General features: G+C 39.6%; 1 protein-coding gene and 1 long non-coding RNA gene across 2 annotated transcripts; one reads left to right on the plus strand and one right to left on the minus strand.

Annotated features, from left to right (window-relative positions):
- Positions 1-16,524: 16,524 nt before the first annotated feature.
- On the plus strand, positions 16,525-38,596 carry LOC121654708. Its single transcript, XR_006012990.1, has 3 exons — positions 16,525-16,602; positions 29,693-29,697; positions 38,586-38,596. It is a non-coding gene; the product is annotated as an uncharacterized LOC121654708 (long non-coding RNA).
- Positions 38,597-42,976: 4,380 nt separating this feature from the next.
- LOC121654654 (protein ZBED8-like) lies at positions 42,977-44,692 on the minus strand. Its single transcript, XM_042008873.1, has one exon. It carries the CDS (start codon positions 44,690-44,692, stop codon positions 42,977-42,979), a length of 1,716 nt encoding a protein of 571 aa, XP_041864807.1.
- Positions 44,693-72,089: the final 27,397 nt, after the last annotated feature.

Consider the following 72,089-nt stretch of genomic DNA (forward strand, 5'->3'; position numbering starts at 1 on the left):
CTCAGGTTGTCACCATGCTGTCTCAGGTTGTCTTCATGCTGTCTCAGGTTGTCTCCATGTTGTCTCAGGTTGTCTTCATGCTGTCTTAGGTTGTCTCCATACTGTCTCAGGTTGTCACCATGCTGTCTCAGGTTGTCTTCATGCGGTCTCATGTTGTCTCCATGGTGTCTCAGGTTGTCTTCATGCTGTCCCAGGTTGTCTTCATACTGTCCCTGGTTGTCTCCATACTGTCTCAGGTTATCACCATGCTGTCTGAGGTTGTCTTCATGCTGTCTCAGGTTGTCTCCATGCTGTCTCAGGTTGTTTTCATACTGTCTCAGGTTGTCTCCACACTGTCTCAGGTTGTCACCATGCTGTCTCAGGTTGTCTCCATGCTGTCTCAGGTTGTCTTCATGCTGTCTTAGGTTGTCTTCATACTGTCTCAGGTTGTCTCCATACTGTCTCAGGTTGTCACCATGCTGTCTCAGGTTGTCTTCATTCTGTCTCAGGTTGTCTCCATGTTGTCTCAGGTTGTCTTCATGCTGTCTCAGGTTGTCTTCATGCTGTCTTAGGTTGTCTCCATGCTATCTCAGGTTGTCTTCATGTGGTCTCATGTTGTAACCATGCTGTCTCATGTTGTCACCATGCTGTCTCAGGTTGTCTCCATGTTATCTCAGGTTGTCTCCAAGCTGTTTCAGGTTGTCTCCAGGCTGTCTCCATGCTGTCCTTTGACAGGTTGCTACGGGAGACAGGCCTTTATGTGGCTATTGGTGTATTTACACTGCAGATGTTCCAGTCTTTGACACAATTAACAAACACAATCTTAGTTTAAGATGAAAAATGTGGTCCAGAGGACGTTGATATGTTGAGCTCAGAATGTGAAGTTAACAAACTTTAACTATAGAGTTCCTTAGCTGGAAATGCCACAGATTACTAATCAACATGACATTTATAAAAGGTTCATTTTTTGAACAAGGTCCACCTCAAACTGGCACACAGACTGATACTGATTCATTAAACTAGTTGTTTGTTAATGAAGCCTGTTCTGTTCCAGATGTCACCCTAAAGATGTTTAACCTGAACTCATAATGCAGCAGTAATGTATCACATGTTTCTACACATGAATTATTGCCCATCTGACAGTTTAATCACTGCAATTTAAAGACGAATTGTGGCTTAATCTCTGCCATGGTTTGTAATCTGTATTCACTGCCAGAAGGAAATGGCATCACTGCAAATCACTGGGGACCCTCTGGCAGCTGTCCTTGTCAGGGCCTTTTTATTGGCTCCAAGTGAACCAGAGGCACTCATTCAAAAACTCACTAATGGAGAAAAGTGAGGAGCGCCTGGATAGTGCTCATCTTGATTTACAGCACACAGAGAAGATGGTTGTTTTATTGAGCCAGGGACATGATGTGTGTTAATCTGTCTTTAGCATGATGATGCAGAAACAGTTGTTATAAATACCAGGAAGTCCTGTTTGAGTCCAGCTCTGCACAGTCTTTGTAACCAGTGCTTTATCAAAATCTTCTCCTGGACATTTAGCTTTACTGTGTGTGGGTGCAGAGCTCGAAGTGGTCAGAAAATCTGGGTCCATGTCTCAGGTATTTTTCCTTCTCCACTGATGTTCTGTAGTGTAGCAGAGAAGAGGATCTAGTTGTCTGCCTCCAACATCCAGCAGCAAGTAACATCATCATCCATCCTGGTGCTCCTTACTCACCATGGAGAGCCATTTTATTCACAAATAAATAAATAACTCATGAAATAAAGAAATATGCCAATAATTTAATAAAATAATAAAATGTGCATCTTTTAACTTATTTATTTATTAACTTTTATTTTTTTATTAAAAATCTGATTTAGTTATTAACACTTATTTATGAACTGGTTCTTTTCATTATGTGGAACTTTTATTTTGAAGTACCAACCTTAATTCATAGAATAACTGATGACGAAAATGAAGGATTTTTAATAACTATTGGTAGTGTCATGTGACTGCTCTCCAGTTACTGTTCATCCTTGTGTTTAAAAACAATTATCTATGCAGCTGCTGCAGCATAACAGAGAGGCTGGAAGAAGAATAGAAAGAGAAATTAAGCAGCTGTCCATCAACCTGGGAAGGGTAATCTGGTCATTTCGAAACTATCGGAAGTTCATAATTCTGCAGAGAGAAAAAAGTGGAAAACATTCAAGACACCTGGTAATCTTTCACGATTGGATGACCCAGCAAGTTCAGACCAAAGTCAGACCATGGAAAAAAACATTATCTACATCTCAGACTCTCCAGGCCTCAGTTAGCATGTTAAATGTTAAAGTCCATGACAGACAAAGACTGAACAAGTATGGCTTTTTGGAAGGGCTGCGGGAGAAAGCCTCTTCTCTCTTAAAAGTACATAGCAGCACGACTCAGACTGGCAAAGCTGCATCTGAATGACTGAAAGAAAAAAGAATCATCTTATGTTTTTTGGTATATAAGGGGGATTAGGCACTAGTTCCTTGTGAATAGACTTCACTTGGTGAATGTCACAGATGCTGGCCATAGATGGGTTTCTGGGAAGGGGTGGGGGTGTGGCGGTTGCCACACATTAACAAACATTTTGATGTCACCCTGCTATATCATTTCTGTTCATAACTTGTTTTATTAACTGTTATTCTCTTTATGATGAGCATTTTCAACCTCCTTTTGTTGTGTTCTTCATTTAAGAATAATGGGTAACATTTCTATATTATCCTTAAATGTTCAGGGGTTGAATCTTCCTCTTAAACGTAATTCTATTCTTGATTTCTTACACATACACACATTGTTACAGGAAGCCCACTTCAGACCAACAGACGAAGTTAGAATGCAAAATAAGTACTACAAACCTGTGGTGGCCTCAGGTGATGGATCCAAAACCATTATGTGCTTATATTGATGAAGCTCTCCATTACTTTGGTAATTGAAATAATTAACTCAGATCTATCAGGAAGATTAGCATTTTGCTATACCACCATACAAGGGGTTAGGGTAGCTTTTGTATCGAAATATGCTCCAACCATTTATGAGGCAACGTTCTTTTCAGCCTAGACAAAAGAACTGATTTCTTTGAATGATTATGCTTTAGTTATTGGATCAGATATGAACGCCTTTTTTGACCAATACTTGGATAGATCACACCACACAATATCTCAAGCTCAAGCAACTTCTTCCAAGGCCTGAGGCCCCTTCTCTCATAGCTTGGGCTTAGTTGATGTTTGGAGAATAATGAACTCAACAGCTAAAGATTTCACTTGTTTCTCAGCACCTCACAAAATGTCCTCTAGGATAGACTATATTCTGACATCAGGTGGAGTGGTACCCTGTGTTAAATCAATCAAGATGGAGGTTCAACAACACACCCTTACAAAAAGAAGAGTTTATGAAACAGAGTCAAAATTGAGAGAGTTTATTAATATTAATGTAAACAGTGTTACCAATCCAATGATTGGGCCACGGTGAAAGGTTTCATAAGGAACAACTCCATTTGGTTCTGTGCATACATCAAAAGATCCAAGGAAAACAAGATAGAAGAATTAGAAATTGAATGTCAGAATCTAGAGAGGGACCTCAATATTGACCACTCAAAAGAGAAAGAATTCCAGCTTAAGCTCAAACAGTTGGAATTAAATGACAGAGGGTTTAATACTTAAGACCAAACACAAGTACTACTCAGAGAGTAGTAAACCAAGCAGACTTCTGGCGTGGACACTTAAACAACAGGAGAACAAGCAGAACATCTCAGCCATCCACAGTCCAGAAAAAGGGGTAGTGATGCGACGTCTGAGATTGCAGATACCTTTAAGTTGTTTTTTACCAAACTGTATAGCTCTGAATCAACTTCATCTTAAGGACAATTGGATAACTTCTTTTACAGTTTAACTCTCCCATCCCCTCTCCTCAGATGACGCTGAATATTTTGAATCTTCCATCACACTAGAGGAGCTCCACCTGGCTCTTAAGCTTACTAACAAGGCTCGCTCACAAGGTATGGATGGGCTCCCGGCTGAATTATACTTGATGCTCTGGGAGACTCTGGGACCACTATGGCTTGATGCACGTAATTATGCTGTTGAAAAGAATAGCCTTCTTACTGACTTGAATACTGCCTTGATAACTGTATTATCAAAACCAAATAAGGACCCGCTGGAACGCACCAACTATCGCCCCATTTCTCTGATAAACACCGATGTAAAACTGTATGCCAAAGTGCTTGCTCTACGACTTGAAAGAGTGATGGATAAACTAATTAACTGTGATCAAACAGGATTTATGAAAGGTAGGCTTGCTTAAGATAATATAAGACCGCCACTACACCAGCGGGTCCGTCAGGCTTAAGGGGTTAAACATTGCTCTCTTAGACATGGCCCTTTAATCTCTTTTTTATTAAAAACCTTTAGAATGGTGGAAAAGCATTTAGGATGAGAGGTGTAATGGCACATGCATTCTCTTCTTTGGCACAACCACTACTTATTAAGAGGGAATAGACCATTTACAAGAGGCCCATGGACAGGCAGTAACATACATGTATAAAATGATATTAATGGGGAAGACACCTTACTAAGTTTTGGTGATTTGATTTCTCATTATAAGATAACTAATGTCTTGTTGCTCTCTGTCTAAACTGTTAATAAAAAAAATCTGCTGAAGTTAAAGAATAAATCCACCTCCATATTTTACACAGCGAAAGCAGTCATTCTGTTTCTGATCTGTTCTGGTCACTTTAACTGCAAACAAATTTCTGTTAAATGCCACTGAGATGCACACCGACATCACCCTGCAGCAGATCCTATGAAAACCAGGATGAAAAAAAATAATAGGGATAGAGTTAAAGACCCTCTGTGGTGGAAATCATGTTTTTCATGTTGTTCACATGTCCATGTGGCATTTAAATGATGCTAGAGGACATATCTTCTGAAAAATTAGATCAAAATGGCTTTTATGAGTATTTCTGCATTCAAATCATTGTGAAGCAATGGCAGGCAGTAAAAAGCGAGCTCAGACAGACCCTCATTAACACGTCATAACCCCACAGGCCGAAACCACGAGCTCCTGCCCGCCCTCTCCGCCCGTTCTGACTCTGAGGACGAAGAGATGGCAGATCGACTTGTATGTGCAGTACCGGGTTAGCTTTCATTATTTACTGAAAAACCTTGCTGTGAGAGAGCAGTGGATCACAATATAACAAACCACACGTTGGTTTGCAGTCAACACAGCATAGCTCCTATGTTACATGCCGTTAATTATTTTATTTATTTATTTATATATATATATATATATATATATGTTGGCGTGCAGAGGGGGCACATAGCTATATCAGCTGCAAAGTCAGTTGACTAGAGAATCATTTATACTGAAAAATTATGAGATCAGATTAAATGTTTAGGCATTAAGCAGTTTATTAACTGAATCTGTCCATTTTTGTGTAGTGTAAGTTATTTATAGGGAGTTTATTTCATGTTGCAAGTGACGTGACTTCTGTGCTTTTGTCAGAGTGGTGAAAGTGAGTGGAAGTGCCCCCTGAAGTATCCCATTGTCTGAAATATGATGTGCCTAAAGATGCACACTGAACCAGACATGTGCCTGCAAAAAATGAAGGCCCTCATCATTAAATTTGTGCAGGATAAGAAGCTGTCAGGAGGAGTCACAGCGAGTTACATCTGTATTTTTCATACTAAGTGTAATATAGTGCTCAGTACTCCCAGTCTGGGAGATGGATGGATGGATGTTTTAGATCTCTCACAGCATTATTATTGTTGCTGTCATTGTCATGACAAGTATCAGTAGTAGTAGTAATTGGGACATATCAGAAATGATAACAATAAGACTAGTGTTTTATCAAAAGGAGTCTTATTTTAGATGTCAAATTATACCTGCCTGTTTGCAGCTCATCTTTTTAGTTGTATTTTATTGTAATTGAAGTACAACCTAGTATGAGTTATAATAAATGTCTGTAGGCCTAATATATGTTTTCTTGACATAATAACAGAAATATAGTTGGAAATATTAGATGCATTTCAAGTGTATAGTGAAAATTAATCTCTTGTGAACTGGAAAATATGCTTGTCTTTCTCTAAATGCAGGTGCTCAGTGCTCAGTGAGGCTAAAGGAGGGGAAATCATGGCCTTCAGTGCAATGGATGGGAAATCATGAGTTGACTGCTAGACTGTACATAAGAGATGTACAATATGAACGAAGACTCTGTAGTCTCACAGAGACCATTCTGCAACTATGTGTGGATGTGTGGTGGGTGATCAAAGTGCCTTTTACTAAAGAATTGCTAGATAAGTGTGCATCTGCACGCAATCGGTACAGGTTTTCTTGGAAGATGAGAAGAGGAAGGGGTGTGTGTCAGGCATTTGCAGACCTACGCGGAGCATACAGCGGTGACAGCGTAATTGACGTTACACAGATGCCGCACCAGTATAAATCCAGCTTAGGCCACTATCTAACCCTAACCTTTCGTTTCAGAGATTTCCTGAAATTTTCATCAGAATTCATCCACAACTTTTTGAGTTATGTTGCTAACAGACAGACAGAAAAACCAACACTCTGAATACATGACCTCCGCCTTGGTGGAGATGACATTTTATTGATGGTGTTGTTAATTGTCCAATTACTTTTGTGCCCCTGAATGAGGAGATGTTTTGTAAAATTGGATGTAACTATGTTTTTGAAATGTTTTGTAGGATAATTTTGTTCTGGATTTCTGGAAATCTGGAAGTCTAAACTGCATCTTAGCTGTTTAATTTCTAAACAACTCTTACGGCATGCAGAGCCCAAATCACGAAAACTGTCATATAGTTCAAATATTTCTGGACTTAACTGTGTGACAATAATGAGTCATGTTATGATGACAGAAAATGTAATTATCTAATTGTGGGTTTGCACTTCATGTTAAAACTGGAAGTGTTTCATTTAGCTGTAAATTGGAATAAGGGGTATAAATAAGTTCATTCTTCTTCCAGCTCCATTTCAAAGGCGTTGGTTAGCAATGCTCCATGTAACATGCTAACATGTTTGAAGCATTCATTCATTCATTCATTCATTCATTCATTCATTCATTCATTCATTCATTCATTCATTATCTAATGTATGGATCCAAGTAGCGTTGACACATACTTTCAACATTTTCTTTGCTTTTTAAAATTCTTTATTTATTAATTTAATTGTGAGTTGAGTTTTTATGGAGAATGAAGCTTAATTTGAATATGGGATGACGGATAAAGTTTAACTGGTTATCATATATGTGCAGGCCTGTTAGTGTGGAGCTGAATGAAATGGTTTAATCCCTGAGCACTAATTCTCTCTGTGAAAATGCTTCATGTTGCTCTGATTATTATCCAAACGCTTGTGATTCCTCCAGTCTCAGGAAGCCAGGAGGGCTGAGACAAGCCTGCAGTGCTTATAACCTATCAACTGAATAATTACCACTAACCTGTTTCTCCACAGAGCTTTGATGCTATAAACGAGCACTCTGTCACACACTAATGGAAAATCACGACCGTGGCAGTGTTGTAACGGCTGGCCAGGGCCGTTGGGGACCCGGGTGGATGTATTCAGGTCAAATCCTTTAGTTAATTTTCAAGATTCCCTTTAGAAAAAGCTTTGGCCAAGCTGGTTATAGAGTGGTCCTCGTTTAAGTCCAATTATGCTGATGCTCTGGTCCTCTTTTCTGATAAAATGTGGTGCAGATAGTTTTAATGGTTCAGCTACTCCATATTGGCTCAGGTAATTTCTGTGTAACGGTGCTGTTACTGTAGACAAGCTGCTGAATGCAGTACTTTTCAGCACTGATGGAGTTTCACAGATGTGGAAGCTGCCCACGCCATAGACACTAATGCAGCCCCATCCCATCAGAGATGCAGCTTTTCACCTGTCCACTAAAAATCTCTCTTTAGGCTGCAGACAGCGTCCATGCTTTTCAGAAAGAATTCACATTTTTACACATCTGACCACAGAACAGTTTTCTACTTTGCCTCAGACCATTTAAATGAGTCCAGAGAAGACACCTGTGTTTCTGGATCTTCTTCAGATATGGCTGCTTCTTTCCGTGATAGATCTTTAACCTTCATTTGTGGATTTCAGGGTGAACTATGTTTACAGACAGTGATTTCTAAAAGTATTCCTGAGTCCATGCAGTGGTTTCTAGTAGAGAATAATGTCCGGTTTTAATGTAGTTCTGCCTGAGGACCCCAAGATCACCTTCAGCCTTGTCCCATGCACACAGAGATTCCTCCTGATTCTTTGAATCTTTTAAAGATATAATACACTGTAGATGGTGGATCTTCAAAAATTTCACAATTTTATGTTGAGGATGATTTTTCTGAAACTATTCCACAATTTTAGACCCAGTCTGTCTCAGATTGGTGAACCTTCGTCCATCTTTCCATCTGAGAGACGCTTCCTCTCTGAAACGCTCCTTTTATACCCAGTCATGTCACTGACCTGTTGCCAATTAACCCAATTAGTTGTGAAATGCTCCTCCAGTTGTTTTTATTTGTATCAGTTACTTTCTCAGCCTTCTGTTGCCACTGTTGCAACTACAGATGTGTTGCTGCCATCATATTTTCCACAAAACGGTAAAATGTCTTAGTTTCAGCATCTGATATGTTGTTATGTTCTAAAATAAGGGTCGATGAGATACAGAATCATTGAACTGGGTTTTATTTACATTTCATACAGCATCCCAACCTTTTTTTTAGAACTGTTTATTAGTTGTTTTTCTTTTTGGGGGGGGGGGGACCAGACCTTAATACCATTCAGCTTTGTACACCTCCATTCTAAAGAAGACAAATGGACTGCGGCTAAAAATAAGAATAAGGTGGGTTTGTTTTAAAATGTCAAGCAGAAGAAGGATTCCTTCAGTATGATCTCAGTGTTTGGTATCGTTATTATAAACTACCTTTCTATACAGGGGTGGAGATCTTTAGTGGTATTAGCTGTGAGTCACACTGGTCCTGGCTGTGATGGATTGACGCAATCACGCATCAGGAGGAAGATGAGCTTGAAGTTTTTATTTAAATTAAACAGAACCAATATAAAAAGTGCAGTCATCTCATCACATGTAAGAACCTGAATGTCCTGACCAGGAAGTAGCTCAGTCAGCACCAATTACACAACAACTCATGATTTACATACAACAATATATAGACAGTGTTTTAATATAAATGAAATAAAACAATAACATTAAGATGGACAATGGATCATCAGTCCTAATTGGTAAAACTGAGGCAGTTACAGCCAGAACATCTACATCTGATGCGAAGCAGAAGGCTGCAGGTCAGTATAGGGATGGTTGAAAGGTAGGAGTTTTAATGAGGGAGGACAATAACGTCCTACATGTTCTCTAAGACATGTAGGTCAGAGGATGAGCTGGAAGCAGACCAGGAAAAGCTCTCTGTTTTACAAATACCCAAAATGTGATTCTATTTGTCAGAGAAAGTCCCCACTCTGCCCACACTATGAAGAAAGTCAGCGATGAGCTTCAGAAAGAAGAAATTCAAAGGTTTCATTAAGCTTCTGAGGATTTTCATAAGCTTGGAAAAGGTCAAAGAATCAAAATTGTTCTGCTCATAGATGACTTTCCTCCCACCACAGCCGGAAGAGATGCTGTGACGCCTGAGGCTGCTCTGCTCGTATAACCTTAAAACATTCATAGATATGTCGAATGAAATTTCATTGACTTCAAACTGATCCCGGAGCGCACTGAAGGCTCAACCTCCAAAACTTACTGTCAAAAAGTTCAGCTCATTATTTCTCAGTTTTTAACAGCAACCTTTTTTTCTCCCCAGATTTTGGCAGTAGAATACTTGTCTGAACTTTCATGTTTTTATTTATCAAGGTGACCAATCATTGAAAAGCTCACCTCAGTACCTGAATTTTTATCTTCTATTCTGCTCATGGCACGATGTAAAAGATGGAAAATAGGGCTGACCATCCTTAGTTGCCACTGCACATTTGGTCCAGTCTGAAATATCAACAAATGTAGCTGGATGACATCGAGTGCAGACTTTTGTTGGATAGCTGTTTGATAAATGTTTATAACATAATGAATATTCTTTTGCATGATTTTTTCAAATGTGAAGTCGCCACAATGAAGTGCCATAATTTCATGTTCATTCCTTCTTTTCCTGCTATACCTCTGCTGTGTCCCCCCTTTGGAACCCTGAGCAAAGCTGGTTTGTGATGCACCCCAAACACACACCATTCCATATTTACCAGTGCAGTTGTCTTTATTTCCACAGTAAATTCTTACTATTTACCCTCAGATATCAGTTTCATTTACCACCCTCTGAAGTGAAAATGCTTTAAAATTTCACACAATATTATTTTTGCTTTATTTTGCATAAATTTCTCAGAAAAGTTAAGCCCTGTTAAAATTTCAACCTTTTTTAGGATGTTAACCCTTTAAATGACAGTTGGATTATTTGATATCAGAAGCTCTGTTCACATGGACAAATATTTCTTCTTTCTGACTGTAATCAATCTGATCAGAGATTCCTGCTGACTTAAAATCTGGATAAAATGCTCTGATCATTCAATCCCCCATCCTAAGCTGTACGAGGAGACAGTGGAGAGGAAAAATTTCCTCTTAACAAGAAGTCCAACTAAGGATGGTGCTTCAGGCCATAACTGGGTTTTCTTTCTATTGTTGGTGGATTAACAGCTGATATATTTTTCTAATAGAAGCAAAACAAAAACTCATCCATCTTCAATTTTATGTACTCATTTAATCCAGTTCAGCCTTAATATGTTGAGGGTCAGGTACATCTAAGCAGGTCAGCAGTCCATCGCCAGGTTTGGAGGACAGCTCCAAACATTTAGTGCTGTATGTTAGAGACAGCCTAATGTTTGGTAGGATAGCAGCTTTCATTGGGCTAGACTGCAGCCTGATGTTTACAGCAGAATAAAATCACTTGTCTGATTTGGAAGTGTTGAATCAGGCTATTTTCTGGCCACTAAACTAGGAACAAGCTCCATGGAAGTAGCTGCTCAAACATCTGAGGACTTAAAAGCTTATTTCATGCTGCAACACAAGCATGAAAATACACGCTGAGTATGTTTGTTGGGTATTTCTGCACTGAAAAATATACACACATGGTGTGTGGTAAAAGAGCTTCAAACGATCCAGTAATCTGCTTTTCGGCTTGTTACACTGCTGTTACTTCATGCAGATAAAGGGGACAAAGTGGCCAAAGTCACATGAGAAAACATCACTCAAAAACAAAAATATGAAATTGATCTGCAACTTTCAAAACAACCTTCCTGTCGTGCTCCACCGTCCTGCCCTGTGCACAGCTGTGAACATGGACATTGTGTTAAACCCAAGACAAATGTCCTGCCAAGGACAAATAAAATTACCAGAGTGTCATTAACACCATGATTAAACTGGTTTACAGCCCAGACTCCTTCCAGTGCATTAGTAAAATGTCATTCACAGGTCCTGCAATGAGCTGGTGACCTGTCCCCTTCTGCAGGATCCTCAAGGGGGCATGGGTAGGGATGTTATGCTCGAGCCGTCTGCTCGATCACGTGTCGAGCATGTGACACGGAAGTGCTGTGAGCATTGTCTCTGAGCATTGATTCAGCATGCCAAAAGTCACGTGATAGACCAAACGAGGCCTCATTATGTCATCAGCGCGTATCGAGCAGCAAGCGGGATCTTTGAAGGGACCGGGCTTGTCGATCTCTCAGATTCCAAACGCTGAGGAGATTGCGGGTTTTTGAGAGGAGATTCTCTAGCGATTGTGCGACATTGCATTTTTAAAACAAATTTAGGAAAAGCATGACATCAGCATGAGCTTATATTGAATCACATTTAGCTTTTAGAGATTTGGGGAAACAAACGTCTGCGCAAGACGCCGTTGCCAGAGTAACTGCTGAAGGAGCTCGAAATATGAGAGAAGGACAGAGCAGGCGGTGCCTTCAACATCACAGGTAAGCTTAATTCCCCTTTCTTTATATAGATGTTTTTTTAATAGCCTTGCAAAGAGCAGACTTTAAAGTTAATCATAAACTTCAACCAGAAGCATCAGAGGAAACGTCTCAGTCTACATCTGCAGAAGAAAACCACCACCTGCAGGACCTTAGACACCAAGCTGGTTTCTGATCACCATCAGCAGAGAATTTAATGATTTTAAACTTGGTTAATTACAATTTTGTTCTTGTGTTTCTTTCAGGTGCAACCTCTCCAAAGCTGGGGAGGTAGTGTGCCAGAAGATGAGCAGACTGAAGCCTAACAGAAAATACGTTTTTAAATAAAAATCTATGACACATCACAAAGTTACCAAAGTTTTTTTTCTCATCATACATTTCAAGATTCAGTGTCTTTGTCATTTGCAAAGTAAGGAAACACGTTTCCCTGAACAATGAAAATCTTACTTTGCAGTCCAACCTGAATGCCATAAAACATTATAAAATAAAAATAAACAATAAAAAAAACTAGATAGAAGAGTCAAGATAACAAAAAAACTGAGTAAATAATCTATGTACATAAATGTGTAGTGTGCTATAAACTGTTGTGCCACATTTAACAACGATCAGCTATGCAAAAGAAAACAACTCATGAGGTAGACGATAACACGCATTGGCAATATATATTATAAATAATAAGACACATAAAACAGTAAACAATTTTATTACAACTGTATAAAATAACACAGTCACTATACCCGTTGCACAAACACCCTTCCCTCATGCCTTCCCACTGAGTAACTACTATCATTACAGATTGGTTTACTTAAGTTACACCACAATTCTGTTACCTAAACAAATGTTACCTAATACCCCTCCTTGTTATTTTTATGAACAACAGAAAATAAATATTCACTCGGATGGTAGATTACGTATCGTTTATTGAACACATATTCCAAGTTGAGAGGGGGGTGACAGATGTGAGGTTTTTAACGCTTTCCTTCTGATGCATCAGACTCCCACAGCCAGCAGATGGAGCTCTTTGGTTTGGTCAAATGATTCAGAACACTAAGCCATTTTCAAGCACTTGGGTCAAAGTTGGCTCGATGATTCATGAGGCCTCGGTTTCACCATCCCTAGGCATGGGAGTTCATCCATCTAGTCTAGATGTGTTTTGTGGATTTGGAGAGGACATTTGACCATGTCCCTCAGGGACTCCTGTCAGGAGTGCTTCAGGAGTATGGGGCACTGTATCTTCTGATAAGGGCTGTCCAGTCCCTGTATTACTAGTGCCAGAGCTCTGTCCACATTTCTGGCAGTAAGTTGCATCTGTTTCCAGTGAGGGTTGGACTCTTCCAAGTCTGCCCTTTGTCAAAGATTCTGCTCATCATTTTAAGGGACAGAATTTCTAGGATCAGACAAGGGTCTCTGCTTTTTGCAGATGATGTGGTTCTGTCATCAGGCCGTAATCTCCAATTCACAGTGGAGTGATTCACAGCTGAGTGTGAAGCGGCTGGGATGAGAATCAGCACCTCCAAATCTGAGACCAAGGGCCTCAGCTGGAAAGAATGTCCTCGCTGGGTTGGGAATGAGTACCAGTACCAAGTGGAAGAGATCAAGATGTGGACTCTGCATCTGTCTGTTGTGGTGAAGAAAATGCTGAGCCAAAAGATTAAATGTCATGTCTCTTCTGATAGGGGTCAGTTTTCCCAGCCGCTCCCGAACGCATCCCCAGTTTTTCCAACTGATTGCTGATGCGCTCCAGCTGGGCTGTGCCCTTTATAAACCTGTGTGTGACAACTCTTCCCTGCCAGATTGTCTCTGTATAACCCTGCAAGTAACCAGCCTCTGTTTCCTGCCTGTTTTCCCGTTTGTATGACTGACCTCTGGATTGCTCTCTGGATTTTGTCTCTAGATCACGGACTTGGTTTTCTGCTCCGTCGGAAGACACGGAAGCACCTGCTGCTGCCTTTCTCCACTCGGACTCTCTGATCTCCGCCAGTTACCTGAGTTCACTTCGCATTCTGTTCATTCTATTCAATAAAACTCCTTCACCTATCCCTGGGTTTCTGAGCTTTCTTGAGTCCAACCTCCGGGTACGTGACATTAAAGGCTTGTTTCCACTGGGTGTGGTTGCTCCACATTATGGCTGCGCTGCTGTCACGCCCTCACCTGGTCCAGCCAGGGACCACAGCCACCACACTGCAGATTTCTCATCACCTGCTCCTGCTAGTTCATCTCCAACATTATTCACACCAGGTCACAGTTCAGTCTCGAGGCTTTATAGGCCCCAGATTCACAGTCACTCATCAGACTGTAACGTGCTACCTTCATGGACGTCTCCTCTTCCCCTTCCTTGCTCTGTGGATCCAGGATCATGAGTTAACTCCCGCATACCTGCCAGTCGTAAGACCATTCCTCCTGTTCACCCATATTTCAATGAAGTGTTAACCTTCTTCTGTCTCCGAGGGGTCCATCCGTAACAGCCTCCTCTGCTGTTCGCGGCCGTTTCAGTTTACAGTTTGGTTCCCACCGGGCTCGTCGCAGCATGTGTCAGAAGCATCCCAGAAGCCCCTCGCCGCGTCTCTCTGCTTAATTTATGAGCCAAGTCTATTTTTGACAGAGCATGCACCAAACTCCGCAGTTCAGATAGGGGCGGACAGGAAATCAGGGAAGTCTGGGCTTCTCTGATTAAGCTGCTGGCCCTGCAATCCGACTTTGGATAAATGGCAGAAAACTGATTGATGGATGGATGGATGGATGGATGGATGGATGGATGAGGAGGATGGAGGTAGGAATGGGTGATCCTAACATTTTTCTGTCAATATGGTACTTTTTCATTGATAACAATACTGATATCGATACTTCTGGGCCCTTGAAGGAAAAAATAATTGTGCAGTGTGATTAATATCTTTATTGCAAGGACAGTATGAAATATAAAAGCAAAAAAACTGAATAAATAAACTTAAGAACACCAGTACTTTAAATTAAGCAAAAATCAGATCAAATTAATCCTTTTAAAATGATAAAATAATTAAACTGCAGATTAATATAAGTCTTCTCAAAGATTGAATAAAGTGTAGGGCTAAAATTATGAAAAAAATGTGACAAATAAAGAATAAATAATATGTAATAGTAATATGATAAATATGACAAGACACCATATGCAACAACCTGCATTAAACCGGGAAAATATCAAAACAAAACCTCTCATCACTTACAGCAGCAGCATAAAGGCATCTGAAAGGCTACCATGTGACACAGAAGGAGTAAACTGTTGTTGGGCCTCGCATGCAATTTTATTACCTAAAACTCTCAGACGTGAAAACAAATGGCATTCTTTGTATTAGCGGAGTGGTATTTCGATGCCAAAAAAGTATCAAATTCAATATTTTGACTGGTTAAGATTGAAGTATTGAATCCAGAGTATTGATCCGCCCATCCCTTTATGGAGATTTATTTACCCCGTGGTGCTGGTAAACTAAAAAGCAATAAGCAGGTTGATCAGTCAGGTAATAATTTGATCATCCTGAGCCTGAAGCAGCCTTTCTACTTGATGGCTTAACCCTGAGGCAAAAAACAAAACAAAAAAAAAAAATAAACATAATAAAAATATATTTCTGCACTCAATAAGCATCTCTTATTTACCATGAGTAATGACCTATGGCTCGCAGTAAACTTGCTTTATATGAGAAAGTGCACTTAGTATTATAAGCAAATCTCCTTTTATGTGTGCATTTGAATGCATCATGCCACATACCTTTTCCCACAGGTAGAAACTTCAGAAACATGCTCTCAAAGAGGCCGGGTTCCACTTGTGGAGGTGAATTTCAGGAGGAAACCCTTCAGGATCTGGCAGGTCTTTAAAGAAGCATTTGGAGTATGCCCTCATCAGTGGGAACGTATTTATAGTCTGCAAACATGAAGCAAAGCTCACACTTAACAGAAAGAAGGCTTTCAGTGTGGACAGTCCAGCTGACTGACATACAGCTGTCACATGTTTTATATTCAGGGTGGAAGTGTTCGCAGAACCACACATCTATATATAAACCATAGACTGTATATAAAAGATGGACGGAGCCTTCGTGATGTCACCCGTAGGTTTTTGAAGAGTAAAAGTGAAGCTCGTTGGGCGTTCCCACTGTCGCCATCTTGGTAGCGTGACGTTACGTGACGTTAGTCCCGGAAAATCCAAACATGGGCAAAGAGGTCGAGCTGAGAGGGGGACTGTGATGGTGGGGGAGAATGATTGACAACCATCAAACTCCGGGCTGCCTGTAGCTAAGAGCTAACCGAGCTAACCCTAAGCAATGATAGCTAATCAGCAAACGAAGGTAGGCGGGCTAAAGCTAAGCTAAGCTAAGATAAGATAAGATAAGATAAGATAAGATAAGATAAGCTTTATTCATCCCCTAAAAGGGGAAATTTCACACATCTCATATGTAGACAATGACGAAAAACATGAAATAGACCTTTAAATATGTAAATATACAAAAAACTACAGGAGGTCATTAAAAAATCAGACAGCTACAGGAACAAAAGACCTTCTGAAGCATTCAGTAGAACACAGAGGCATAACAAGACGGTCACTAAAAGAACTTTTAAGACGATTAAAAAACATCATGTGGAGGATGGTTTTCAAGGAATAAAATTGTTTTCAATTTGGACCCAGTTCTTTTTGCCAGGGTGAGGTCCAGAGAGTCAGGGGTGATGCCACTCACAGCCCCAGCTTTTTTAATCAACTTGTTAATTCTGTTTTTGTCATCTGCACAAATGCTGCTTCCCCAACACAACAGAGCATAGAAAATAACACTGGCTAAAATTCCCTGATAAAACACAGAAAGAAGAGTCTTGTCTGAGCCTTTTTGAAGACCACCTCCGTGTTGTTTTTAAAATTTAATTTATCGTCCAGAACAACACCAAGGTATGTGTAGGATTCAACCACCTCTATTTCATGACCCTTAATAAAAGTTAATGAGGGCTCCTCTTTCTTCCTCCTGAAATCAATAATTAGCTCTTTTGTTTTCTCTAGATTAAATTTTAAAAAGTTTGCATCACACCAGCTGACAAATGCTTCCACCTCTCGGTCAACACCTCGGGTCAGCAGACCCACAAGTGCAGTATCATCAGAGTAATTTTGCAGTACACAGGATGGCTGACTGACCCTGTAATCAGCTGTGTTCAGAGAGAATAAAAAAGGAGACAGAACTGTTCCCTGTGGAGCTCCTGTATTTGTTAAAATAATATCAGACTGCTTACTACCGAGTTTGACATACTGAGGACGGGACAGAAGATAATTTAAAATCCAAGCAGTAGTTAAGGTAAACGGACTTGTACTTATATAGCGCTTTTCCAGCCAGTTTGACCACTCAAAGTGCTTTACACAACTTATCACATTCACCCATTCACACCCTGATAGGCACATCGGGAGGCAACGTGGGTTTAAGTGTCTTGCCTAAGGACACTTCGGCATGTAGTCAGTGGAAGCCTGGAATCGATCCGCCTACCTTCCAGTCGGAAGACGACTGCTCTTCCTCCTGAGCTACAGCCGCCCCAGTTTGGAGTTTAAAATTTATTAGCTTACTGGTTAAAATATGTGGCCGAATAGTATTAAAAGTGCTGGAAAAATCATAAAACAGAATCCTCACTGAGCTAGCTGAGGTTTCAAGATGCTTGTAGATGTTGTGAATGCATCGTCCACGCCCACCCGTTTCCTATAAGCAAACTGCAAGGATCTAGAAAATCTGAGACTTGACTACTAAGATGACCCAGAACAAGTCTTTCCAAGCATTTCATAATGTGTGAGGTCAGAGCTATGGGTCTGAGGTTAGACAGAGAGCTTCTCATGTTGGTTCTTTTGGGAATGGGAATTATACATGATGTTTTCCATACTGCTGGAATTTTAGATGTAGACAAGGACATAGAAAAGATATAATGCAGAATAGCTGACAGCTGATCAGCACAAACTTTCAGAGTGCGTGGGTACACACCATCCGGGCCTGCTGATTTGTTCGGATTGAGACCTTTCAGCTGCTGTTGGACACCGTTCACACTCAAGACAATAGCTGGACTTGTGTCATCGGGACAATTCTGTCTAAGAGTCGACCAGGTGTTCTCATGAGAATCAGAATAATTATAACATCATCAAACCTGGCAAAGAACTGGTTAGCCTCATTTACATTAAATCCTGCAGCACTCGGGCAGCCAGAGGTACTGTTCCCATATTCAGTAGTAGTTCTCATTCCTTTCCATAGACCTTTAATGTTGCTGTTAGACATCTGACCCTCAACCTTTTCCTTATATTTCCGATTTCCTACCCTAATGCTCGCTTTTAGCTCCCTCTGAGCAGTTTTTAATTGGTCTCTATCACCGCTAATAAATGCAAGTTTTTTCCGATTTATAGCAGCTTTAACCTCACCTGTTACCCAAGGCTTGTTGTTAGCATATATTTTCACATGCTTACAGGGGATAACAGACTCAACACAAACATTTATGTAGCAGGTGACTACGTCAGTGATACTGTCTATATCATTACTGCCGTCCAAGAGTACAGTCCAGTCAGTACAATCAAAGCAGCCTCTTAAAGTTTCACATGCGTTTTCTGACCAGTCTCGGACAGATTTGGTCGTAATTGATTGCCTCCGAACAATAGGAGCATATCTCGAGGCAATGCTTATCAGGTTGTGATCTGACTGATCAAGTGGAGGGAGCCGCTCCACAATGACGTTTTTCTTAATGTTTGTATAAAACAAGTCAATGGTTTTGTCGCCCCTCGTTGGACATTTCACCATTTGTTTGAAGGAAGGGGGGGTGGCGGAGAGAGAGCAGTGGTTGAAGTCCCCGTTAATGATAAACAGCATATCAGGAGAAGAGGTCTGCAAGTCGTGTGTGACTTTAGAAATAATTTCTGTGGCAGTCTTTCTATCCCCCGATGGGGGAATGTACACCACTTGAACAATGACAAAGGAAAACCCATGGGGAAGATAATAGGGCCTACAACTCATTGCAAGAAGTTTAATATTCGGATCACAAATTATCTTCTTTACTGTAACATGAGAGGGACGACACCATCGCTCATTCACGAATAGGCAGACACCTCCACCCACTTTCTTGCCGGTCTTCCCTGGAAGACTTCACATTTTACAGGCAGATGTTGTCATTGCTGCCATTTCTAGTTAGCTGTAGTGATGGGCAGGTGAAGCCTCATGAAACTCTGAGGATTTCCTTCTAATTCTGTCAAAAAAAAAAAAAAAAAAGAAGCCCTTTACCTTTTTTTTTAATTTATTTATTTATTTTATGTTTTCTTATATTGATTTATTTGACCAGGGAGTAAATCTGATAAATCGCTATTTGTCTAACTTAATGATACTTTCACAAACCAATAGACATGGCTAACAGCAAAGTAAGATTTATCTCTTATAATATTGACGGATTATTAAATTATATTAAGCGGAATAAAAGATTATCTAAAATGAAGAAAGAACAGGGTCACGTGGTATTTCTTCAGGAAACCCATTAACTGATCTTGAACATAAAAAACTTAAGAGAATGGGTTACTCCAGTTTATTCTTTTCATCATATAAATCAGGACGCAGGAGAGGAGTTGTCATACTTATTTCCAACAGCTTAAAATTTGAAAAAGTATCTGAAGTGATCGACAAAGAAGGCAGATTTGTTTTAATCAAAGGCTATATTGAGGGTAAAGCAGTCACTTTAATGAATATATATGCTCCTCCAGGAAGTGATATTATTTTTTTCAGAATCTGATAAAAATGATGATAATGGAAACAGAAGGGTTATTGATTTGTGGTGGAGATTTAAATATATGGTTACAACCTGAACTGGACAGATCTGATAATAAACCTCTCGAAAAATATTCCTTACATATAAAAGTGAGTGCACTCCTCGAAGAGGCGGGCTTCATAGATGTATGGAAAATATTCTTTCCTAATAGAAGAGATTATACATACTACTCTGCTCCATATTCTCTTTATACAAGGATTGATTATTTTCTGATATTTGGGAAGGAGGAAAATAAAATCATTTAATGTGACATAGGAACAATAGACTTAAGTGATCACGCACCTATCTACTTAACAGTCGACCTTGGTGTGAAACAAAAAAATACTACATGCAAATTCAATTCCAGTCTGTTAAATGACTCTAAATTTAAAGAACAAATCAGAAGAGAAATAGCTTTATATTTAGAATTTAATGACAAAGGTTTCATCCCCCATTTTGTGGGATACTTTAAAAGCCGCAATAAAAGGAAAAATTATAGTGTTTGTGTCACAAAAGAAAAATAGGAGGTTTAAAGAAAGAGAAGATATGCAAATTAAATTAAAGGAATTAGAAAGATAGAAGGATAGGACTAGAAGAGAACACACTAGATGAAATAAAAAAAATAGGGAACAACTTAATAACCTTAACACAGGAAATTAATAAAAAATTGATGTTCCTGAAACAAAAGAATTATGAAAGTGGACCTAATTCACTGAAAATACTGGCTTGGAAATTAAAAAAGAAATTATCAGAAAACACAATCCATAGGATCAGACATCCAAAAGATAAACAAATAAAAAAAAGAGCAAGATGGAATTCAGGAATCATTTGAGTCATTCTTTAAAACTTTGTATACTAAAAAACCAGGAGGAAGCCCAACTGAAATAGGTGCCTTTCTGAATTCTATAAAACTTCCTTTATTAAACGGAAAACAAAATTAAAAGTTAACTTCTAATATAACTGAAGAGGAGTAAAAAAAAAAGGCGATACACTAACTTAAAACAAATATATTGCAAGGACCAGATGCCTATACAGCAGTGGTATAAAGAATTTAAAGATGAATTGATACAGATTATTCTCCCCACATTAAACTCGGTCTTACAAAAAGCACAAATATCACCAAGCTGGAAAGAGGCGATTATATCAGTTATAGCAAAAGAAGGGAAGGATAAGATGTAATGCAGGTCATATCCACCAATATCTGTTCTTAACATAGATTATCGGTTGTTTACTTCAATTATGGCCAGAAGGATGGAAGAATTTATACCTACATTGATACATAACGATCAAACTGGTTTTATACGATGACGTCAAACGCAAGATAATATAAGAAAGACATTACATGTTATAGATTACATACAAAAATATCAAATTAAGGCAACTCTGATAAGTATTGACGCAGAAAAAGCTTTTGATTCAGTAAACTGGGACTTCCTCTTTAAGGTTTTACATAAATTCGGTTTTCATAATACAAATATTTAAACTGTACAAAATTTATATAATAATCCCACAGCAAGAATTAAAATGAATGGATATTTATCAAGATGTTTCAATCTAGAATGAGGTTCCAGACAGGGATGCCCATGGTCACCCTTACTGTTCGCATTATACCTGGAGCCCTTAACCCAGCACATCAGGCAAAATAAAGATATAAGGGGGATTTTTATTAGAGACATTGAATATAAAATGGCTTGTTATGCAGATGATATTTTAATATATCTTGATGAATCAATACACTTTCTGCCAAAATTGATTAATTTATTTGAAAAATATGGTGAATTATCTGGTTACAAGGTTAATATAGAAACGACTAAATTTTTATCATATAATTACTACCCTCCAGAAGAACTTAAAAGTAAGTACGCTGGAATATGGCATACTGATTCTTTAAAGTATCTGGGTATCAATATCCCAATAGACCCCACTAGACTGTTAGAATACAATTATTTGCCCGTTGTCACAAATATAAAAAATGATTTAATAAGATGGAATTTAATACCTTTTTTAAGCTTCAGTTCAAGAATAGATTCTCTTAAAATGAACATATTACCAAGATTGTTATATTTATTTCAGACTTTACCAATAGAAATTAATCAGAAACAATTCAAAGAATGGGAAAACTTATTACGAGATATATTTGGCAAGGAAGAAAACCAAGGATAAGACTTAAAACTTTACAGTTAAGTAAAGACAAAGGAGGATGGGGCGTACCTTCTTTTAGGGACTACTACCTTGCAGCACAGATGAGAACTATTATATGCTGGTGTAACCCATCTTATGAAGCACAGTGGAAAAACATTGAAGAAAAGATCTGCGATATCCCAATACAGGCAGTTTTAGCTGATAAAAAGATATAAAGCTACATAAAGAATATTGATAATCCCTGGGTGAACTGGACACTTAAAATGTGGAGGACTGTTATTAAAGAATTTAAACTAGAAGAGGATATTGCATCTCTAAAATGGCTCGCATATGACTCTGATTTCACACCAAATAAATTAGACGCAAGATTTAAATATGGCTATATCAAAGATCTATATGTCAAATAATGAAAGGAGCAACTATGTTAAGTTTTGACTCAAAGAGAAATACTGTCTAGAAAAGCAAGATTTCTACAGATACCTTCAAGTTCAGCATTACATTCATAAAAAAATAAAAGAGATAACCGAGCCCAAGATGCATTTTGTACAATTATTTATTAAAGCATATAATTCAGAAGCACTGGTTAGAGTAATTTCATTAATATGCAAAGGACTATCAAACCTTAAAACACACTCATCCACATATATTAAGAAAAAGTGGGAGCAGGAAGGAGAGATAAATATAACCGAGGAGGAATGGACAACGATGTGGTCAAATGTTTAGAAATACACTAGTTCACAGAAATGGAGGGAATACAACTGGAAGTGTTTAAAAAGGTTTTTTATTACACCAGCTCAGAAAGCCCACTATGATGAAACAGCTGGGAGTTGCTGGAGGAAGTGTAATAAATGGGACTGTCCAATCATTAAGGATTACTGGGAAGGGACATACAAAATATTACAAGACATTTTCGAGGACTTGACAGTTTTTGACATAAAGAGTATGTATTTTGGAATTTTATCATTAAAATGGACAAAGAAGGACAAATATTTGATGAACACTCTATTGATTGCAGCCAAAAAAGCAATCATGAGAAAGTGTCTTTCACAAGAAAGCCCGAACTTGAATGAATGGATGAATATCACCATGAACATTTATAATATGGAGAAAATAACAGCCCTCATAAATTTCAAATTGGAATTATTTTCTGCTTATTGGACAAAATGGATTAATTATGTTAAGCCGTTAAGGCCAGATCTGTTTTTTATTAAAGACGATTAGATTTATTTGGAAGAAAATTGTTACTCCATATATGTATGTTATTATTTTGTTTCTGTTGTTTTAGATTTTCAGTCTAGTGATACCATCTAGTTTTTGTTTGGGATTTGTTTGTTTTCTTCTTAAGATGTATTTGTTTACTTGTATTTATATATGTTTAAAAAAAAAAAAAAAAAGAATTTGTAGGTGCAGCAGAGGTGTTGAAGGGATCCGGTTTGGTGGCCTTAGGACTGGGTCTCCTTGTTGCAGACGATGTGGTTTTGTTGGCTTCATCAGGCCGTGATCTTAAGGTCTCGCTGGAGCAATTCGCAGCCAAGTGTGAAGCAGCTGGGATGAGAATCAGCACCTCCAGTTGGAAAAGGGTGGAGTGCTTTTTCCAGGTCGGGAATGTGGTCCTGCCCCAAGTGGAGGAGTTCAAGGATCTCGGTTCGTGTTCAAGAGTGAAAGAAGGATGGAGCGGGAGATCAACAGGCAGATCGGTGCGGCGTCTGCAGTGATGCGGACTCTGCATCAGTCTGGTGAAGAAGGAGATAAGCCAAACGGCAAAGCTCTTGATTTACCAGTTGATATGTTCCTACCCTCACCTATGGTCACGAGCTGTGGGTAGAGACCGAAAGAACGAGATTGCGAATACAAAAGGCCAAAATGAGTTTCCTCCGCAGGGTGGCCGGGCTCTCCCTTAGAGATAGGGTGAGAAGCTCGGTGATCCGGGAGCGGCTCAGAGTAGAGCCGATGATCCTCCACATCGAGAGGAGCCAGATGAGGTGGCTCAGGCATCTGGTCAGGATGCTTCCTGGACACCTCCCTGCTGAGGTGTTCTGGGCACTTCCCACTAGTAGGAGACCCTGTGGAAGACCCAAGACACCCTGGATGGATGGACCTCCACCTAATCTTCCTCATTTATGATGTATGAGCGTTTTCTTCAGCCCAAGTTCAGGTGACAGAGTGAGATAAATAAAATTAAATCAAATAGAAAACCTGATATTCGTTTAGATTTATCTTCCAATTTCATTACATTTCAGTATGCACACATGATTACATGCTAAATTTCCTGGTTTGTATGTTTCACTTCTTGAAAAGGGTCTACAAATCTACAACTGTAGAAACTTCTTAGAGGCGAGACATGAGTCTTTCTAGTTAGAGTGGAGAATCAAATCACAATATGAGTGCTGCAATATTTATTCTACCTGCTCACCTACTGATCCACCTTGCTGCTGACTCGACCGCTTCGTCTAAGAACTATACAGCCAAACACCTGGACTGTATCATCAGAGAACTCATCCTTTCTTGTTTGAGCATTTTTGTGTATATTCTAAACTCAGTCAAAATTACAAATTGTAATCCACAATCACTGTCAAATAAAGAAAAAATTAACAACTCATTTACTCAATGTTTTATTCACATATGTTTCAGTGCATTGTGATGAAAAACACAATATATAAAAAAATTAAAAATGGCACTTCTCTTTACTCGGGATCTTTACAGTTATTGTAATAGTGACATTAAAACTAAACAGATAGGTAGATATAAACTTTATTAATCCAGATGGAAATTCAAGTGTGCAGCAGCTACATAAATAAAATACTAAAAGGCCTATTAGAATAAAAACTTCACAAAAACAAGTCATAATGGCACAAACACGCAGAGTATAGTGCAGTAAAAAATGTATCTAATGTAAACAGAAAAAAGATTCTATGATCTCTACAGATCTGAACTGAAAGGAAGGTTTGGTGCATCTTGCACTTGTAATCTGGGTGGGCGAGCATGCAGACTACCTCATTTGAAAAACAATAGGCTGGTAAGTGGGGAGATTAACTGTGGTAGAGGGAGGGGGACTGCAGGAGAAACTGAGGGGCTGTCCCCATGACGCCAGATTGCAGCAAAACCGCAAAAGTATTTTAGCAAACCACCTTTTCATTCCCACGAAACCAGGGATTAGCCTCCATGTGTCATGGTTGCAGAGCCGCTCTGCAAAGCTGCAACCAGGATGATCTCCTACACCTGCCCTGATTGTGAGTCCCCTCACCTGCTCCCTGCCCTACTTATACACTCTTCACTCTCTGCTTCCCTGCCAGATGGTCAACAGTACTAACCTTGTTGAGATCCAGCTATTTTCGTGTTCCAGACTTCCTTGTTACGTCCGTGGATATTCTCTTCCCTGACCCCTGCCGGATCCCTTAAAGTGCCCACCTGGATATTGACCCTTGCCCGTATGACCACGGAGATTGCCTGTCCCTCTGGATAAGTACTGCACTGAGCCTCACTGTGAATGAACATTGCCTGCCCTGACTATGTCTTTTGGATTTGTGAACTTATATTCCTGTCTAAAGTTCGTTTCAGGATTCCTCACCCACAGACCTGGGATTGCCTGACTCCTCCTGCTAACCACAACTGGTTTCACTCCCTCCATCCCCTGGCCCTAAATAAACCTTATTCTTTTCAAAACCATCTGTTCTGCATGTGGCTGAATTTCCGGGTCTTCAGGAGCAAACCTGACACCATGAAACCGACCATGTCTGAAGCCAGGTACCAAAGTGGATCTGTTTGAGTCCTCTACCGTCTGCGGTAATGTGCGGACAGAGAAGCCGCACAACTTGAAGATATGACATCAATGTAATGAACATGCGCCGATTCCCAATCCACCCTTCCTCGAGTTTTTTATGCTTTTTAGTAAAGATTTTTTGAAGAAGAAGCTCAACTTCTTCATTAGTCCAAAGAAATGTTTCTCTTTTGCCTGGCAGTGAACCCTCAGCCATCTTCTCTTCTCTATTTCCGATGTGAACTTCCTGCAACACGCAGTGAGCCTTTATCTGCGCATGCGTTGTTTTGCTCTAGCTTTGAAATGTGTTACTCTTTAGCGCCCCCCACAGCCTGTATTATGTACTACAGCGTTGTCGTGGGGATGTTGAAGCCTTTCTCCTAGTTTTTGCCACCGTTTTCACACCTGAACCGGCTTCGGTGCCATGTGGCCATAGCCTGAAAATCCTGGGGTTTCTAGTGTTAACCAGGATTTTTCTGCACTTTTAAGGTGTATTCACTAAAAGTAGCTTCAGATTGCCTCAGTCTGCTGGGAAGCCTCCCAGGTAGTTTTTCCAGTCATCTTCCATAATTTCTCTCTGTGCTGTTAGAGGAAACTCAGAAGCGTACTTTTTTACCGGTACTGTATTCATCATTAGGGCTCTTTACACTTGTTCCTGCTCTTACACGACACGTCTATTTTCAAAGCAATGAAAATCAGGTGTAGATGTGGCGACACCACCCATTCAGACAGAAATCTGCACCAGCTGACCTCGATCTTTAAGGTCCAAGTCAAACAACTCTAGTATCAGGACTGTTGAATGTGTTTTCATTAATTCCCTGCTCAGAATCTTTAAAATTTCCTCAGATTAACAACTAACTAACAGTTAGAATAAAATAGAATAGAAAATACTTTATTAATCCCTTTGGAGAGTCCTCAGGGAAATTTGGGATGTTCCAAATGAAGTTCCACCTTCATCTGGAAATGATTTTTTTCTGGATGTCAGAACCAGCAGAACCAACAGTTTTCACTTTGTGCAGACTAAAGCTGAAATGTGGCTCCCCTGCAGACCTGACAACACACCAGTTTCTGCTGGATACTCCATCACTGGGACAAACCTTGATTCACAGCTGGAAGGTGAAACAGTGAATAAGTTTAATGTGAGTTTGTGATTTCTGTATAAGCAGTTCATTTCAGATGATTTTAAATACTGATTTACTACACACAATAAAGGAAGGAAGTTTAACTTTTCCATGTTTGTTCGTTATGGTATGGATACGTTTTTTCCTGATGCAGAATTTTCTTCTCTTCATGGTCCTCTTCTTATTAGGAATCCAACATGTTCCCTCTGGTCTGAGGCATTACCAGGAGGTAATGAGCATCACAAGGTGCTGCTGGGAAATCAATAAGTCAATACAAGGTGGTTGAGACAAAACAAGGCATCCTCCAGCTGTAGAGCAGCTGAGGTGATTGAATCTGATGGTTTTTAAAATAAAACCTGGCCGGCTGCACCGAAGAGCCACAGGACCTTTTACTGTGATGCCAGGAGACAAATGCTGTCTTTCCAGGAGCTGATAAACTGCTCTCACCTCAAACCTTAAATCAGAGCTCTTTCAAACCTTCACTCCGTGTTCAAAGTTTTATTCCACAAAAACAGTTTTCTAACAAGTATCAACATATCACATTATTGAAAAAATTCAAAATAACCTTCCATATTTTAAACATAATATTTAAATAGAATTCAGTTAAAAGTTATGTTAAGTCAATCTGTCTTAGGTTGAAGGTCTGTTTTTCCCGTATACACACACACACACACACACACACACACACACACACACACACACACACACACACACACACAGATGTGGACAAAATTGTTGGTACCCTTCGGTTAATGAAAGAAAAACTCCCAATGGTCGCAGAAATAACTTGAGTCTGACAAAAGTAATAATAAATAAAAATTCTATGAAATTTAACCAATGAAAGTCAGTCAATGCTTTTCAACCATGCTTCAACAGAATTATTTAAAAAAATAAACTCATGAAACAGGCCTGGACAAAAATGATGGTACCCTTAACCTAATAAATTGTTGCACAACCTTTTAAGGCAATCACTGCAATCAAACGATTCCTGTAACTGTCAATGAGGCTTCTGCACCTCTCAGCAGGTTTTTTGGCCACTCCTCATAAACAAACTGCTCCAACTGTCTCAGGTTTGAAGGGTGCTTTTTCCAGACGGCATGTTTCAGCTCCTTCCAAAGATGCTCAATAGGATTTAGGTCAGCTCATAGAAGCCACTTTAGAATAGTCCATGTTTTCCTCTTAGCCATTCTTGGGTGTTTTTAGCTGTGTTTTGGGTCATTGTCTTGTTGCAAGACCCATGACCTGCAACTGAGACCAAGCTTTCTGACACTGGCCAGCACAGAATCCCTTGATAGTCTTGAGATTTTAAGATTTGTACCCTGCACAGATTCAAGACACCCTGTGCTAGATGCAGCATAACAGCCCCAGAACATAACAGAGCCTCCTCCATGTTACACAGTAGGGACAGTGTTCTTTTCTTGATATGCTTAATTTTTCCATCTGTAAACATAGAGCTGATTTGTCTCATTTGTCCATAGGACATTCTCCCAGAAGCTTTGTGGCTTGTCAACATGTAGTTTGGCTTTTTTATGATTTGTTTTTAACAATGGTTCCTCCTTGGTTGTCTCCCATTAAGTCCACTTTGGCTCAAACAACGACGGATGGTGCGATCTGACACTGATGTTCCTTGAGCTTGAAGTTCATCTTTAATCTCTTTAGAAGTTTTTCTGGGCTCTTTTGTTACCATTCGTATTATCCATCGCTTCGATTTGTCATCAATTTTCTTCCTCTGGCCACATCCAGGGAGGTTGGCTACAGTCCCATGGATCATAAATTTCTGAGTAATATGTGCAGCTGTAGTCACAGGAACATCAAGCTGCTTGGAGATGGTCTTATAGCCTTTACCTTTAACATGCTTGTCTATAATTTTCTTTCTAATCTCCTGAGACAACTCTTTCCTTTGCTTCCTCTGGTCCATATTGAGTGTGGTACACAGCATGTCACCAAACAGCACAGTGACTACCTGTAGCCTATATATAGGCCCACTGACTGGTTACAAGATTGTAGACACCTGTGATGCTAATTAGTGGACACACCTTGGATTAACACGTCCCTTTGGTCACATTATTTTCATTCTTTTCTAGGGGTACCATCATTTTTGTCCAGGTCTGTTTCATGAGTTTATTTTGTTAAATAATACTGTTGAAGCATGGTTGAAAAGCAAAGTCTGACTTTCATTGGTTAAATTTCATAGAATTTTTATTTATTATTACTTTTCTCAGATTCAAGTTATTTCTGTGACCATTGTGAGTTTTTCTTTCTTTAACCGAAGGGTACCAACACTTTTGTCCACGTGTGGATAACCGTGATTGTGCTGCACTCTCCCTATTGCTGGGATATGCGCCACCTTACCCGCAACCCGTAATGGACTAAGTAGTACAGATAATGGATGAATGAATGAATGAATGAATGAATGAATGAATGAATATATATACTGTACATGCAGACCCAGAACCCCTGGCACCAATCAACCTGCCCCCCCCCCAGCAAACTCCAGAACAGTCCGGCCACTCGGCTAAGGGCCATCGCCCACTGACCCAAGCCCTACCATGTCCCACCGTCATGAGGCGACCCCCCCAGTTGTGTTGTCAGTGCAGTGGGAGCAAATGTTCGATTCTGACCCACCCAACCTGGACATCCTTTGTCCTGAATGAGTTCTATGAAGAATTTGAAATTGTATTAGCTGCAGTTTTGCAATGTGTATTTTTTTTTTACTTAGTAAGTTTATTGTAATTAATTAATTGTACTTAATGCATTAAAGTGTTACCTCTAGTTATATGTTATTATTGCATTAACGCATTAATTAATTAATAACATTTTTTTAACAAACATAAATGTAGCTCTTTTTTTAAAAATTTTTGAGAGTTCTTGCGCATTTGCTCTAAACAGAGAAAAACCACATGCAGAGGCTTGCAGTCCAATGTCTCTTCCTCCATGTCTTGTCCTGCTACAGCGCTACATCTGATGTACACAGGAGAGAGCAGGTTTATTAAAATTAAGTTTACCTGTACAGTCGATGAGCCAGATTATATTCTTCTTTTGTCTTGGTCAGCAGCTGTTTCAGGGGATTTCACCCTCTAGTGTCCAGTTGTTGTCCAGATGGTTTGATCTGCTTGATTAAAATGTAGTGTAAAAACTAGAAGCACTCAGACAGCGCAGACCTCCACCAAGTCACTGTTAAAAAAAAGCTTCTGGGCAATTTATTTAGTTAGAAGCTCTAATGGCAAAATTATCCCTATCTCTCAAAAGTAAAGAATCCTTTAAAAAAATTCTTGGATCCAGGCTTTTATCTGGATCAACCCCAAAATGTGTACTAGTTCTGTTGCTAACAAATGACAATAAACAAACCAAAGCCACTGAATACATGACGTCCATCTTGAGAATATCATAAACCAAACCAAAGGAAGATGGGACATTTCCAGTCCAATAGAACTGAGTCTCCCTGACTGTCATGGTGGGAATGAACCCTGATACGGACAGTAAAAAAAAAAAAAAGAAAATCCGTCCCAATCTAAAAACACTGTGACTCCAGATTCGAGCAGTAAAACGTATGATGGATGGAAGTTAATCAGCTATTGTTCCCGCTGTATTTAAGATAAGATAAGATAAGATAAGATAAGTTAAGTTAAGTTAAGATAAGATAATCTTTTATTTGTAGGAAATGCAGAGTCTGCAGCAGCACTGTGCAAATACAGCATTACAGAGGTAAGAGCAAAAACTGTACAGAACAAAAACTATATAGTTTTTATATAGTTTTTACATTACTGCACAATATTGATAATACACGTTATTTACAAGGAAGGCAGCATCGCAAAGCATAAAATTCGTCCTACTGACTTGTTACCTTTTAATGAATAAGTCCTCAAGTTTTTCTCTTTATTTGTCATATATTTGATTCTCTTACTTCAATGTTTAATTAAATATTTACAATAAACATTGTAACTGCTGTGTAAAGAGAAAACTGGTGTTAAAAAGCACCTAGTTTATTTTAAGTGTTTGTAAACTAAACGTTACTACGTTTTCTAGCAGCTCTTGTAGAAGAAAAATATGAAATATCTAATTTTTTAAGTCGTTACTGAATTTTGTTTAAAACAATGCAATTAATCACAATTAAAAGAAAAAAATATTTAAAGATATTTAAAAAATATCTATAAAAGTCTGTACGAGTTACAGAAATGGATTCAAGTGAAGACACATTTAAACATCTTTAAGCTAGAATATGAGCTCAGTATATGTCTGCAAACGATTTTCTTTTTCATGCCTGCATTGTTTCAGATGAAACTTTAAAAATTTTAAAAACTTACTGTAAATAAGAAGTGCAATATGTATCTGCATATACCTGTTCATAACCATAGCATGTGCTATTGTTATATATTTTTTAGAATAGAATAGAATAGAAATATTTTATTAATCCCTTCAGAGAGCCCTCAGGGAAATTTGGGTACCAGCAGCAATACAACACCAACAGTAAAGCAGGACAAGCACAAGACACGATATATACAGGTACAAAGCAAAATAGACTCAAATAGAATGCAATAAATATAACAATAATAACAATAAGATAAGTTAATAAAACAATATAAACAAGCATTGCACACAGTAGAGGTGGAACAGATTCCCAGTTCACTATTGCACGTATAAGTTATTGTAACTGTTTGTATGGGTTATTGTGCATGTGTTGTATCAGGCGGACTGCACACCTCCCTCTCCCCCCTCCTTCTCCCCCTCCTGCCTAATGCAGAGTTGTACAGTTTGATGGCTCGGGGGACAAAGGAGTCTCTGAGCCGGTTGGTCCTACTCTTGGGGAGGAGCAGCCTGTTACTGGTCAGGCTTCTCTGTGCACTGATGACAGTGTGCAGAGGGTGACTGGCATCATTTACAATAGCCAGTAGTTTTTTTTTAGTGTTCTCCTCTCTGCCACTGTCACCAGGGAGTCCAGCTTCATGCCAACCACAGAGCCAGCCCGCCTGATGAGTTTTTCTAGCCTGTTAGCACACCTTTTTGTCATGTTACCCCCCAGCAGACAACAGCATAAAAAAGCGTACTAGCTACCACAGACTGATAGAACATCCACAGGAGTTTCCTGCAGATGTTAAAAGATCCCAGTCTTCGCAGGAAGTACAGACGGCTTTGGCCCTTCTTGCACAGGTGATTTGTACAGCATGTCCAGTCCAGCTTGTTATCCAGCCACAACCCGAGGTACCTGTAGTTGTCTACAATCTCCACCTTATCGTCCCTGATGGTCACTGGACGTGGTTGTGGGCTGGACTTCCTGAAGTCAATAACCAGCTTCTTAGTCTTTGAGGTGTTAAGCTGGAGATGGTTCATCTGACTCCAGGAGACAAAGTCACTGACCAGATTCCTGTACTCATCCTCTCCATCATCCCTGATACACCCCACAATGGCTGTGTCATCTGCAAACTTCTGGATGTGACACAGCTCTGAGTTGTAACAGAAGTCTGAGGTGTAGAGTGTGAAGAGGAGGGGGGCCAGCACCGTCCCCTGGGGTGCTCCTGTGCTGCTAATAACAGTGTCAGATGTGATGTCCTTTAGCCTGACGTACTGCAGTCTCTCTGTGAGGTAGTTACCAATCCAGGACACCAAGCAGAGGTCCACCTGCATCTCCCTCAGTTTGTCCAGAAGCATCAGGGGCTGGATTGTGTTGAAGGCACTTGAAAAATCCAAGAAGAGGATCCTCACTGTGCCCCTCCCCTTATCCAGATGAACTTGGGCACGGTGTAGGAGGTAGAGAATAGCATCCTCCACACCCACACCTGCGTGATAGGCAGATGTAGGGGGTCCTGGGCCTGTTGCACTTTGGGCTTAAGGAGATTGAGGATGAGCCTCTCATGGTTCCCCCAGTTCAGCAGCGCAGGTCCTAAGCAGACGAGGAGGCACTCCGTCAGGGCCAGCTGCTTTCCATGGGTGGAGCTTCTTCAGTTCTCCCCTCACCTGTTCTGCTGTTATATGTGGAGGGTGTTGAGATGGGGGGAGGGGTAAAGGTTGGCAGGGGGGCTGCACAGGGGATCAAGTCAGGGAGGATGTGTACTGCAGTGGGGGAGAGGGGACCGTGGGCTGGTCAAAGTGGTTAAAGATGTTCAGCCTGTTTGCTTCTTCCACTGTCCCCCCCCCGCTGTTATGGCCTTTGATCTGAAGCCTGTGATGGTGTTGACACCATCCCAGACCTCCTTCATACGGCTCTCACTCAGTTTATCCTCCACCTTCCTTCTGTAGGTGTCCCTCGCCACCTTCAGGCATTGTTTCACCTCCCGCTGTGCTAATTGCATTGCATCCCTGTCATGGTTCATGAAAGCCACCTTTTCTGTACTCCGTACAAGTTGTTCGTATTCATATTCGAAATCAACTTTCTGGTTTAGAGAAATATGAACATCCAAAACATGCTGCCCAGGCTGGAAACGTTGAGAAGTGGGAATATGAGCTGAGACAGCCCAGCCGGCGAATATGGTGCAGCGCAAACAGTCAACATATTTCCAAATCCTCAGTTTATCACAGGTCTGACACCAGGTGGAAACGTTACATCACATTTATCTAAATGATTTCATTCATCTTTTGGTGATGTAAAAAAAAAAAAAAAAAAAAACTAAATAAACTGCTGTTACTTCCTGTTTCAATGAAGGCTGGCTCTTCTTTTTATGTTAAAGTTAGCAGCTTCAGTGAAGTGAGGGGGTTTAAATTGATAAATTAAATCCCTGTTAATAAGATTACACTTTTTGAATCACTTCTATTGAGACAGATGGAGAAATTACTGCAATTTTTGGTCCTCTGCAGGTTTGAACCTGGGTTATAATTCAGTCTGGCAGTTGACAAAACCAGATCCTTTGGATTTCACAGTGTTTCATTTCCCCCATTCGTTTTCCATTTATTCAGTGCAAGGTCCACCTGCATCGTGGGACAATGGTTGTAAATTATTTTTTGTGCTGTCTCCAATATATCACAGTAAATGAACACTGAGTACAAAGACGGATGATTCACCCATCATTAGCAACAGCCAAAATACAGAATGAAAGGAAGCCTAACACAGCGTGACATCTTTCAAACACCTTATCCAATTTCTGATCTCAACACAAATACTGTAGTCAGAGGAATAAAAAGAGGCAGCGAGCGTTAAACAGGATCAAATGACAGCAGCTACAGATGAAAGGCCACTTTTTCTCTGTCAGACATCAGTGATGCATACAGAGGATGACAAATGAAGAGCAGATTAGGACAATTTTATCACGAAGACCAAAGAACACTTTTGTCATAACACGAAGAGACAAATCTGCATTCAGTGATAAGATGTTGGCTCAAACCATCATTTCTTCAACATGGGATTATTATTCCAGTTCCTACACCATACTTATCTGTCCACTGGAGTCTCAAACCTTTTTCATGATACATTTTACAGAAACATGTAAACATGTTTACAGCTTTTTAAATGTATTCACTAATGAACTCGAACGATTGGACAGATGATCATAAACCAACTGTCCTCCCCTCCATCATCTCCTTCTTCACGGAGTCCTGCACCAAAATACATTGTTCAATGTTTGTTTTTTAACATGAGGGACATTTTCATTTCTAATGACTCTGATAAACAAGTTCTGTATGAACAAACTGAACACTGAAACTTGGTTTGTTTCACTTCGTTTAATTTCGACAACAAGAAGGTCAAACAACAGATTTTTTCTAAATTTTTAACCCTTAAATCTCCTCTAGATCTATGGCACCCCCAAGCGCCATCTCTTACATCATGAGCACTTTCTTAGGAAAGGCAGTGTGTGGGTCCACACCCTTTACCGCCCATGCGTTCCAGCTGCCTTTTATCCAGTTTTCATTCCATTTAAACTGGAGGATCAGCCAGGTCATCAGCCAGATGAGATCCAACGGCATGTTCGGAGAGAACACCGTTTTATAATAAGGGAATGTTATATATAAAAATAATAATAATAATAATAATAATAATAATTAAATAAATAAAAAAACAGGTAGACCAAAAATAGCAGGAAATATCTTGGAGCGAAGTGGCTGATCCTCAGCATTGCATAGCTTTATAATTAATTTCTTTAACTTTGCATAGGTCATGACTATATTTGGTTGCAGCAGTAGGAAGTCTGCCTTTCGCTAAGGGTCAGTGAATTCTAGACTCCCTGTATGGACAGGGTTATAGGTTAAAGTAGGGGTATATATATAATGTTTTGTGTTTCTATTTGTAAACCATATATAAAGAGGGGTGATACAGAGAGCCAGGGGATTTCTCTACAACTGGCTCAGAGACCTCACAGATGCTGCAGAGTTGTTTAAGATGTCACTTCTTGTTATAAAACTTTTTTTTTTATTATACATGAAGTTGGCGTCCAGAGCTCTGTTTACCTCCACCTAATTTTTGTTACATCACCTGCTTCAAGTAGCCCACATCAGGAGTTTAAGGGTTTATAATACACCATGCTGTCTGAAATAGGTTTGTCTCACACACCAGATCTTTATTAAATGATTAAAGACAGATTGAAATGTGGAAAACTGACAACACACACACAGAAAAACCCTTTCACCGACATTCTTCCTCCACAGCAGATAAAAACAAGCCACTGCTGCAGAAATGTGTCAAATCCAGGACCTCAATCTTCCCTCGTGGACCTAATCCACTTTTTAATTAATCCTACAGAAACATTTTTTTCTGAAATCAGATAATGAAAGAAGTGATGATGCCAATGGACGTGGTCACTATAATGTATGGATTCACAGTAGCTGCCTCCATCTGTGGAGCTGTGATGATGGAGGAAGAGCAGAAAGGCTTCTAACGAGGCAGAAAAACTGTGAGAGAGTAGAGGTCAGGAGGAATGACCCAGAGGACGGACACGTGCAGCGTCCTCCATCTGGACTCTGGTTCTGACTGCAGCTGCTCACCTGGAAAGTTGAGCCGGGTGGAGGAACATCACAGTCAAAGCAGCAGCTAGCGTCCACGTTTCATCTGAACAGCACCATGCCTCTCTATTACCACAGCACCTGATGCAGTCAACCTGCACATTGGTTTCCATGACAACAAGGAGCTGCTATTTGTCTAGATCTAGTTTATTATATAGTAAAATCTTGTATCTTCAGGAAAAATCCAGTTGTGATGGTAATGTTTTCCCAGCAAGCAGAAAAAAGCTAAAAAACGCTTCTGATTTTTAAAAAAAAACTCTTCAAATCCAAACAGTGATCAATGAGAATATTCTAATAACATAATAGTGTAATATTACTGAAGAAAGAAAAAACCAAGAGACGTGGACACTGATTCATCCTCTCAGTGCTGCTGGCTGAACCTCTCTGATGTCTTCTCACTCTTTTGTTTTAATGTGCAGTAGTCGTCTCATTCCTCTGGTGGCATCATAACACATCCCTCCTGAGCCATGTTACCCTGATCTGTTTACAGGATCCTGCGTGTTCTTTGCACCACTGCCTGTGTTTGTTTGTTTGTTTATTTAGACTGTTGCTCTTCATGGTCGCATTCATTATTTATCAGAAGCTCTTTGTTCCTGTTTTAGATCTCTGAGTCCTGATTTTCTAACACTTTTTATGCAGCATGTATGATAACATTAGAGCTTCTGATTGGAGGTTTTATGTAGTGGCAGAATTTTCCGCAGACTCTCGGTGGGCCGTCTATCAGAGCTCAGAGCTGCTCCGTTGTAGAAACGTTCTTTTTCTTCTCAGAGTTTTCTTGGTTTGTTAATTATGAGCGTCAGACAGCTTAACTGTCCAATCTACACTTTCCATCCAGAAACACATTAACATTCTGTGTGTGGACGAGATTCCTGCTTCAGAATGTTCAGGTATCAGCTGTTCATTAGATTTCAAACAGGAGACAGAAGATGGAGACACAAGGTAAAACAGTCGTCTTCTACATGGATGATGATGAATGAAACTTGTCCCGCACTTTCTACATTGTACAAAATAACTTTCATTTTCTTTTCTTAAGTTTTCTGCTGAATTCTCAGTGGCAGGTTGGAATGAATTGTGATGACAGTTTGGTTGCATGTTAACAAACAGAACTAACCAGTCATTCTGCTCTTTTATGGTTCTTTGAATTGGTTCACTGCCTCCAGAATGCAGCCTTCCTCTGCTGGTTTTTCTTTGTGCATATTTTTATATTTCAAACATAAACTGAGGTTAAAGTAGTGGAATGGAAACACAGAGCGGTTAGTTAACACGTTCAGGCCTCACACACACTAACACGATGCTTGTCTTTGTGTTTCACTGCAGAACTAAATGATAAAGTGAAATTTCCTGAAATGAGAAGCAGTTCATGTAATTTTCCTCTGATGAATTATTCATGGCTTAACTTCTCTGAGCTGAAATTTTGTTTACAGTCAGACTTGTTTTATATGTCTCATATTTGTTGTTTTTTAGTGTGTTTACCTTTAAAAAAACACAGCTCATGTCTACAGACCAGAGAAAAACACCTTTAATTTGAGAGCTGAATGGTTGTGTGTGTTCACTCATTCATGTCCTTCTGCTGCCTGTACGGCTGCTCTGAGCTCTTATCTGACTGCCAACATGATTTGAGAGAAGCCATAAACAAACTGTGTCAGAAACTCCTCCAGCTTGTCTGACGCTAAATAACCGATTTTATTATTGACATGCATAATAACATCACTGAGCACAGCCACTAGAAGACTAGCCAGTTTACAGACTGGCTCTGCTGAAGGTTTAACTCCTTAATGCCTGAATTTATTTACAATTGCATTGTTTTCTGTTCCAAAATGGCAAATCTAAGTAAGTTAATAAAGAAACATAACATAGCCTAGCAGAGAGTAGATTTTGTTCAGGCTATGCCCAACATATCTCAGCTTCCCTGATGCAAGCACTGTCACTGAAAAGACAGACTCTTTGTTATGCAATATCATCATTCATTGACATTTTGGCCTATGTCTCCGTGGATTTCTTATCTTTCCTTTTAAGTATGCAGTCATCTGGCCTGGTACTGATGGTGTAACTCCCTGGGATGCCCCTTATCATTGGGGGCTCATGGTTGATGGCTCCTCCAGGGACGAGGGACTGTTACAGATGGCCCGAACCCGTCTTACATCCCTCTGGTGTCTTCTTATTGGCTGTAAAAGTAGACCTTTCTGCACTGAGCCTACAGCAATTATTGGATAGCAAAGGTTTTTTTTTTTCTTTCTAAGGTGTAGATGAGAAACTGTTACCAGTCTGAAGAATGTTTATATAGGTTGCTTTCACTTGAACCCAGGTGCACTCGGTGACCGATGGGTTACATCTGCTTATGATAAAATTCGGGTTATCACATGATTAAATTTTTTCCGATTAAGCACAGCTTGTAAATTAATTAATCATGATTAAGCCTAAGGACTATGCATGAAATATGAGTTTAACTGTTTTGTATTTTAACTGACTGTCACTTAGCAGCATGTGATGTACTTCTATATGTCGTTCTGCATCATCTTTACCTTGTTCTACATCGTAAGCAGAATTCATCAGCATCATCTAACCTATCATCTCCATGGTGATAATATGTGTCATGAATCCACCAGATTGAAATTAAAGAGCCAATAATGAAGAAGAAATTCTGGTAAAAACTGATGACCTGGCTAAAGAAATGTTTTTTTTTTTTTTTTTTTTTTTTTTTTTTTTTGTTTGTTCGTTTTTTTTTTTTTTTTTGCTTTTTTTAAACTTGTCCTTTAGCCTTATGGGTATAAGACTCTTCTTGATAATCTAATTTGTTTAAATATATTGTTTTATCTTATTTATTTGGTATTATGGAATTTATGTAATTTTGCTGGACCTGACTGTAGGGGACAGAAAAAAAAGGACAGTAATGGTGAGAAGTAATAAGGAAAGTAGAAAAAAGGAAGAGGAGACAAAGACACATTAGATAGAAGCAACCTAACACCAGACAACCAACTGCTACACCTGCACAGAAACACAGCAGAAAATTTCTTACAGCTTTTACAAGTAAACAAAGCTGACAGTCATTAGGAATTCATAAAAAAAGGAATAACCAAGACAACAACAAGAAGATGTATCACAACAGCAACCAAAGTACCAAAAACACACATGAAAAAAGAAGAAAAACCTGAACAAAAGTAGCTCTTAGTGTATAAACCCACTGGACAGTTGTGACTGTGTCAGCATGCAGACTATGAGCATAGATGAGCGTGCTCATGCAGATATAACAACGCCTCTGCGGAGGCTAGAGGCAGACTAAGGCAGCACAGAGACCCAGTCCATCAGCAGCAATCCTGGAGCACGAACAAAAACACCCCACCACTAAGACTACCCCGGACCCCTAGTGGGGAGTGCCATGCACAACATGGCACTCCCCGCAAAAGTTGTTTCTATGTTGTGTTCTTGTGTTTTCATGTCTAAGTGTAATTAACAGTAAGAGGCGAGCTGCTACAAGGTGCAGCCAAGGAGGCCACACACCTCCCAATCCCTACATGCGTGTGTGAGAAAGATATAGTAGATAGATGGAGAGGGGTCCGGGGATGTAAGACCAGAGACACGTGAACTTCCCTCCAGAGGATGAGCTGCTGGCAGCAGTAGGCACCCCTGTTTCCCAGGAGGACCCCAGGGCAGGCCAGGAGCAAGAGAGCCCAGATCCACGACCAACCACCCCCAGGTCCACCCAGGCCTCCCCCACAGGTGGATGTCTGTGGAAGTGTCACCACCCTCATTATTGATTAAATGCAGTGAGATGCTGTCATGTGACTGGCTGATTAGATATTTGTGTTAACAAGCAGGTGGACCTGATGAAGTGTATGGTTCATTTATATCTTACTACTCAACTGACAATTTACAAGTTTCTTCAACAGAAGAAACTTCTTTCCTCAGTAAAGTTGCAGCTGTCGCCATTTCTCACCTCAGCTCTAGAAAATCCATTTCCTAACCATTATTTGAGGATCTGCTTGAGAGAAAATTGCTCAATCTTTGTAGAAGCAGTTGTGGTAAATACAGTCATTGACTTGATAGCTGGGATCCAATGATTATTGTGAAGTGGAATTACCCCGTCCTGATTCTGAATGCACCATCAGCCATACGGTGCTCCTCACCCAGCTGAAGTAATGTCACTGCACAAAGACAAATGATCAGATTCCATTTTCAGCCTGGGTAATGTCACTTTAATGGATACATCCAATTTCTTCCAGCCTGGAATGCATTTGTTTTCAAGTTGAGTGCATTCAAAGCTTTTAAATCTCAGGCTCACAGGCGGCGCTTCAGGCACCAACTGTGCTCATAATAACAAATTAAATTTTTATTAGGACAAGCTAATTTTAAGTGGGGAAAATTTTTTGATAAGTTGGATGAGTTCAGGACACTAATGGCAGCAGGACAGGCATATTAAAGCAGCACACTGTTTACACACATTCTCAGATGAATGTTACACTCATTCATTTGTGCCACACAGATTTATTTCATTTTACTTAATCTTTGTGTAAAATACAGTCACACCAACACAGCCTGTCATTGTTAGCATCTCTGCTCGAGGGAGTGAGTCCGACTGAAACATGCTCAGAAAGGGGACAGAAAAAGGAAAAATCACTTCTACTGTTTATAAAGCAGCTAACAAATCTTCCCTTTGTGAAGATGAAACTGTAATACATAAAGTAATGATTTTTTTTGTTATACATGTAGTGAGAAATTTATCATTTGTTCATGAAAACTGATAAAATGAGTAGAAAACATTGAATAGCATAAAGAGTAAAGTAATGAAAAACAAAATAAAACCAAAAGACAGAAAGCAGTCATAATACTTAACTTTGTTTAAAAATAAAGCCGCTTATTACAATCAAACAATCATCACTATTTCTTCCTGTTTGGATTAGCCCCATATCCTGATTACATAGATATTTCCATTTATATAAACCCCAACAAACCCCCAAAATCTATACATTACAGCTGTCAGACATTCAAAATATCTGATCGCAATAACCTCAGGACAAGTGTCCTGAGTTAACTTGCAACACTCTTTAGCACATAAAAATTACACAGATAAAATTTCATGGGTAGGGGTTCGGTGGATATTTATTTAGTAGTGGGTGATAATAGGATTTTTTTCTTTTCTTCATTTTTTGTGACCATGACAGGTGTTTTAATATCAGGTGCAGGGCTCACCTTTATTGTGAAGCCCTGCCGGGCATGTTGGGCTTCTCTTCAGAAAAGGCCTCATTACCACTCAATGCACAGTACACAGGTGTAGCAACTAGCAAACAGCATAAAAATGGAGGACATAAAAAGAAAACTAGCCTGTGGTGAGATCCATATTGTCAACAAAACCTCTTCAAAAGCAAAGTTGGACGACTGGCAAAAATTTGGAATGATCAAACACACAGAAAATAACACGATCAGTGACTTTGTGGCTTGTGAGAAGTGGGAAAAAGTATTAGCATATGATAGCCACAAGCTGGTTACATCTTCTCCGAAGAAATAAACAAACAACTCTTGCAGGAACACAGGTGTTGCAGCAATTTGTCATGGCTGAGCTCTGTGTGTGTCTGAGTTTGCAGGTAGGGTGGAGCAGGTTGCCATGGGGACTCGGGGCGGAGTCTGGAGCTTCAATTGATACAACCTGCAGCTCATCATCCGGCTCGTTATCCTGCTCAACTCCCTGCTATTTAGGGACAAGCAGGAGCTCCAGTCTTCGCCAGATTGTCTCTCTTTACTGCGTGGTAATCAGGCCAGCCTCAGTAATTTCCTTGTACCTCTTGCATATAACTAGGGATGGTGAAACCGAGGCCTCATGAATCATCGAGCCAACTTTGAACCAAATGCTTGAAAATGGCTTAGTGTTCTGAATCATTTGACCAAACCAAAGAGCTCCATCTGCTGGCTGTGGGTGTCTGATGTATCAGAAGGACAGCGTTGACACCTCACATCTGTCATTCCTATCTCAACTTTGAATACGTGTTCAATAAACGATATGTAATCTACCATCCGAGTGAACATTTATTTTCTGTTGTTCATATAAATAACAAGGAGGTAACATTTGTTTAGGTAACAGAATTGTGGTGTAACTTAAGTAAACCAATCTGTAATGATAGTAGTTACTCACAGTGGGAAGGCATGAGGGAAGCAGTGTTTGTGCGACGGGTATAGTGACTGTGTTAGTGATTTTATACAGTTGTAATAAAATTGTTAACTGTTTTATGTGTCTTATTATTTATAATAGATATTGCAAATGCTTGTTATCGTCTACCTCATGAGTTGTTTTCTTTTGTATAGCTGATTGTTGTTAAATGTGGCACAACAGTTTATAGCACACTGCACATTTATGTACATAGATTATTTACTCAGTTTTTTTGTTTATCTTCTATCTAGTTTTTTTTTATTGTTTATTTTTATTTTATAATGTTTTATGGCATTCAGGTTGGACGCCAAAGTAAGATTTTCATTGTTCAGGGAAACTTGTTTCCTTACTTTGCAAATGACAAAGACACTTTGAATCTTGAAATGTGTTATGAGAAAAAAAACTTTGGTAACTTTGTGATGTGTCATAGATTTTTATTTAAAAACGTATTTTCTGTCAGGCTTCAATCTGCTCCTCTTCTGGCACACTACCTCCCCAGCTTTGGAGAGGTTGCACCTGAAAGAAACACAAGAACAAAATTGTAATTAACCAAGTTTAAAATCATTAAATTCTCTGCTGATGGTGATCAGAAACCAGCTTGGTGTCTAAGGTCCTGCAGGTTGTGGTTTTTCCTCTGCAGCTGTAGACTGAGACGTTTCCTCTGATGCTTCTGGTTGAAGTTTATGATTAACTTTAAAGTCTGCTCTTTGCAAGGCTATTTAAAAAACATCTATAGGCTATAAAGAAAGGGGAATTAAACTTACCTGTGATGTTGAAGGCACCGCCTGCTCCGTCCTTCTCTCATACTCCGAGCTCCTTCAGCAGTTACTCTGGCAACGACGTCTTGCGCAGACGTTTGTTTCCCCAAATCTCTAAAAGCTAAATGTGATTCAATATAAGCTCATGCTGATGTGATGCTTTTCCTAAATTTGTTTTCAAAATGCAATGTCGCACAATTGGTACAGAATCTCCTCTCAAAAACCCGCGATCTCCTCAGCGTTTGGAATCTAAGACAGTGGTTCTTAACCTTGTTGGAGGCACCGAACCCCACCAGTTTCATATGCTCCTTCACCGAACCCTTCTTTAGTAAAAAATAAAACATGATTTTTTTTTACTGGTGCACGAAATGAATTGTGCATTAATATCACCTTGTTCAAATAACAAAACCAACACAGTGCATGAACTCAAAACAACTTACCTCAGTGTGACTTCTGCAGTTGCCTTTGAGAGACCAGTTCAGATATGCGTGGCTTCACCTTGGAAAGTGCTAGTCTCATGTCATTTTCACAGCAAAGTCTGTTCCTTTTCTTAGTTTTTATGTCCAGCATCCTCGAAAATGATTGCTCACAAAGATATGTTGTAACAAATGGTACAAAAAAATCCAGGGCTTTCTTAGCAATAACTGGATACTTTTCCATTTGGTGACACCAAAACGTTGAGAGCGTTGTTGTTCTGAAGAGTTGCTGTTGAACCTGGCTCTGCTGAAGTTCAATGATTTCGTCGAGGTATTCATCATTGACATCTGCTATCTCAATAGCAAACGTGAACGGCTGTCTCACCCATGCTGGATATGATACTCTTGTAGGGAAGTATCCATCGAGAGACTTCGCAAGCTCATCTAAGTGCGTGGCAATTGTTTGCTTCAGTTCCATGGGTACAGATATGTCTCCAAGTTCACACACATCTTCGATCTTACTTACACAGTCGTCCAGAAGGGGGAAGTTTGCGAAGTTGTTGTTCTCTGCTCGTCGTTTCCATAACGGTAACTTTTTTTGAAAAGCCTTCAGGTTTTCTTCTGCTTCCATTATGTTAACTCCACCACCCTGCATCTGCTGATTTAGATGATTGAGAGCTGCGAATATATCAGCCATGTATGCTAAAATGAGAATGAACTCAGAATCTTTGAAGCAATCTGCATGACAATGTTGGTGCTCTTGCAAAAACTGGGATAATTCCACACGCATGGCAAAAACACGATTCAGCACCTGTCCCCTGGATAACCACCGAACATTCGAATGGTAAAGAAGTACCTCGAATTCAGAGCCCATTTCTTTACACAGCTCACTGAAGATGCGGTGCCTCAGAGCACTATTTCGCACATAGTTCACACATTCCACTACAATTTTTAATACTTCTGACATTTTGGGCGGCAAGGTTTTTGTTGCCAACGCATGCCTGTGCAGAATGCAATGTGTAACAATGATGTGCGGTGCATCGGCTTTTACTAGCGCGCCAAAACCAGACTTTCTTCCCAGCATCACTGGAGCTCCGTCCGTACAAACTGCAGAAACCATATCCCATGAAAGGTTGTTGTCTCTGAAGAAGTCATCCACAAGCTTCTTCACATCGGCTGCCTTAGTTGTTGTTGTAAGAGGCTTACAAAATAAAAACTCTTCTTTTATCATGTCGTCTTTCACATAGCGCACAAAAACGGCCAGCTGGCTTAGATTGGAAACGTCGGTGGTCTCGTCGAGTTGAAGGCTGAATTTTGCCGGGCTTGAAATCAGATCCGCGACTACTTGAGCCAAGATGTCTTTACTCATGCACTCTATTCTTTCGCTGATGGTGTCATTTGAAAGAGGAATTTGGGATAATTTACCTTCAGCCGCTGTTCCGAGTATCAGATTCGCCATCTTTAACGCAGCTGGTTTTACGAGTGTTTCGCCAATGGTGTGCGGTTTGCCCTGCTTTGCGATCGGATAAGCAACTTCGTATGATGCTGTGAGGATCGGTTTGTTGATGGGTACAAATCCAAGAGCGGGCAGAGTGGCCTTTTCGTCGAATCTGGCTCTCTTCACCTTGAATTCAGCAAGCGTTGTGTTCTTGTATTCCCCATCTCCACGCAGCTTCAAGAAGTGTTCCTTCAGTTTTGCAGGTGCGAGACTAGAGTTGCTCAACTTGGCATTGCAAATCATGCAGATGGGACGCTGACTCCCGTCACGTTCCGTGATACATGTAAATCCATGTTTTACATATTCGTCCGACCACTTTCTTTTTTTGCCCGACATAGTTAGCATGGATTAAAATATTCTGTAAGAAATCACACGACACACCGACAGTCACACGTTTTGGCGGTTGGAGGTGGACGTGGGGTCGGCTTCACTAACGCTAACCCAACGTCACTGACGCACACCGCTGGTTAGACGGAGGGTTATTAAAGAAGGTGTTGTTAAACAGGAAGTGATACGCTGGCAGCGCGTCCACTACTTTACAGCCGTTTTACAACGTGTCATCACAGTGGGTAAAAGTACCAGTTCCCCGCCGCCACGTCGTGAGTCCGTACGGCGATCGACCCTTTAGATCGCCTTATTTGCCTGGATCGGCGCTCGGGAGATAACGGGCTAATTCCGATGTGTGGTCCCGACTGAGAAGGAGGTCTCACTCTGCTGCTTATCCAGCGCTCTCAAAGCGGACCGGTAGGGAGTCTCACTCAGACACATATACAGCCCTAGCGGTCTGATAGGGAGGTCTCACTCTGCTGCATAAACCAGCGACCTCAAAGCGGACCGGTTGGAAATCTCAGAGCAGGACGCTTTCACTAACTGCAGACTAGACTGAGGGGTGGACCTCTGCGGCGGAGGCTCCACCGAACCCCTGAGACCGACTCACCGAACCCCTAGGGTTCGATTGAACCCAGGTTAAGAACCACTGATCTAAGAGATTGACAAGCCCGGTCCCTTCAAAGATCCCGCTTGCTGCTCGATACGCGCTGATGACGTAACGAGGCCTCGTTCGGTCTATCACGTGACTTTTGGCATGCTGAATCAATGCTCAGAGACAATAATCGCAACACTTCCGTGTCACATGCTCGACACGTGATCGAGCAGACGGCTCGAGCATAACATCCCTACATATAACCTGACCTTGATATCTCTACTCCTCAGCACTTTGATATCCTCACCTTGGAACTAACAAGCAATTCTGGACCAGGACTTCTCTTTCTGCCAGTTCATCACCTGCCGTTTGCACCTGCCTGCCACCCAACTCATTCATCACAACTAGAGATCATTCCCTGGCTTTACCCCACCACCATCATACCACCACTGGATCATAGAAGAGTTTCCCAGACCTGGACCAAGCCTTCCACTTCTATTATAAATAAACACTGTTCATTCCCTTCCGCAACTGTGTGTGTTCTGCATTTGGGTTCCTCTCCGTACTACGGTCCCAGACCGTGACACAATTGACACATTTTCTAAAAAATCCATTAGCTCTCAAGATACCAAAACGGGAAGACAAGGAGGCCACAACACAGCTAGCAGTAAGGTTTGTGTGTAAGACATCAGATCAATTGCAACTGTGGGTGAATATTGGAACTGTTACGACCCCTCGGTGGTCTAGGGGCAAGAGGGGTAGCAACAAATAAGGCCGGAGGCAAATACAATATGAGTGATTTATTTACAATAAGCACTTTGAATTGTCTTGTATATGACATGTGCTATACCAGGGGTATAGAGCCATTTTGCCCCCTCTTGTACCCAAAAACATCGTCGGGAGCTGCAAAAAATAACAGAGCTGGTAAACTTTTAAAAGTTTTCATTTTTTATTTATTTACCTGTTACAACCACTGAATATAACAACAGAAGTGCAGTGTGCATTTGTGGGCATACTTTGAAATAAAATAACTGTGAACTGTAGGCCTATTTAAGTCCTTCCTTTATTTGTGTAAAAGTAAAATAAAAACTACCCTACTTTAATATAAATAAAACATTTAGCTGCAGCATAGCAGCTTTAAAAATAAAATTAGGAGCGTCTTTGACAAGCCCATGTCAGTGTTTTCTGGTCCTCTTTGGGTTTTTTGCTCAGCCTGCAATCAACTAAGCATCTGAACATACAAAAAAAAACTACATAATCTGATCAGAGTCTGAAATAAATGTTTGTATGTTTTTTGGGGAAAAATTAGCTTTTTAAATGCTATTGTTCTTGCATGTTTAATATGACTTCTGTGTCTGAAGTTCACTGAAGATCTTCCCTATGTCGGGGCTGTAAGATGTGACTTTAATCTTTAAACAGGACTGGAGGCTCTCATCTGTGAGGCGGGAGCGGTATTTGGACTTTATGAAGTTCATGCTTGAAAAAACTTGCTCGCACAAGTATGTTGAGCCAAAGATGGACAGGACTCCAAAGGCATATTTTTTCATGTTAATATACGTGTCAGGAATGGCACTCCATGTTTCAAAAACAAGTTTGTCGGGGTGTGGGAGTTTTTCCATATCACTCCATTTGTGCTCTTTAGCGTGAACAGCCTTCTGACGGGCGATTTCTTTGAGCTCCGCCGTCAGTGATTTGAACTTATTTACCCACATATCTTTATCCGCTATGTCAGCCAGTTCAATTTCTAGATCAGGCTTACTTACTACGGTGAATGCAGCTGTGTTCAGAAGGGATGGGTCGATGTCCAGCAGTGTGACAGGGAAAGAAAGAGTAGGTTTCTCCTTTCTGAAATCACTGAATCTTTCTCCAAATGCAGCTTGCATTGCAATGATGGCACGGTAAAAATAATCACAATCTATGTAATTGTTCGCTTCTTTGAACTGTCTTAGGGAGGGGAAGTGAAAGAGCGTACCCTTTTGCGCATCTCTTGCAAACACCGTCATCTTGCGCTCAAACACTAAAATATCCTCCAGCATCTGCAGGGCCGGCTTCCTTTTCCTTGGAGATTTTTATTCAGCGTGTTCAAGTGGCTTGTCATGTCTACCATAAAGTAAAACTTTCCCAGCTAATTGTAGTCTTCCAGTTCAGGATAGCTGAGGCCTTTGCTTTCCAAGAAGGTTTTCACATGCTCCAGACAGGCAGCGAAGCCTTTCAGCACCTCTCCCCTGGACAGCCACCGGACTCCGTTGTGCAGCAAGGAGATCTGAATATTCGTTGTCGACTTCTAACAATGAACAAAACTGACGGTGGCTTAACCCGTTCGCAATTATTTTCTTCACTATCTTGATAATGAGGTTCATAACTTCCATACATTCAGGGGGGAAAGTTTGTGCGCACAGTGCTTCTTGGTGGAGGATGCAGTGAAACGTCATGAGCTCTCGATCCAGTGACTTTTGAAATAAATTCACAAAGCCCTTCTGTGCTCCTCTCATACTGGGTGCCCCATCAGTAGATACTGACACCAGGTGAGTGGTCTTTATTCCTTTCGCTTCTAGACAACTCACAACAGCTTCACAAATGTCCTGCCCCCGTGTTTGGCTCTTTAGCGGTATGAGTTCAATCAGTTCTTCCTGCGGCCCATCAGAGTTGACATATCTGCATAACAGTGCTGTCTGCTCAACATCGTTTACGTCACTTGACTCATCACAAGCAATTGAAAATGCTTGAGATAAATTGATGTCCTTAATTTGCTTACTGGTGACGTTTTCTGCCATTCTATTGGTCCTGTCCCTGACGGTCTTTGCGGAGAGAGGCATTTCTTTAATTTTCCGAACTATTTCCTGCTTGTTTTTAAAATCGGAGAATAGATGCTCTGATATTTTTATGAACGAATCTTTCATATATTCCCCGTCTGTGAACGGCTTCCCCCTCTTTACGATCTCCAGAGCTGCCACAAAACTAGCTGTGCTAGTTGACTGTGGAGAGGTAATCCACTTCTTTAAAGATAGTTTGCTCTCTTCAGCTTTTCGTAGCAGTTCCGAAATTGCTCTCTTTTGCTCATCTTCGGTTGGGTATTTTTCGCAAATGCAGAGTGCTTGTTTTGGAAGTGTCTTTCAACGTTACATTTTTTGTTGTTCACTATCTTCTCACCACATATCAAGCACGAAGGTAAGCCAGCGTCATTGGCGATGAAGGCAAATGAATATGTCCACGCTGAATTAAACTCTATTTTCTTCCGAAACTTCTTTTTTGGGATTTTTTCATGGTTAGGCCACTGCAGGGGTCGCACACTACAAAAGCCGCCAGCACGTAAAGGCAAAGGCTGATGATGTTATGTGACTGACGTATATTTTCGTTGACAAATTAGAAATTAAAAATAGTTCTTTTAAAATTAGATGGCATCAACTCAAACTCCAAGATAACTGCCCAACAAAATAAACTAATAATATGAATAAAAATCAATTAAGAAATACCATTTCGTTTTTTTTTTCCAAGGCCAAAGGGAGCTGCTACAATGAGGCAATAAAAAACCTTTCTGATTCTGATTCTGATTCTGAGGGTGAAGAGCCTCATGCAGCTCCAGAGCCGCAGGTTGCCAACCCCTGTACTATACAAATAAATTTGCCTTGCCTTGCCTTACAATAATAAAATAAATGCACAAAACAAGGTAGGGTGCCGGTATTAAAAGTCACCAAAAGAAAACGAAGGCACCCTAACAACATACATTTCTTATTAACTCTGACCAACAAATAGTGTAACTCGTTTTACACAATAGTAAACCAACTTAGAATGTCCTGCAGTCAGCTTTATTAGAGAAACGAGGAGAACACACACACCTGACAAGAGACACTGAGTGACATTGTTGCATTTCTGGCACGATTTATAGAAGCTACAAAAGCCTTAGAAGCATCCAAAACCCTGACCATTTACCTGACTGCTCTGTGGTTGGAGTGCCTCAAGCATCGGCTACAGCCATCTTCCACTGGCAGTTTGATTTTATATTCGGTTGCCAATCCATTGATCAATTTTGATGATTGAGATATGTATCATCCAATCAGAGTAAGGGGAAAGGAGGGTTAGATCCCAAATTCACCTTAGAGCAGCAAACTTTTCAGCAGGACGCCCTTTGCATCGACAACAACAATGTCAAGCCCCTTCCCCCAAACAAGCGTTATAACTTGTTTTGCTTCATACTGTCAGATGTTGATATTTTGAGACGTACAACACACTGTGATCTCTCTTCATTGCCCACCATTAGCCATTAGCATTACATGACCATTACCTGGTAGTGCCTAGAGTGCCTCTAGAGAGAGAGTGGCGCCATCTCCGTTCACTGCAATGGTTCAGTTTTTTCACAGCAATGGCGGCGTATGGAGCCCCTCAAAAGCTAAGCGACGGTCAATGTATTTCAATGGAGCAGATTGTCGGAGCTACACTTCTTCAAGGTAAAATGTTTTAATAGTCATATTTCCGTATCAGTTGTGCATCGACATCAACTTGACAGGAGTAATTAAATATGTTGACGGATTGTCACCGTCTAGATTAATATATTTAGAGATTATAAACCGATAAAAGTTTATGCTAGCACACTGATAGCAACAGATGCCACAGGCTGATGAATGTAAATTCTGTTCGTCAATATAAATTGATCCAACGCCGTTGATAGCGAGGTTAATGTGTAGGGAGAGCGATTGTAGTTACATTTTTATTTAATTTTAATGTATTTATAAGGATGTGGAATTATGGACAAAGATATGAAAATGAATACACAGTATTAGATAGCACAATACTCTTAGTATATATGTTTACAATCTTTGCAACTATAAAACCTAACCTGTTAAATGTAACAAACATATTAACCTTAAGAACTTAACAAAATATACAAATACAAAATAAGTGGCTGATTGTACTTGAGTGCATTTGCTGCACTAGAAAGCACTCAGCACTCTCCCAGTGTGCAGGATGAGAGCAGAGAAGCAGAGAGATGCTTAAGGGAAGTATATCACTCTTCCCTCGTGCAGCATTGTCCTGAAGAACTTTCAGCAGTTCTGGGGTTGCCTGACGCCTTCCTGCTTTGGCCACTTTTAAGTGTTGTTTCCTGTCTTTTTTTCTACATTCTGCAACCTCAACCATATAAATCTCCCTGTGATGTGTTCTCTGTGTTTAATTTAAAAATATTAAACTTCCCAATGATATGGTCTTTGAAAATGTGTAAATGCATTGTTTTAATATGATTACCTCACATATTTTTTTGTTTTCACAGTCCCTGATGGTGGTCAGATGTATCCTGCTGACTTTGGCCATCCATATTTTCCTTCTGTCCCTGTCTTTGGGGAAGCCATACATACGCACGCCTTTCTCTGAGCAATTGGAGCATCCCCATGCAGCACAGCATACCATGGTGAAGACTGTATTCAAGGATAGCAGAGAAAAGAAATGGCTAGACATGCTGATCTAGTCGAGTTTTATTGTAAACGAATTCTTTTAGGTATTAAATGCATTTGGAAAACAAAGAGTGTTTGTCTGATTTATTATGTATATGTAGGGAGTAAGTCTTGGGATAGTTAACAAATAGTGATAGAAAGCCATGTATTTTCCATGAATTGAATTCAAAATTTTATTTATTTGCCATGGATTTTCTATAAGAACACATTATATTCTGAGTCCAGACTTGTGTAGTTATCAGTCTGCCTCAGTCAAAATAAGTCTTAAGACTTAAAAGCAATTCACACAAGTAGATACTAATAAGTAAGAATAGATAACCCATTTATTTGAAATGAATTGGGATCTAAATTTTTTTTATTGGATATAGATTTCCTGTAAGAACAGTTATCATTATGCTGTGAGCCCAGATTTATTGTGTAGTCACTTGGTAAATCATTGTCGTCACCTGTTGGTATGCCTCAGTCAAGTCTGAAAGATAAAGTTAAAAAAACAGAAAATATAACGATTTACATTGCTGTTGATGTCATACAGGTTTAGTAAACTTAACATGATTCATATCAATGAACACAACTATAAAAATATTGCAAAGCAAAGCCTTCATTGATCATTATTTACCGATTATCGTAGTTTTCTTATTATTTTGTATTGGCCGCCAAGCACTTCCTGGAACTTTTGGAGGCTACATGGACCACGTGATCGGCAAGCGTTTTGAGCTTCCGGTGGCGCCACTCTCTCTCTAGAGGCACTCTAGTAGTGCCTAAGGCAAGATATGCCTGGCTTGTCATATTTACTTGTTTTTTTCTTGGTAGCTGAAACTTCTGTTCTTAGAATAAATCATTGTTTGTCCATTGGTACTTTTACAATTTTATCCATGTTTTGCTAGCAGTGCAAAAACTATTATTTTGCACTGCATTAATCTTGTTTATTGTATACATTGTAGAAGGAGGTCTCAGTTGATCTTCAAAAACTTTTCTTCTTAATGAAAATAATCTGAACCTTCATTAACCACTTCTAACACAGAGTCAAGCAGTACACTTTAGCAACATTTTTTATGGAATATAACTTTTTTTTTTTTATCACAAAACATCTTAGGTAAGACAGACCTTTTACTTTTTTTTTTTTTTTTTCAAGTTTTTGTGGTTTTAATTTGGCTTGGTTTGGGTGGCAATGCCCAACAAAGCCTGTAGCTGAGTTTCTTCTGGTCATTTTTGTCAGCTACATGCTAAGATTGGTGCTTCTTAGCATGTATGTAGATTGTCTGTGCTGCACATTAGGATTTATTCAGGTATTGCAATCCTAGTACCTCTATCATGGGCCTGCATTTAGATCACCTGGTAGAGCTGGCACTTATGTGGCCAGAGTTTGTCACTCTACTGGCCACTACATGGCACTATGCCAGTCTTGCCAACCACCTTGATTATTGGGCAGGGCTGTGCATCCTTTTAAAAGTGGATGTGTTTAGGCAGCCAGCCTCTTTCCCTCCATCTCCTGTGGTGGCTGTGGTTTGGCATGGCTAAATCTTTTGTCTTGGAATGCTGTCGGTAAGGTGCCAGCCTTCTCCATGCAGCGCTACTGGCTGCTGGGGTGTGGAAACTGACTGCTCTGCTGGATGCTGTGCGCACTGCTAAATGTCTGCTTCGATCATGGCACAATTGAGCCGCTACTTTTGATCCTGTTCTCTGCACGTTTTATGGTACTGTGCCAATGCCAATGAAGTAAGGTGCCTGATCTCCAGTCCTTAGAGGACCACTGCTGTTTTAGTGCTTCACAGTTTCCTGTTCTGACAGTTCAACCTGTACTCTGCTTGCTCAGACTTTGTCAAGGGTTTGTCGACCAAACGGATGACCGCATGAGCAGCATCAACTTTGCTTGGCTGCTTAGAGCAGGGACTAAATATTTAAAGGACTTACATTGTTTTAAATAATTATTTTACTTTTCCCTGTTTTGCATTTATTTGTTTGCTCAATTGTTTAAATTATGTTTTACAGTTCAGTCCTTGGTGGTGGTGTTACTTTGCAACCTCTCCTTTTTGCTGTGTGTGGACTCCCTCCTCTTGTTAGTTATTGGTACTGCTCTACGGTAGGCCCGAGCCCTGATGCAATTTCCATCCTTCGCCTCAGTGCCAGCTTATTTTTGCACCTATGTGTTGTTATTTTTTTTGTTTTTGTTTTTTGTTTTTTTTTTTTGGTTAAATAAAATTTTTATATTTATATTAACATGTTTCTGGCCCTTGGTATGTTTCATAAATCTCCCGGTGGCATAGTTAGTTATCTTTTGTACTGTACCACCCTATACTACTACAATTTTATCAAAAGGTGGCTATATCTCCTCTGCCTTGTCAGAGGCTAATCAAACCCAGTCCAGTTTCATCCTCACGCACCGGAATTTTGATTAAATTAACCGAAAAGTTTATCTTGATTTACAAAGATTTTAGTCTAATTTATTTCTCTGCACTCATTAAATTAATTTGTGTGACTGTATGGATGTATTAGTGGAGTAAATTCGTGGCCTGTTAGTTTACAGCAACAAATGTAATGATGTTTAGGCCAAGTGAATCCAGTGTTTGTCCTTATAAACTTATGAAATTACTATCAAATTAATTTATTAAGTGAGACTGAGGGAAAACTGCCGCTGTGTGGCATTTGTTGATTAATGTAGCTTTTGTTTACACTCTTTTTTATGCTAACGTAAATTAGCGCGTGAAATTGGCGCTAGCATTTCAAAGCATAGCAACTTACTGTGTGTGTGAATCATCTTCGCTCCTCATCATCATGTTTGCTGGCGCTATGTTCTCCGTCCTTCATAGACTGTATAAAAGAACCGTCCTCTCACAAACCGGCAACCTATGCAAAACTCTCCAAAGGGGAGGGGGGAAGAACGCTCTCCGTGTTTTTCTCTTTCGACTGCAGTTCTGATTTGAAACACTAGGTGTCAATGCTACTTATTTTGCCTTTAAACGGTGTCTCAAAGGTCTGATACAGACTCCCAAAAGAAAGTTTCACTTGGTAGAATGCTGCGCTCCCACCCTCATTCTGGTATAAAAAAAAAAAAAAACTAAACAAAAAAAACACTTATATCACTACTTTGCCTTGAATAATCAATACATCTGTCAGTGCCAGTGTAACTAAAGAAACGCAACTATGCACGTACTGAACATGAAATTAAATGATAAAGAACATGGTATTCATTAAAAATAATTAATACCTTATCAAACCCCCTCCCCAATTTCATGAACACCCGACCTCCACTGCCTCTGGTTGGCTAACAGTAAAACTGGAATCAGCTGATTCTCTCCCACCCTGATATGTTCTGGTACTTTACTCTAACCTGGTGCAGGCAGCTTTGGCTGGATTGCTTGTTGTCCACTGATCTGTGTTAAAAATGCATTTTCAGTATGACTCTACACAACAAATCGCCAAATTTGAAGAATTCCCGATCCAGTCCAGGGCAGAAATCTCAGGTGAGGCAGTGGCGACTCTGACTGACTGCGTGATCCAATACAAACTGGGTTGCATGATGCTGCCCGTTTCTGCTCCTCAACATATTGTCAATATGAACTTTACAGAAATATTTATTACACCATGACTCTCTACAGTCTGTGTAATGTCTTTAATGTATGTGTGAGAGAATTATTCCTGATTGTACAATAAAGTGCAGAGAAAAGTCAGCAGGTGTGGCAGGCAGTACTCTACCTCACCTCAAGGGGGCATAGTTGCATACTGTTGGATGAACAGTGAAATAAGATGCTCTTTACAGTTCTTAAAATTGTAAATCTGACTCCAGAGGAGTCAGTGCCTCGCCAGCCATGAACCCCACCGCACGTCCCTGATCTCCAACAGCATTCTTTGTTCAGCTGCTGAGAAAATGACAGCTCTCGGCTTGCTCTCTTTTTCTACAGCTCCTCTTTTCCACCATCCACTTGTCAGGGCTTCCTACGTTCCTCAGGATCTCCCACATAGCCAGACTATGTAAGCCTTGCTTCAATTAGCCTCAAGTGGATGGAGCTAAAATGTGTTAGTGGAACGACTTGAGCCTTAATTCAGAGATGGTGTTAGTTTGAGTGAGGCTTTCCCGATACAGCCTGGCTTTCTTTAGCTACGTTCGTGGAATACCCCCCAGGTGAACTAATGAGCAGAAACCAAAAAATAACGCAGAACTAAACATGAGCCAAAAACTAAGAACATAAACCAAGAAAATGCCAAAAACCTAGAACATGAAACAACATAACAGTAAATCAAGAAAAATAAAACAGGAATCATATTATTTTCATTTTAAAGTGACTTACAGAACAAAGTAACATTGGGATCTAATGATCTGCAGTGACAGTTTAAATTAATTCATGATACAGCCAAGGAAACATGAAATAATCAAATATGTGACATCAATTTAATTAATTTAAATAACTTAAAAACATATCCAATTAATTATGAATTTGATACATTATTCAGTGTTTTCATTTTTTTATAAACTGACATAGCAATGATACATTTGATTCATTATATAGACCATTCTCAGCTTTCGTCATTGATCATGTAATTTGCATATCAGCATCGTTTGCGGGTGGCAAAAAGATAAACAAAGCAAGAGTACCCGGCTCATCTGCTACAGCTAGCTTTTTGTATCAAAATAACAAAAATAATAATAATGGTACATCCGTGCTGTGCCTTTGGATGGTCCAATCGACATCCCAAGAATGGGATTTCATTTTACAGACTACCTGCTGACCCTGAAAGACAGGATAAATGTGCTGCTGCCATCAAACGAGATAACTGAAAGCTCAGATAGCTCTCAGATGTGTAACAAGCACTTTGTCAGTGGCAAGTTTGTTGAAAATTTTGTTTCATACGCTTTCAAAGTCTATTCATGGTGGGCTACTCTAATTTTGAATATATTTATTAATGAAAAAGTAAAGACGATGCTTTACTAAATTATAAAGCAAACTGTAGTGGTTTCACGTTATTGCAGTGGTTTAACTTCATGCTAGTCTGTTGTTAAAGGACATGTAACTGACACTAATGTTGTCTTCCCTTTAAACCTGTTGTCCCTAGCCTATGTCCCATCCATCTTTGTGTTTGTCTGCACTCCTAAGAAGGCAAAAGGATGATCTGAAAGAGTTTGAAAGAGTACAAATTATATTAAAGTTTTTAAAAATTGTCTTGTTTGTTCAACAAAAATGTTCATCAACAAGTTTATATGTAAGTCATGTTTTATGTGAAGCAGCAAATGAACAAAACATTCTCAAGTTTCTCATGGTGTAAATGCAAGCTTTTGTTTTAACCTGAAATTTGTAAAATTATATGGATTTTGAACATTAACAAGTGCACGTTTCTTTCAAAATATCTGAGCACACTGTCTGACCTGACCACATAAGTGCTGAACTGGTTTGGAAAGTGTAAAGTCTGCTTGCGCCATGACATGGGGAACAGTTAATAGTCATTATAGCGGGAACCGGTCCCAGCTAGCTTTTTTGCCACCCAACATGAGAATGGTCCATATGTTTATTTCCATTCATACATGGTAGCTGACCTCACAAACGCGCTTCACTGCACTCAAATGCTAGTATTGACTGTTAGTAGTTTAAAAAATTTGAAACTGAGTACAGTGAACCATGCAGGTCATCGGAGATGCCATCAATATGCTGTGCAGTTGGGTGTGACACCAAGAAAGGAGACTGTGATATTTCTTTCTGTCCATTACCAAAAGAAGAATATGGCTTTCAGTGATCAGGAGCGCTAATTGGACACTGACTGCAAGTAGCAGTCTGTGCAGTGTGCATTTCGTATCAGGTCAGTTAAAATGAAAGTTAGGAAAACTAGCTATAGCTGTTGCTAGTTAGGTTTGATGTACAAACTTTTCAGAAAACTAAGTGATTCGAGTCAATCCAATTAGACACTTCTTGTAACAAATGCATTTGATTATCATTTAATAAGAAGATCTTGCAACAGAGATTGCAGTTGTTAGCTTAGCTTACATATTGGTCTACAGCAACAAAAGTTAGCTAACAGTACAACAAGCGAAGCTGCTAAGCTAGCCGCTAAGCTCTCCCCTGCAGTTTGTCAGTTGGTAAAACAGCAGCATATATTTTAATCAGTTTCCCTATTGTTTTATTGTTTATGGCTGCTGCTGTGCACAAACAGCATTAATTTTTATTAGTTTTTGTTAACTTCGGGTGGTAGGTCAATGTTCATAATTTATTGTACTGATACCTTAGATTAACTTAACATATTTCATTCATCTGGTTACTTGATTGTAGTTGCTCTGGAAACAGGCCGAGTAATATTAACTGATAAATTTGTCTCATCAGGTGCAAAAAGACAGAACCCACTAAGCCCGGACTATGTGTCAATAATATTTCCTCCTCTAAGTTCTCCCAACAAGTATCAAATGGCAAGGTTTGAACACACTCAAGCCCTGAAAAGAAAAAGAGTGGTGAACGGTGCTGACAGAAGAGGGACAGGAAAAGCAGAAGAAGGACAGGAGGTGGACCACAATGACCAGCAGGCCAGAGGAGAGGACAGACAGGAGGTGGACCACAATGACCAGCAGGCCAGAGGAGAGGACAGACAGGAGGTGGACCACAATGACCAGCAGCACCGAGGGGAGGACAGACAGGAGGTGGACCACAATGACCAGCAGCACCGAGGGGAGGACAGACAGGAGGTGGACCACAATGACCAGCAGGCCAGAGGAGAGGACAGACAGGAGGTGGACCACAATGACCAGCAGCACCGAGGAGAGGACAGACAGGAGGTGGACCACAATGACCAGCAGGGGGAAAGGAAAACAAAAGGGAATGGCAGAGAGGAGGTTGTGTTGGAGATAGATGGTTCACAATTAAAGACTTAATGAGGAATGTATGAGATTAAAAACTGAATTTTCTAAACTTAATGGTCAAGTATATTAATTATCTTTCAATCAAGAAAGTTTCAAAAGGCAAAGATGGGAAAGTCAATGAGTTAATCGGTCTGCCTTCTTATTGTAAATTGATTGTTGTATTCTCTTTATATCATCATCATTCCTTAAAGTTAAGTCATGTCTATCACTTTTTCAGCAGCTGTTACTTTAACGCGCTCAAGGACGAACTTGCCACTTTTATTTTTTACCTAATTTGTTTCATGTGTCAACATCAACCGCTAGTCGGGTTTTCAACACCACACTGCATGTTATGTATTTTAGGCTGTGTAATATTATAAGGTAGAGATCAAATTTTAATTTCTCTCCCAATGTGTTACAGAAAGAACAATGTGTTACAGAAAGAACTTTAAAAATTGTACCAGTATTATTGACTGTTTTGAAATATGTGTGCTATCATCTTTTGATGAATGCAAACATATTCACAATATAAACATTATAATATAGTTATCTAATTTCTATAACACCACAAGGGGTAATTAGCTTTGTTTCAAATGGTTGGGGTGCGAGGACTACCAATAAGTGTTTGACAGAGCATAGTGGATTTCTTAATCTGCTGTGGTTCTTGCTGACAGAGGGTTTAATGTAGCACATTCTTTGGGATTGGTCAATGCATGACTGAAGATACCTGCCTTTACCAAAGGAAACCGCAGCTTCACCCTGAAGTTGCATCATTGTGGGGACTGGCAGCAGTGCGCATCCATGTGGAGAGAATTATAGGACTTGTAAGGAATAAGTGCACCATTTTGCAAGGAACTATACCCATATCACTTTGTTATTCAGCACCACATGGACTCAGTCCACTAGACAAAATGGTGAAAGTGTACTGTGCCTTCGTTAATGTTTGCCCTCCTGTTGTTCCACCAGAGTGATGGCATGCAGAATTAATCATCCCTACACACAAAGAATTTCATATTTAATTAAATGTGTGAATTTTGTTACAAATGACAAGTGATATATACTTGTTTCATTATTATTCTCTATTATCCTCTCCCCTTCCCACATCATCCTTTCATTTCCCCTCCTCTGCCTCTCTCCTCTCACCTTCCTTCCTCTGTTCCTCATCCTCCTTTCCTCCCCTCTGCCTCTCCTCTCACCTTCTGTTCCTTCTTCTACTCCTCTTCCCTCCTCCCTTTACTTTTATTCTTCCCTCTTCCTCTTTCTGTCCTCACCTCTATTTAAATTTAATTTAAAGTAGGTACAGTATGTCAGAATATGATCATTAGAATTAGAACATTAGGAAACTTAATCTTAGGCTAAATTTAACTGAAAATAAAGATTTTGAAATGTTATTTTGTACAATGTCTGTTGCATAACAGTGTAGTGGCTCATTTTTTCTGTATCTTCCTGCGTTCATAACTTTTCCACATTTTTGGAACCTTTGTCATATGAATGCAAGACCTGTGAAAGTATCCTCTTTTGCACTGTTTTGATTTGGAGATAATCACATCCTCTGGTGCTATTGTTATTTTATTGTTATTTATTGCATTCTATTTGTGCTTTTCTTGCACCTTGTTGCCTCTATTTTGCTTTGTATCTGTATATATTGTGTCTTGTGCTTATCCTGCTTTACTGTTGGTGTTGTATTGCTGCTGGTACCCAAATTTCCCTGAGGACTCTCCAAAGGGATTAATAAAGTATTTCTATTCTATTCTATTCTATTCTATTCTATTCTATTATCTAATTGTGTAATTACCTGTCTTTTTGACAGAGCAGAAATATAAAAGTATTTTTTTCTTTTTTTCTTTCTTTTTTTCTTTTTATTATTTTGGAATTGTATTTTGAGCTTGCAAAGTGGAACAATAAGAAGTTTTTTTTACACACCATTATGGCTTACCAATGAAAGGAAAGTCAACTCTGGGTGACCCTGGTTGGTTCTTTCCATATGCACCTCTGTCTTTAGCTTAATGGCCTCACTCACCTCAGTAGAAAACCGACAGGATCAAGGGTAACAAATCCTTTTAATGAAGGATATGGCACTGTCCGTCCTGCCTGCCTCATGGAAACCTGATGCTGTGACTCTGCCTGCTCTTTGCCCCACACCTTGCTGGCTGAGTGTTTTCTAGTGTTTCTACTGAAAAAAATCAAGACGTTTTAAACATTAAAGGAGCAAAGTACAAATAATACACTTAAAACCAGTACTTAGCCAATTTGTCAATTTATCAGAAGCTTTTAACAAAAGTGTTCATAAATAAACTTCAATACTCAAGCTTCATAAGTAATCTTAGTAACTATACCAATAATATTAGAAAATTAGGAAGTGCATTAGAAAGTTCGGAAAGAATTAGACTGCCAGTTTGTTTGTACATACCTCTTGCTCTGTTAGCTGAAGATTATCAAATACCTTTTGTCTCTCTACTAGTAGTGATGATAAGTCGGCAAATAATCTAGCATTCGAGAAGAGACTTGTTAGAGGTTGTGGTAAGTTCAGTTGGAGGTTCTTTGGTATGTATCTGTGACCCTCAATCACAAAATAGCTGTTCCTTTGGGATTACTATCCTGAACATCACACTCATGTAGCTGCTGGAGGAATTTCATATACTCATCTTCTGAAGGGACATGAATGCTGGGTAGATGATTGGATTTTGAAGGACTCTTTAGGGTCATTGATATTTTGAGTTCTTCATACTGGATTTTAGATGTTTTGCTCAGGAGGACCCAGGCACAGGCCATTTGAGTGCTGGACTGTCCATCTTTGGGATTGACTGGAGCCAGTAGTGCATACATCAGTGCAGCTGCATGTGAGCATACTTCACCTAATCCAGTTTTACAGGTGCAGCGGGCCATTAGCACTGCCCCATCCTCTTTAACAACAACCCAGGGTTGTGTGGGTGTGGCATTTATGGCCTAAGAGGGATTCGCCTGAAGTGAAAGAATACGATTTCTTAGTGAAGTAGAATCAGGATGAGTGTGAGATTTTAATTACCTTGGGGCAAGTACAACATTACATGAAAGAAACTTCAGGTACTAGGTTACGCTACCAAACACACACAATTGTTACAACAGTAAGGAGTTTGATGCTCGTTCACACACCATTTTTAATTCCAAAATAGTTTATTTGGGACTTTATCATCACTCATATGTCGCTCATCAGTCTTCCTCTATAACTCGGTTGACAATTTAAATGGTCCTAGCCTCCGCCTGTGCAGTGCTAACAGCTACATAGTGTTAGCCGCTGTTTACATGAAGTTGATCACCAGAACACGACTTACCTTACCTTTAAGCAAAAAGATTTTCTTGTCCTTGAGATGCTATATTTTCCAGTCAGTCACCCAGCCTGCAGTGAAATAGCCGTAAGCATCTGTGCTTTTTAAAGCTTTGAGATTAAATGCCATGAAAGGAATTATCCGGTAGTTTGTCAATCAATGTTAACAGTTGGAGAACTTCTGCAGGGACTCCGTCCAAAAACAGATTTGTTTTTTTTTTGTTTTTTTTTATCTTTTTAGTTCTCTGGGATTAAAATGAGAATCATCCATCAGTACCAAACACTGAGCCTCTCTGCCTTCTGGTGTTCAGTACTTACAAAGCAGCAGCAAGGTAGAATACGTAATAACGTCATGCTTCTGAAGCACATAAATATGCCTCAATAAATGACACATTTAAGGGCGTTATTTATACATTTATTCGTTCATTTATTCGATGTGTTTATTTCCAGTGTTATTATTCAGTGCTGTATTTATGTATTTAATATGGCACCTTTCTACTTTAAAAGGGTTAAAAAGGAGTCATTTTAACCAAACTAGATTCACTATCTGCAGCTAAAAATAGACAATGAATGAATGAATGAATAAATTGACCAAATAAATAAATAAATAAATAATAAAAAACACAGTAATTTAAAAACCAGAAGGATTATCTCCAGCAGGGAGAAGCTGTGAATTCCTGCTGGTTCTGATGATGATGCTGTGAAGTTGTGGAGAAACTGATCCGGAGTCTCACCAACATGAAATAGTTTCTTTATTTGAGCAAATGCTCCAACACTGTTTTAATTAATTTAGTTTTAATCTTTCTAACAACAGCAGCTGCCACGAAGCTGTAGTTTGGTTGGTGAAGGAATGAAAACAACACAGCCCACCAGCTCTAAAAGACGGTTGCCATGCCAACACAAAGCCTTCTCAGAGGATGGAGAGGGGTGTAAAAGTTGGTGAACTGTAGGAAAGAGTAATTCCACAGTCCTCAGGTATTCATTGACATGAACACCAAAATGTTTGTTAGGTGATGTTAGCTGATCGAACGAATTTTCAATCTGTTTGGGAGAAGTAGGTTTTAACCTTTTTACGATCAGATCAGCATGAAAAAATAACCATGAATACATTCAGTCCGATCAGTTTGTGTTGCCTTGCAGGGAAGACTTTAAAAATTCTGACAGCAAACAGAATGTTACGTTTTTGTTCTAAACTAAGTTGAGGATTATTGAGCGTTTTGACGATCAAAAGGTTCAAAATAAAAAAAGAAAACATTTTTCATTCAAACTAGTCGGCATTTTGCATGTTAACAGTGTTACAATCACATTAAATCTTTCTATCATGTAAATGCATTTGATCGGATCACTTTTATCTGACATCCATGTAAACATGTCAGTAAAATTAATCAGATTGATCTCATTCGGACAGATGAAATATTTGTCCATGTTCCATTGTCCCAGACTCAACCCCTGACTTAAGTTACCTCGATAAGAAAAAATCCAGCTTCGTAGTAGCCTACAGGCCTCAGGTCTGCAACTCGAAGAAGGAAGATGGATTGAGATCATCGTCACAATGTTGCTGTTCTGCATATTTTTGTTCTTCAAACCAACTTTGATATATTGATGTTGGACAACCATTTATTTTGTCTGTTGCCAGACTGAAAAAATTTTTCACTTTAAAGACTTTGCAGCCTTTTTCAGATTGGCATGATGGTGAATGATGGATTTAATTGTGGTTGTTTGTAAAAGACCACCAGCAACAATCAGAGCTGTGATTTCCTACATCCATGACGCTAACTTCACTCTGAACAGGGAAAAACTCTCGGTTCAGTTTCACACCAGAACCAGGCTGTTTAGTCCGGAGTCATGATGAAGAATGAAAAATGATCTGTTGTTGAGAATAGAGGGATTTAAAGTGATGACAAACATCATACACTTCCTTTTACATTATTCTCAGAATATGAATTTCCTAAGTACCTTTAAAGCTACAAAGGATTGTAGCCATGTTTACATGTGCAAAACTTCTTCAGTCAGGGGGGTTTTCCAAGTTGCTCAAGAAAGCAAGACTTGCCTTTAAAAGTCAGAATCAATAAGCGGCATCTCCTCATTAAGCCTCAAGTTGTTCTATGAATGCATTTATTTCAGAATGATTCCAGACATCCATATTCTTATTTAGTGTGACAATCCCAGCAGACTGATGTTAAAATCAGAGTATCGTTCTTGTCATCAGCAGAAAAAATGCTGCTGATGGATCTGTACAAAGAATGCAGACATATTTTCACCAAAAACAGGCAAAACATCAGCCATTAATAGAATCAGAGAGGTTGGATGGCAGAAACATGCTGACAAACCAAATGTGTTGGTTTTGTAAGTTTCTATGGTCAAATCTATTCTATTTTTTATTTTCCCATGGCGGTAGTGCGGTAGTGGATGTAGACATTAGATTTGGGCACAGCCACAGCTCTGGGATGGACCTGCGACTTGTCCAGATATACCTGTCCAGCTGCTTTTGATCCTACATTTGAATAAGTGGTATAGAAAATAGATGGATGGATGATACACAAAATGTTTTACCCTCAGAGTTTTAGGTAATGACATTACATGTGAAAACCATTCACAGTTTATTCCTTTCTCTTTTTCTGTCACGCTGCTATTGTTAGTGATGATGTGTTTAATATTATACTGATTTAATCCAGGTTCATGAGCATTGTTTAATTATTTTATATATTATATTCAATTAAAAATGTTAAATTTGCAGCTTATCTTCTTAAAAAAGATCAAAATTTTTATTGAATTTAGTCATTAAAAGCATAACTTTTATAAGCATTTCTTTCCAGAATTCATGTTTATTAGTTTTATTCATATTTCATATTGCCCTTACAATAAAGATGTACAATCCTGCCAGTTGCCTTTAAGGGGTAAAGAGTACTGGTATTGCTAAAGTTGTCATGATCTGAGGATTTAGGGTTTTGGGATGTGATTTTGTAGTTCCTTCCCCTTGTGTGTTACTTTCCGTTTTATTTCCTGTTCAATAGCTCACCTGATATTGATTTGCTCATTCACTTCACCTGTTTCCCATTATTTCCTCAGTGTTTCCTCGATGTCTTTCCCCCTGCCTTTAAGCAAGCTACCCCACACTCAGCCCAGCCCAAGTTGAAAACTACCAGTCGGTCTCACTGCTTCCTTTCATGTCCAAACTATTAGAGCGTGCCGTCTTCAGTCAGGTCTCACAGTTCCTCTAAGACAACAACCTGTTTGATTCATATCAATCTGGCAAGGCCACTCTACTGAAACTGCTCTCCTGTCAGTTACTGATTCCCTACGGCTTGCCAGATCCGCTGGTTAATCCTCAATCCTTCTACTGCTCGACCTGTCTGCTGCCTTTGACACGGTCAACCATCAGATCCTCCTCTCCACACTCCCGGAGCTTGGAATCTCAGGATCTGTTCTCTCGTGGTTTATGTCCTACCTCACAGGAAGATCCTTCAAAGTGTCTTGGCAAGGAGGAGTGTCCAGATCACATAGGCTGATAACAGGGGTGCCTCAGGGCTCGGTGCTTGGCCCGCTTCTCTTTTCACTATGCACCTCCTCACTCGGTGCAGTCATTAGCTCTCATGGTTTCTCCTACCACTGCTATGCAGATGACACTCAGCTTTTCCTTTCTTTCCCACCTGACAACACAACCGTCTCAATGCAAATACCAGCATGCCTTGCTTATATATCCGCATGGATGAAGGATCGCCACCTTCAGCTAAATCTGTCCAAGACCAAGCTCATTGCCTTTCCTGTCAATCCTTCCTTACCGCCACAGATAAGCGTGCAGCTTGACTCTGTCACGCTTGTGCCTACGTCTTCTACCAGGAATCTTGGTGCCATGGTAGACAACTACCTGACCTTTAAGGACCATGTTGCCTCAGTTGCTTAATCTTGCCGATTTGCTCTCTACAACATCAGGAGGATCAGACCCTACCTGACAAAGCACACAGCACAGCTCCTGGTTCAGGCTCTGGTCATTTCACCATTGACTACTGCAACTCCTTGCTGGCTGGCCTACCTGCATGCTCAGTTAAACCTCTGCAGATGATCCAGAACGCAGCAGCACGTCTGGTCTTCAACCAGCCCAAAAGAGCTCATGTCACTTTGCTGCTAATCACTCTTCACTGGCTTCCAGTTGCAGTGTGTATCAAATTCAAAGCGCTGCTTCTGGCTTATAAAACAATAACCCAAACGACTCCTGTCTACCTCCACGCCTTAATCCAGAGCTACACTCCCTCTCGACAGTTACGCTCTGCCAATGAAAAAACAAAATCAGTAGCTAGACTCTTCTCCTCTGTTGTCCCCCAGTGGTGGAACAATCTACCAAACTCCGTCTGATCCGCAGAGTCCTTATCCACTTTTAAGAGCAAGCTAAAGACTCAGTTGTTTAAGGAGCATTTCAGCACTTAGCTTAACTCTTCTACTCAAAAGAATGAGTTAGAAAGATTTGTCCAGCTCTTTGGCTCAACTAAGTACTGAATAAGCTGCATGCACTTACGCCCAAGATGATATTGTGCTCCTGCCTTTTCGCCATGCTTTTGGGTCCACTTCCGCCTCAAATCACGACAGAAGTACCATAAACTAATGGTATTGTATGATAAATATTGGTATCATCCATCGCTACCTCAGAGTTTCAGCTATTATATCCTCAGTAGTGTAGTTTAAACTGTATATAAACTCGTGTTGTACCTCTTAGGGCTGTGTGTTCTTTATAAAGTACAAACTGTACTGCTGATGGTACAATGTAAGACACTGGATGATTTGGAACATCTGATCCAAATCATGTGCACAGAATATGAGGTCCTACCATCTAGAAAAAGATACCAGGTTTCATAAAGTAAGACTGAAAAACTTTTATATGTCAGTCAATTTTAAAACTAAACTGAACTTTGAGGAATCCAGTGTGAGTGTAGCCCATGATATTTTGTTTATATATGAGCATATTTCGTGTGTGTACTGTTTAAGGATTGTTCTGTGTAAAAGAAATTTTAAGTTTGTCTGACAATAAAGGTGTATCATATCGTATTGTATCGTAAATAGATAATTAACATCTCCAACAATGCCACCCAGTAAAACTGGGTTCCTAAATCTATGTACAGCAAGTTCATGGTTCAATGGGAGAAATCATTACAGAATAATACAACAAAAAGTTTTATGTATAGAAGTAAATAATTTTATTACAATTCTTGGTCTCTTAAAAAGAAGGGTTCACTCCATCTACTCTCCTCTTGGGAAGGAGCTCCGGTCGCAGCGCATCACTCAAGGCCACAGCGCTTTACACTGCATGTCACATCCACCCACTGACTTTCAGGTTGCTCTTCCTCCTGAGCTACTGCCGCCCAAAAAGTCACCAAAAATCTACTTACAGTAATAATGGTCCTGGCCAGTGTTCCTGCCTGGCCCCGCATCAGAACTTTTCTAGACCCGCCCCTGCATAGCTGAAGTAGAAACCATGTCTATCTCCAGCTAACTACTGTTAGAGAAGGTCCTGCCAAAAACAATACTTTTGGGTAAATACGTGACAGTGTGAAACATGAACCGCTAGTTTCCTCCTTCTCAGCTGAACGGTGAACAAACGCAACAAAAGATAAAAGCCGATGAGCTGATCACTGACAGCCGTAATATAATAATATAATAATAAAGAAATAAAATAAATAAATAAATACGGGAAAACTGCGGGTGTGGAACCTCACACTCTGTGAGTGTTAAAAAGAGTGTGTGTTAACAGCTTGATTCTCCATGGAGGCGACGTCCATGGGTTGCTCTATAAATTGTGTTCATTCTCAAATCCATTCATTCTCAATCTATCTATTCCACTCCAACATTGTGGAGTCAGCAGGCTCATCTTTTCCATCTTGCCTCTAGACGCCTCCATGTCCGGTCATCATAACAAAGAAATGACTTGTCATGCTGCACATTAATTGCATTAAACGCAATTAATGACATAAATTACTTTCCACCAATAACACAATATTTTTGACAGCCCTAATATATATATATATGTATATATATATATATATACACACACACATTAGGGCAAAAACACACTAAACTGATATATTAAAACGGGGGCAACCACAGATTACATAATAGATGATATATATTAAATAAATGTATGTATGTGTATATATATATATATATATATATATATTTATATGGAGAGAGATAGAGAGTGAGAGAAAGAGCGAGAGGTGAGACAGATTATATAGCGCTCTTCTAGTTATATGTTGACCACTCAAAGTGCTTTTACACTACATTTGCTCATTCACACATACCACAGATATTGTATACCACAAAGGAGTTCATGATAGGTTGTACATTAGGTAATGAATAATTTTATCAGCTCTGTTTTTCATGATCTGGTATTGTCCAGCATACACTACATGCAAAAATGGGAAGTTGCCAGTATCTCTACAAAAACAAACAATACAAACCCCATGATTTAAAAAAAGGTAACCAAGAAAATAAACTACGAACAACTCAAATAGTAACACTTTACAATCATGGTATAAACCATATACTTAACTAATGCGTAACCCATGATGATCTTATGCAGTAATTTATGGAGGATCTATCATGAATTCCTGTGGCTTATCATGAATGATGATCTCAGTATGGATTCATGTGATAACTTTACACTTAATAGATCAATCACATCTGTCATAATCCTTTATACCCGTAAAATTATGTAGCTGATGTTCTGATAGAAGAGACTAATAATGAAAGATCTGTGGAAGTTGTTGGGTTGGATCAACAACCCAGTCTGTTAACAGACCAAATAACATCCACCTCTTTTACAAATGAAATATTCCAAAAGAAAAAGAAACAGTTCAGTAATCCTTTCTGAGCCTTCAGACTGAGGTCATCTGGAGTCAGAGGGAGAATATGATTTAATGCTTGTTTCAGAGTGTGTGTTCAGCTGCAAACTCTAAACTAAGCTGGATGAAGGAGGACGATGTAAACAGGTTTCTGGGTCTAGGACACGCCTTCCCTGGTTGATTAATAACTTGTTACTGAGTTCAGGTATGAATGAATATGCAGTGAGTTGCATCTCTACGAGGATTCGCTCAGGATAAATCAGTTTTCTGCCTCTCTGTTGTTAAATGAAAGTAACAGAAATGAGCTGAAAATTGAAAAGCAATGCAACAAAGGGCACACTTGTTCTATATTATGTTTGGTATTACTTTTTATATTGAAAGAAAACAAAGAGTAAGATTGGATAAATGCTGGAGAGGGACTCACCGTTACAAACTCACCTTTCACTGCTATAAAAATGACAAATGTCAGCTAAAGGTTGGAGAGCTGGAGCTATCTTAATTAAATGTGCCAAAGTTGGATTAAGCTGAACACAAACTGAAAGATAGGAAAATTAATTACAGGACTATCAACTGCATGCAAATGTTTACCAACAGCATTCAGGCTTCAGTTTCCTCTGCACTCCCCAGACTGCTGCACACCTGAGATTCAAACCATTACTTCAGACACGTTTAGCACCAGACATCCACTGCAACCGTTTTCTAATCACCAGGGACAGACTGAGACTGAAAAACAGCCATGGACTTTGACTCGGCCTGGCCCACAACAATCGGTGCGCGGAAACTCAACAACACCTGGCTGGCTATATCTGATTTAAAAGCCCTCAAAAATATGCCTCAGCACAACCTCTGTGCATGTTGCTCCTTTCATGTTCCTCAACTCTTTGACTGATATGGTTCCAGTGCTGCATTCCACTTATGAAGGGGTTCCCTACAGTTGGTTTGGCAAAAAGTAAATGTATTGCAATATACAGTGTATGTTCTCTTCACGGTATGTGAGCCGTTTTCTGTCTGTGCCATCTTTGTGTTTAAACGCTCTCTACTGTCAGGTATTTTATCTTCTGAGGGTGATAAGAAAAAAAAAAAACAACTCAGAATTAGGGCGCTTAAAGTAATTTAAGGTTAAGGTGGAGTGGGTGTCATCCTCGGCCCTCAGTCTAAGCTCAACTGGAATAAACAAATGATGGAATGGATGTTTTTTTTTTTCTTTTTAGAAATGGTTTTATGTATTCAATTGATTGTAAAAGCATATTATATACTCTATTACATATCTTAAAATTACATGGACATGGACAAACCCTGCAGAGAGGTGTATTTAACCAGGGAGGAGCAGACTATTACTGTTCAAAAATACAAAGAATTTAAAAATATAATTTAGGCTAAAGGCAACACTATTGCTGCAGCAAAAGCCAGGAAGGAATGCTGACAGAAAATTGACGACTCCGTTAACGCGTACATTTGTCAGATTATCCAATATTAATTCATGGGACAATATAAACTGACAGCACTCAGATCACTGTATTACAGCACAAACATTTCTGGAAATGCTTTATTTAGATCATATTTCCCAGTTCTTTAAAGGATCCGTTCCCGTGTGAGCGCGTTATATGTTCGAATATCAATTCCTCCACCACGAATGCACAAATAGTTCCATAACTCAGTTCTTATGTCATGTGTGAAAAAGAATGATCACTATTATTAACTTCCATTTCAGAAGCAACCCCAGTGCAGCTAAAAGGACTTGGGAGCAAGTAAAGAACAAATATAAAAACATAATACAGAGCAGTGACAAGGCTTTATTACTGTATCTGTTGTATAAATGAAAGGAGCACAATTCATCTGATATTCAGCGGACATGTATCTCAGCCTATTTGCTGAAAATCTGTACCTTTTGTACAGTATGTCATCAGGAAAGTCCAACGGGTTAATGGGCAGGCCATTTTTTGTGGGATCTGATTGGTCAGGAGGTGGTGCTTTTATACTTGCTGACCTCTTATCCAGAACAAAACCTGCTCTGGAGTCTTGGTTAACAAGTGAACCAGCGTCGTAGTCCAGAAAACCCAGCGTTAACCCTGAAGTTACCCCAATAAGAGAAAATCCAGCTTCGTAGTACAGGCCTCAGGTATACAAAGTCCGAAAAAAACTGTAAACACAAATTATGGCTCCACCAGGATAAAACTGCATTTAGTAAAAAAAATTATATATATATATATATATATATATATATATATACATATATATATATATACACTACTGTTCAAACGTTTGGGGTCACTTCCCTATTGAATCCCATGGCAGAGTGACCCCAAACTTTTGAACGGTAGTATATATATATATATATATATATATATATATATATATATATATATATATATGTATGTATGTATGTGTGTATGTGTGTGTGTGTGTGTGTGTGTGTGTGTGTGTGTGTGTGTGTGTGTGTGTGTGTCTGTGTGTAAAACAGTGTAAAAAGAAAGAAAAAACAACTGCTCTATGTATCATAAAAAAATTAACAGCATTAATTAAATAATGCGTTAATGCCATAACAACATGTCAACTAGCTCAGCCCTAGTGATAACACAAGCTACTGATGTGAGATCTGTGTTAGAGACCAGGGTGCATCTGTACCCAGCCATGCTGTTAAAGTCATTATTTTTGGCCACAAAGTTCAACAGTTCCTGAACTTCATTCCTGTTCTGCTGAGTTTTGCCTGAAGCTGCTGCTCTGCTTGGTTTCTGTTCTACCTTTTTACTGACTTCACATCCATCACCTACTTCTCTCTGCACTGTCAGGGTGAATGATTGAAGCTGGATTTTGTTCTTCTTGTTGCCATTAAGACATAGCTACCATTACAACCAGAACAATGACCCATTCATCAGTTTTTCAGTTGCATTTAAGAAGTTGTTCTTTTTTCATGAAAACCCTCTGTCAGACTGAAAAACATGTTTGTAAACTGCAAAATTGTACATATCTTTGAGTACCAATCTCTCCACAGGTTAAAAGGATGTTCCAACCTGCCCTACAGATAAAAGCACAAAATGTCCATAAAAGGTCAAGACTTAGGGCCGTATTCAGAAACAGAGGTGAGATGTAATGCTGTAAGTTTAATTTCTATCCAATGCTCAGAACACGTGTTCTCATGCTTGCTGATCAGATGACAGACATCACCCATCTGTTTCAATCAGAATTAAATTGTGTGTATTAAGAAACGATCAGACAGATCAGGGTTATAAGGAAAAACTTAGTTCTTCACTATCAATGCCCTATGTTAGAACAAGATCAAGAGTATGATAATGAGAATGATGTTTTTCAACATTTAGAGAAACATTAGCAATAGCGCTCTGGGTTGGAGCTGATGTAGCAGAGGGTTTAAGGGTTATTATTATTATTATTATTATTAATAGTAATAATAGTAATAATAATAATAATAATAGTAATATTATTATCATGTTTCCCAGCACTTATGTATACATGTTAATCTCTTATGTAAAGATCTCTTATCTGACACATAAACTGCAGCTGATTAGATAAGGGTTTGAGTTGCCATAGTAACACACATTTGTAATAAGAAAAAAAGGTTTAACCCTGCTCAGCCTGCTAATCCTAATTTAGAGTGCAGCCTGCAGGTGTATCCCTGCTTACCATCAGGTTTTGGAGGAAATGTGCAAAATTCACCTTTGTTAGAGTTCTCCTATCAGGTCTTCTAAAAATCAGGATAAAACCTAACCCGGGTTTCTGAAAGCAGAATGAAATTATGTATGTGCATCACAGAATGAAGACAGAGCATCCAATGTGAACAGGATAGAGGATCTCACATTGTTCTGTAACGTCTCAGAGTCGAGCAGGAAACTGACTTCTTTAACTTCAGAACAACAATAAAAACCTGAGTGAAGAGCAAAAAAGTAATAAAAGGTCCTATTCCAGGCAGAGAACCCTGGTACTTTCCTAACTTCCACTAACTGTTGCTATGTGCTTCAACTCTTTTCTTCTTTGTCTGTTTGAACAAGCATCATTATCAGCCCTGCTGCTCCCACGTGCCATGAATCTGCTGTAATTGAGACCTTGATCATCCCACACAAGATGCATGGATGGAAGCCAGTGTGAGAAAGACAAGGTCCAATTAGCATCTCTGCAGCAGCTCCACTCCCGGGAGCTCCAGGTAGTCCCAAGGATCTAATTTGCAGAAGACTTTGAGAACTGGAAAGTTGTCTCGGTTGGTTTACTTCAGAGGAACGAACTTGCAGAAGAATACTTTCCACATATTATTTATGCACTCAATACCTGCTCCTGCCAATCACTGAAGTGTTTACTATTCCAGCGTGGTTC

The sequence above is a fragment of the Melanotaenia boesemani genome, chromosome 15 (genome assembly GCF_017639745.1).
Source record: "Melanotaenia boesemani isolate fMelBoe1 chromosome 15, fMelBoe1.pri, whole genome shotgun sequence".
In the NCBI taxonomy this organism is placed as follows: Eukaryota; Metazoa; Chordata; class Actinopteri; order Atheriniformes; family Melanotaeniidae; genus Melanotaenia; species Melanotaenia boesemani.

Bases quoted from the DNA above. Each gene is read 5' to 3' on its own strand.
- LOC121654654 (XM_042008873.1), bottom strand. From the start codon at position 44,692: ATGATTTGCAATGCCAAGTTGAGCAACTCTAGTCTCGCACCTGCAAAA.